General features: G+C 38.2%; 1 long non-coding RNA gene across 1 annotated transcript; it reads left to right on the top strand.

Annotated features, from left to right (window-relative positions):
* The first annotated feature begins 12,719 nt into the window (after positions 1–12,719).
* Positions 12,720–15,671, top strand: LOC149259662 (uncharacterized). Its single transcript, XR_016247588.1, has 2 exons — positions 12,720–13,125; positions 15,242–15,671. It is a non-coding gene; the product is annotated as an uncharacterized LOC149259662 (long non-coding RNA).
* The last annotated feature ends 56,418 nt before the right edge of the window (positions 15,672–72,089 follow it).

The following is a 72,089-nucleotide window of genomic DNA, read 5'->3' on the forward strand; positions in this document are numbered from 1 at the left end:
ACGGTCTTGAGTTGGCAACTATCATTCATGCATTGAAGATACAAAGACATTATCTCATTGGTAGGAAGTTCACCTTGATGAGTGATCATAGTGGATTGAATCACTTGTTTGACCAAACCAATTTGAATGCAAGGCAATCTAGATGGTTGGCTACTCTTAGTGAGTTTCAGTTTGAAATCAAGTAAATCAAAGGCAAGGAGAATAGGGTTGCATATGCACTCAGTAGGAGAGTACATGTGAATCATATTTTAGTTGTGAGCTCTTATGGGATAGATTTGAAGGAGCAGATCTTACGTGCAAGGCAACATGATGAGAGGTACCAACCAATGAAGTAGAGATTGCAACAACAAGGTGAGGGTGATAAATATGAGGAGTATCACTTCACAACAACTTACTTGGTTAGATTTAGGAGCATGATCTATGTGCTTGATAGTAGTGAATTGAAGAAGCTCATTTTGAGAGAGTTTCACATCAAGACATATTCATGCCACCCAGGATACCTAAAGATTTTGACAACTATTAAGAAGTTCTATTATTGTCTTAATTTGAAGAAAGAGGTGGTTGATTTAGTTGTTAAGTGCTTGGACTGTCAACAGGTTAAATTTGAATGCAAGCATCCAATTGGTCTACTGCAATCTATTTTGATTCCAGAATGGAATGGGAGGTCATTTCCATGGATTTCATTACAAGATTACCAAGGACATCAAGGTAGAATGACTCCATCATGGTTGTAGTTGACAGGTTGAGCAAGGTAGCTCACTTCATTGTAGTAAAGTCTACTAATTTAGTTAGCAAAGTGGCTCAAATATTCATTAAGGAGATGATGAGGTTGCATGGAGTTCCCAAGAGGATTATATTAGATAAAGATGCAAAGTTCACTTCCAAGTTTAGGAAGGACTTGTTTGCAAGATTGGGGACATAGCTAGCCTTCAATACAACTTATTGTCCATAGATAGATGGGAAAATAGAGAGAATCAACATGATCCTTGAGGATATGTTGAGGATGTATGTCATAAATCAACAAAGGAAGTGGGAGGAGTATCTTCCACTAGTGAAGTTTGTTGATAATAATGGGTATCATGAATCCTTGAAGATGAGTCCATTTGAGGCTCTCTATGGGAGGAGTTGTAATACTCCTATCACCTGGAGTCATCCAGTGAGCAGGGTGTTGATTGGACATGATATGTTGAAAGAGATGGAGCAAGAGATGTGGGTTATCAATGCTAGAAAATCAGAAAGGCAGAAAGATTTTCTTATTCTTGATAAACACTTGTCAAATTCTTATTTTCTTATTAGCTTTGTCATGTTCTTCTTTTATCTTAGTTCATCAAGCAATTACCAAAACAATAGCACGAATATCAAGGACACCAGATGTAGGTGGACAACCAGGGAAAAAACCCCAACCTTGGGGAAAACCTAGTCAACAACTCTTCCTTCAATACTTTTCCTGAGATAATCTAAGACTCTTGACTTAGACACAAACTTCCTTCACACCAAGTCAACCCTTTCCTTTTCAGCAGATGATCACTTTCCAGTACTATCTTCGACCAAGATGCGACAATAACATCAACATCACTTAGATGTAGTAGTATCTTTGACATAGTAACTTCGATCTAAATGCAAAAACTTTGACCTTGAAGCAACACTTCTACCTTGACTTCAACCTTGATGTCGTACTTTGACCTTGATGCTGTAACATAACTTCTTGACGTTGTAACAAAATTTCTTGATGCCATAACAAAACTTCTCAATGTTGTAACAAAACTTTGACCTTGATGTTGTAGCCTAGAAAATCACACGTTTTAGAGAGAGAGATAACCCAAAACCTTTGATCGTGCAATTCTCCTTCTTCCACAACAACTTCACACTTTTTCACGACTTCTTCTAGGAGATCAAACTTGTGTGAGTGATTGTACTCCAAATGAATCGAATTGCTTCAATATATAGGCTTATAGTGAGGTCGAATTACCCTTCTCAAGGCCAACTTGATCTTCTTGAGGCTGGCTTGGTGTGGAGGTCACAAAATTCATTTTTGACTCGAAAATAATTCTTTTTACATGATTAAAAAGCCCAAGAAGGGTCTTATTAAATGTATAATGACTCTAATGACTCAACGTAAATCCTAGAAGTATTCAATGGGGACTTTGACCTAAAACATAATGACCCAGGCATGAAACTCGTGCTTTATTAAGTCATAATAAGTCATAATAAGTCATAATAATAATAATAATTTTCATTTTTTTACATAAGTACATTACATAATGACTTAAATACATTTATGAAGACTGAACCTAGTTACATTCTTCAACACTCCCTCGTAGCTAGGGAGGTATTCATAAAAAGTACAAGGAAGATCTCAAAGTATATGAACTATGAATAGTTTAGGCACCACAATGCCATGGACTAGATTCCTGACCAGGGTAATCTATCCAAGGTCCTGCAAAACTTTAGGCACTTGTAGTGCCACAAACTAGATTCCTGACTAGGGCAATCTATCTGAGCAGGACTAAGATGGACTAAAGCTTTCAGCCTCTTTAGGTACCATCAGGCTTACTTGCTAACCATCAACCTAGGGATCTAGGTACATATCTGAGGTCAAAGATCTATGACCAATGCCACCCTCTCTACTTTGGGACCTAGACATCACCACAAAGTGTTGACCATATTTTCTCCCAGGCAATGTGTTTTACATGCAAATCCTCAATACTCTCGATTATTCCAATCGATAACAAATCCTCCCTGATCAAACAGATCGGTAACAAATCTCTCTCGTGTAACCAACATGCTATCAAACCTATGATAGATTTACCTGTACAAACACATCCTCAATCAGTAACAAACTTTGAAATGTACATAAGCAAATACAAACCTTCGGGGTTTTCTAGACAATTGATGTTGCTTCTCAATTTATCCTTGTAGGACCTCTAAACGAATCTTGACAGAATATTCCTTAATCATACATCTTCCTTTCCTACTTCACATGCAACAAAATAAATAGATATGGCTCTTCTTATCTCAACCCTCCCCTCAAAACACATTCTCCAAATTATTCTTTCAAGGTGTCCATCATGACTATGATATGACCTCCCTCTTAACTAGGGAGATTCCTTTCATCCAAGCTCCCTCTCAAATTAGGGAGATTTCTTTCATCCAAGCTCTCCCTTAACTTAGGGAGCTCCACTTATGACATCAGAGAATTTTTCATGGCTTCCATCCTTCTTATCAGAGTTATCATGACCATCATCATTCATATCACTTTTCTTTATCATGCTTATCATATCAACTTTACTTACAGACAACTTCACCATTTTGAAGATTATGTACCTGCACAACTTAGATAACAAGTACAACCAAATCTACAGAAGCATGAAGTTAACCACATCATACAACAATGGAGGTATTATACTTTATATATCAAATACCTAAACTTAGTTAGGTCCAAAAAAAAGAAACACATACTTTTATACTTCAACTACATGGCAAGAATTTGTCATAAACCCTAGATTTCATCATCAAGACTTTGAGTACCTTAATCAAGATAACAATCTTCATTATATCTAAGGCTTCAATATTTCTTCTAGAGGTATGACATACCCTACTACAAAATATTGCAAACCCTAGAAGCATTTCAGCTGAATATAGTTCTACAATGCATTTAACAACTTTAGAACTCATATGTTAGACTTCCACTAGGATTTAGTGCAAGATCCTAGATTTCATACATGAGCTTCAATAATCAAAACCAATCAAAACTCAAATTCAGATTTCAACAATCTTTCATCAATCTCATATTATCACACTTGTCATCACATATTAGGGAATTGAATTTCTACTAAGGCTTAGTTACAAAACCCCTACAATTCATAAATCTGTTCATCCTAGAGAATCAAACTTTGACTAAGGCTTAGTTCCAAATCCTGGGACTCATGACTGTCAACAATTAGGTCAACACATACATATAGGATTCCATCATCATGCACAAGCATATCATAATAACATAAAATAGTCAAACCCAATGACACAATCACATTCATACATCTAACACATTTGATTAGATGGACAAACATATGCCTAGGGTTTTATTCTTAGGGCATTATCTAAAATAAGGGTCTTGACATAAACTCTACCAAACCCGGTTTCAACACATAACACAACAAACCCTAATTTACCAAAACTTCAAAGGTTTGGGATTTCAGACATCACCACTTAACCCTAACAAGTTATTGTTTTCATAACCATACCAAAACCCCAAACATGACTTCTTCAAAGCATCAAACATTTTCTTTAAACTTCATCAATAACCCTAAGTAGGCTTAGGTTTCACACATTATCATCGACATGCCCTTAAGTTAGGGTTTTACAGAGAACCCTTTTAGGGTTACACAAGAATAATCAAAGATGTGAGGAGGGTAGATTTATCTAATGATGAATCACCCAATCAAGAATCTTTATGATTCAAGAGTGCTAGACACAACAATGTCAGTAATGTAGAAAATATTACCAAAAAGAATAAATATATCTTTATCATGAAGATAACATAGCTTATGGTCTAAGGCATACCTTTGTTTCTTAACAAACCTTGTAATCCCAATGCTTTGTCTTGTGAGGCCTTCTTTCATAATCCTTGAGTATTTAGTAAGCCTTTCCCAAACAAGGAAAATATGAATAGAAATGTGATTAGTATTTAATATAAATAAACTTAGATAAGTAAGGGAAACCAAATATAAAAGATAATACAAGGAGTAAGATACTTATATATGGAAAGTGGTGAGGGCTCCCTCTTAATCTAAACTTGAGGGATACATAAGATAGAGTCCCTAACAAATAGGTCTTTAACTTCAGATCCTTCCATGTTTTTCTTCTTTGGTGAAACTTCTTCGAGAAAGTTTGCTTGATCCATGTTCCTCCTTTTATTCCCTGGATTATCAGGAAAATCCGTTTTAGAGTGACCCATCTTGTGACAACTGTAGCATTGGCCCTTTAGATTTCTTGAAGATTCCGTTCTTATTGTGATGAGCGAAACAATCATTCGAGATTTTCTCTTCTTCACTCTCCTTGTTGGTTCCTAAAGATATTATGACTGCTTCTTGACTGCAAGCATTCCATCCACTATTAAGCTCATGGCCAAAATCATTGTTTCTCTAAACTTTTCTTTCTTCGCTTCACTTGATTCATTTGTAGGCTTCTTTGCTTTTCCTTTGACTAGATCCAAAACTTTATTATTTTCGAGGATTAGATCTATCCTTTTTTTCCATGACCTGTAATTTGATGCTCCTTCTAAGTTGTTCTCTCCCTTTATGGAGTTAGCCATTGTCCTTGACGGTAGTAAACTTCTTTCCTTGTAAGGTCTCCTTATATGATCCCATGGTTAAATTCTTAAGATTCCTTAGTCTTCTTTCAATAGATCTTCAACCTGCGTTTTTGTTTCTTCTTCACCTTAGCTCTGAAATCATGTTAGAAAATCAGAAAGACAAAAATATTTTCTTATACTTGATAATTACTTGTGATATTCTTGTGTTCTTATTATCTTTCTCATGTTCTTATTTTATCTTATTTCATCAAGCAATTACCAAAACATTAGCGGGAAGATCAAGGACACCAGATGTAGGTGGACAACCAGGGCAAAACCCCAATCTTGGGGACAACCCAATCAACAACTCTTCCTTCAATAGTTTTCCTGAGATAATATAAGACTCTTGACTTAGACACAAACTTTCTCCACCCCAAGTCAACCCTTTCCTTTTCAACAGATGATCACTTTCTAGTATTGTCTTCAACCTAGATGCAATAGTATCAACAACAACACTTCGATGTAGTAGTATCTTTGACCTAGCAACTTCGATCTTAATGCAAGAACTTTGACCTTGAAGCACTTAGCTCTTCAACCTTGAAGCAACACTTCGACCTTGATGTTGTACATCGACCTTAATGTCGTACTTCAACCTTGATGTCATACTTTGACCTTGATGTCGTATTTCAACCTTGGTGCCATACTTTGACCTTGATGTCGCACTTCGACCTTAATGTCGTAACATAACTTCTTGATGTCGTAACAAAAATTCTTGATGTCATAGCATAACTTCTTGATGTCGTAACAAAACTTCGACCTTGATGTCGTAGCCCAGAAAATCACACGTTTGAGAGAAAGAGATAACCCAAAACCTTTGATCTTGCAATTCTCCTTCTTCCACTCCAACTTTGCACTTTTTCACTGCTTCTCCTAGGAGATTGAACTTGTGTGTGTGATTGTCCTCCAAATGAATCGAACTGCTTCAATATATAAGCTTCTGGTGAGGTCGAATTACCCTTCTTAAGGCCAACTTGGTGTGGAGGTGAAAAAATTCATTTTTGACTCAAAAATAATTCTTTTGACATTATTCAAAAACCCAATAAGGGTCTTATTAAATGTACAATGACTCTAATGACTCAACATAAATCTTAAAAGTCCTCAATGGGGAATTTGACCTAAAACATGATGACCCAAGCATGAAACCCATGGTTTAATATGTCATAATAATAATAATAATAAAATTCTCTTTTCATTTTTCATAAGTACATTACATAATGACTCAAATACATTTATGAAGATCAAACCTTGTTACATACTTCAACATTCCCTCTTAACTAGGGAGGTATTCATAACAAGTAAAAGGAAGATCTCAAACTGTATGAACTATGAAGAGTTTAGGCACCGCAATGCCATGGACTAGATTCTTGACTAGGACAATCTATCCAAGGTCCTCCAATAGTTTAGGCACTCATAGTGCCACAGACTAGATTTCTGACTAAGGCAATCTATCTGAGTGGGACTAAGATGGACTAAAGCTTTCATCCTCTCTAGGTACCATCAAGATTACTTGCTAACCATCAGCCTAGGGATCTAGGTGTGTATCTGAGGTGAGAGCTCTATGACCAACGCCATCCTCCCTACTTTGGGACCTAGACATCAACACAAAGTGTCAACCATATGTCCTCCCAGGCAATGTGTCTTACACACAAAGCCTCAATACTCTTGATTATTCCAATCAGTAACAAATCCTCCCCGATCAAACCTATCGGTAACAAATATCTCTCGTGTAACCAATATGATATCAAACCTATGAGAGATTTACTTGTACAAACACAATCCCAATCAATAACAAACTTTCAAATGTACATAAGTAAATACAAACCTCTGGGGTTTTCTAGACAACTGATGTTGCTTCTTATTTTATCATAGTAGGACCTCCAAAGTAATATTGACAAAATATTCCTTAATAATACATCTTCCTTTCCTACTTCACACGCAACAACATAAATAGATATGGATCTTCTTATCTCAACAACCCCTCAAAATACATTCTCAAATTTCTTGTTTCAAGGTGTCCATCATGACTATTATATGACCTCCCTCTTAACTAGGGAGATTCCTTTCATCCAAGCTCCCTCTCAAATCAGGGATATTTCTTTCATCCAAGCTCCCTCTTAACTTAGGGAGCTCCACTTCTGACATCGTAGAATTTTTCATGGCTTCCATCCTTCTTATAAGAGTTATCATGACCATCATCATTCATATCACTTTTCTTCATCATGCTTATCATATCAACTTTACTTACGAACATCTTCACCATTTTGAAGATTATGTTCTTGCACAACTTAGACAAATAAATAATGTGTGGATATTATAAAAGCAAACTCAAACCAAGTTCATGGGACACATATTCCAAGCTAAATGAGGGGAAAATCATTACATTGGGATCCACTTGTGGTTTATTATTTAATGGCTATGAAAATTGGCATTGGCAAGAGGCAAAAGGTGATAAATGGAAAATTAATTATTATAGGACAACAAGGACATGAGGCAAAAATGCAAAACAAATAAAGGAAAATGAAAGAAATTCCATTTCAACAAGTGGGGAAGAGGAAGAGATAAGAAAAGGATAAAAATAGTGAAAGAATACACATATAAGGGAAAATGAAGAAAAAGAAAAGGAAAATGAAAAGAAATTGGAGAGAGAACATTCTAGGATACTCTTAGCAAAAAGAGAGGAAGAAGGAGAGAGAACACTACTGCAAGAGACAACACTTGGACGCAAGGAATACAAGGAACATAAGCAAGACACATGGAGGAACAAGCAAGGAAAGCAAGCAACGGAAAGGGGAATTCGTGTGGCAGCCAAGAGGAAGATTGGAATAATAGTTAGCAAGGGCAGAAGAGGAAAAAGAAAAGAGCAACAAACAAGAGGATTTTTGCAGGTAACAATGTGCATGTTTGATTATCTCACTGTCATTTGAATGCATGGTTCATGCATTGGTTTTCTGGTCATTTTTGTTGTCATTGGCATGGGATTTGCTTGGAGTGACAATCATGTATAACCTTGCCTTATGCCATTTCCTGGATAGCCATGATGTAGTGGGTTCCCTATTTGGTTGAGCTTTGGATTGCCAATAGATTTTGGATCCTGGTTGAGGTGGTCTCAGGAAAATCCCAAGGGTTGAAGGTGGAGATGGTTTTCTCCGGGTAAGCCTTTGACAGGTGGGTGGAGATAGGAAAATTCCTTTGGGTATGGTGAAGAAATTCTGAGGCATCCAAGCTTGTATTGGTTTTAGTGATTTCTGGACCGGTTTAGGTGAAATCACTGTGGCTTGAGGGTGGAGGTGGTTTCCTCTAGATTCCCTGTTTGGTTATGTTTTGGTTTATCCCATGTGATCCCACATTCATGCTTGGAACATGGCACGGGGGTGATTGAGTTGGAAAAAAGAACTGGTTCAACCCAATCTATGATTAGGTGGTATGTGGAAGCCCCTGACTTGGTTGGTACTATGCATATGAGTATACATGTTATTCCTTAATTGGATCAATGAGTACAAGTTTTGATTTAATGTGTTGTTTATGTGATTGGTTTGTCATGACATCATTATGGTTAAATGCTTGTTATATGCATGGTATATTTCTTATGATATGAGGTACTCTTGTTATTGATCTTACTCATGGTTGATAGGATCTTGGATGGTCTATATGGATGTATGGGCTAATACGTGTTTAACACAACTGTTGTGAGAGGGCAACAAGACTTCTTGATGAACATCTGATGGAACTAATGAAATAGTGAATGAATTATGCATTCAAACCTACAAGTACCACGATCATTATATGTTTGTAAAATTGAATAAATTGTTCTAGGCAAGCTTGAGTAAGAACATAGCTTAGAAACAAGTCATGAAGACTCGGGAACCTTGTTGACGAAGTTCTGGGCAGATCTGAGTAGTTGGCTTGAAGGTTGGCCTTAAATTTATGGGATGAAGTCCCCGGCCACATTGTCTTAACTGGGAAATTTCAGCCACATCTGCGCGAAGCATGGGTTGTGCTGGAGCCCTCTGGCCACACTGACAAGCCTGCATGCATGCGATTGGGAGGCAATACAAAATTGAGAATCAGTTCCAGTCTAGGAATATGATCACTAGGGAAACATAGACTGTTATCAGAATGATAATGTGTTTTTGGGTGTTTTACAATGAATTTTGGGTAAGTGGACCCCATTTTCATCATTGAATCTTGGAGGTTGGGTCATGCATAGTAACTCTCAACTCGTGTTTACCTTGACATGTAGGGAAAAGTCGGTAAATCTGGGCTGGGGTGTTACAAAAAGCCACACAACATAGGCATAAATTTTTATCTATAGCTCAAAATCAAGTGAAATTTATATCATTGGAAGGCTCTCAACAAATATATTATGATAGTAGTCTTAGAAATAATTTTTGAGGTGATTAAAGGAAAAAAATCGAAAAATCCACTTCCTTAAAGTAACCTAAGAGGTCATGTTTGGACACCCTATAACCTTAATTAAGGTTTAAAAAACTTGATATGTTATATATATCCCAACATGAAAACCCGACACACAATATTGTAAAAAGCAACCAAAAATTTGAGTATTATAATAATTCTACATCATTGTAATGTATTACTAGTTACATGTTTATACTAAGACAATACAAAAACAATTATTTGATGTAACATTAATTAAGATATCATCAAAATCTTAATTGTTTATAAGTTAGAAATTTACTACTCTTCTTAATTATTTCGTACAATTTTTTAATCAAACCATTAGTTTTACATACAAATTTTTTTTGCCTAAAATTATCAAGCTAAACCACACTATGCCAAATAATATCATTGTATAAAAGAAGGCGTGGAATGAGCATGAGCCTTAACTTTAGATGCCTTTTTCATAAAGATTGATTTTGAAAACGCCGATGACCAATTTGAATGCCTATGTATTCTTGAAATGATAAAAGGCCTTTGAAATTTGTACTTTCATTTATTAAGTAGTAAAAGTGTAAGTGTAAATGAAGAGGATTGGTAATTTATTTTATGAAATAAGATTTCTCACTATTTCTTCCCTTAAATTTCTACAAAACCTAAATAAATTTTATTAAAAATGACTCACTTTCGAACCCTCTTTTATCTCAATTAATAAATAAACATTAAGTTAATTATCTATTCTTTACTATATTAAAAATAGAATCCTCTTTGAAATAATATAATAAGCACTAATACAATACTCTTTGAAATAATACAATGAAGTGCTCAGATAACTTCTAAACAATATCAATTTTTTACATTTAATGATTAAATAGAAGTAACCATAAACACATGGTTCTCTAACAAACTAAAAAAGCTTTAGATTTAATATTTAGTATTTTGAAAAACTCCCTAAAAATTTGAAAATTAAATAACTTAAATTTATTGTTTTAAAAATTTGTATTAAATTTAAATAAAATTGAGCTATTTCATTTATTAATTAAATTATGCATATATAATAATATTATTTTTGACCAAATAATAATTAGTGGTAAATTTTTTTATATTAATTAATACTAATCCAACCATATAGATTAAATAATTTTAGTAAATTTGATATACATCAAAAAACTTATCTCATATACATATCATATTGGCAAAATTAAATAAAAATCATAAAAGACAATTTTATTTTAAGTTATTATTATTATTATTAATAAAAATAATAATATATAAATGTAAGAAGATTCTTAATCATGGAGATTCTTGATCTATAAATAAACTTTGTTACGATACCATGGGTTTATACCATATGCCCAACAAACTATAACTTATGTTTATACTAGCAAACCATATAAAAATATATTATTATTTTTAATTAATAACAATAATAATAATTTAAAAATATATATGAACAGTACATGAGATAAATATTTTGATGTCTATCAAATGACCATCAATCCATGATAAATCAAATCACTTACTTCACAATATATCTCACAATGCTCAAATTGAAATATGACCGGTACATGAGATAAGTATTTTTGATGTCTATCAAATGACCATCAATCCATGATAAATCAAATCACTTACTTCACAATATATCTCACATTGCTCAAATTGAAAAAAGCCCTGAAGTTATAATAAATTATAGCATCATCATCATCATTATGATTAAAAGAATTATTATATGATTTAATCAATATTCTTAACCATAAAGATTTGACCACTTCACCATGGAAATTCTTAATTTGTAAATAACTTTTATTATAATACCATGACTTATCAATACCAAATACTCAATATGCCACAACGTCACCATGGAAATTCTTAATTTGTAAATAACTTTTATTATAATACCATGACTTATCAATACCAAATACTCAATATGCCACAGGTTGATATGATATATTCTTTAATTAATTAATTTTAAATAAATTAATTTCAAGAGCATAACTAATTTGGAGATAAAGCTTTAGCCTTTAACCTTTCGTTTGTGAACACTAATATAAATACATTGGCATATTCTATGGAGACTAAATTTCTACCATCCATCTAGTAATCACGAGACTAAATTGCTCCTCTGTTCCCCTCGCGAGAGAGTGACAAGGTTGGAATTTGAAAATAAACTTGTCAAATTTACTTATTTTCACACCTCTCACCTCATTTTTACAATTTTAACAAAGAATAGTGACCGTTTTCCAAAAAAATTGACCATATTTAACAAGCAAATCACTCCATGACGAGAAATTTACCCGTTAAATTCCATCCTGCTCACCTGTTGCCCAGTGAAAAAACCACTTCCTGTATCACATTTTTTAATTAATCCAATTAATTTAAGAAGAAAAAAAACTATTTACAATAAATTTTAACCATTAATAAAAACAAAAATATTATTAATTTAATATCATTAAAAAATTCTAAATTAAAACTATATAAAACCTATTTTCGGAAAAAAAAAAAAAAAAAACCACACAAAACACCACAGTTGTCTATAACGCGATTTTTTGAAAGCCTTTCCGGCAGGTTTTTCCGGTGAAAATCCGGCAGCAATTTATTGGAATCCCATGTTTGATAGCTAGTTTCTGCACAATCAAAGCGTCCACGGGTTTTTCACGGTGCTGAATCCAAACATGCAGTTAAAAAACCATTTTAACTGCAACAAATCATGATTTAATCTCAATTTCTTCCGCTGGATTCCGTCACCGGAATCTCCAAAAAATCGCAACTCCCAAAACACCTATTTGTCTTTGAAACTTACATTTAGGGTACCAAAGCAACAAGTCAATTTGCACCATTAGATTTCTGCACTTTACCCGCATAATCTTCCCTGCCCGTTGATTCATTAGGCCGTCGTAAGCGGATTCTTCAAATCCGCGTGCCAAGGGGGAGGTATTTGATTTCATTGACTCTTCATTCCCGCCTTCTATTTCTTTAAATTCAAGTGCTATGGCAGAGTTATTCTGCATTCTTGTGATCTGCAGGTGAAATGTCGTGCAATGTTGTGTTAGGGTTTTTAGGTTTTGCATTTTGAAGTTGTAGTTTCTTCTCTCCCATTGTGTTGAGATTTTGTTTTTATGTGTAATGTGATGTAAATATTTGGACTTCGTATTTTGGGGTAAATGTTTTGAATCAAAATGTTTACACCAAAATACAAGTCAAAATGTTTGCACAACCTTACAAATCTGGAGACACACAAAAAACTCAGGATCTTAACGATGGAGTATTGATTGCACGAAAGTTATGGTAGCGGCTTGGCATACCGCTTATAGTGAAGATTGTGCCATAGCTCTACGAATCGTGATAGGAGGCCAGGTTCTGATCATTTCATATTCTTTACAGTTAAGTTTCGTCACAGGATTCGAACCCTGGATTATTGGGATTTTATCTATTTGTTGTTTGTAATCATGGTTGTTTGGGAATGCTTTCTGTGATATGACCTGGATTATTGGGATTTTATCTATTTGTTGTTTGTAATCATGGTTGTTTGGGAATGCTTTCTGTGATATGACCTTGCCTTTGCAGGTGGGTCAATAATAATGGAAAATAACATCATTTTTTTCTTCCTTTCCGGGGGCCGTGCAGGGCTGTTTTGCCCGGTGGTGCTTTTTGCCTCAATATTCTCTAGCAGATCAGGGGCTCAGCGGATTGAGATGTATAGTAAGCGATTAAACTGTTACCTCTAAATTTAATTATATTTTTTATCATAAATAAAGAGGGAGAAAAAATACATGCCAGATCTTCCAAACAATCTCATAGCTTACGCCGGTGGGCCGGCGTTGCCTCCGAGTCCCATTGTCCAGCCTCGGACTCTCGTCGTCTAGCCCCAGGCGATGTCTATTAATGCTGCACTGCCACTCTCCAGCTCCAGCTCCAACTGCCGCGTCAAGAGACCTCCCAAATTCAAATTTCACCCCTCACGTTGGACACCCAGTTTGCTTTTACGCTCGCCCACTATCAAATCCGGGATAGACAGCTTCTCTTCCCTTGAGAAAGGGAATACCAGTGAAGGCTACTCGAAAACCACCAAATGGCCCAGAAGGGGATCGGATATGCAGACATACAACTGGAGAAAACTATGTGGTTTTAGGTTTTAGCTCCTGCTTTCTCCTGTGGTGGTGGTTTCGGTTCCCTGCATCTGGTTTTATATGAGTGCAAAACCGCAGCTGGGATTCGACTTTTGCATTGCACGATCTTGTTCTAGGTCTATTTTACGATTCCTTATCTGCCCTAGTTTTTGTGATCGCAGTTGTAATTTCATTGAAAATCGCTTTCCCTGAATTGAGGCTTGGGTTGAGGCTCCCTTCCATGAGGTTGTTCAGGGGTTAGAGCCTGGGTCAGAGTTGGGGTTGCTTGGCTGCTTCATGGGTGAAGCCATTGGGTCGATTTGCATTCTTGGGTGATGAGAAACACAAATCCCACTGTGACATGTACCATTGGCTCTAAGACCAAGTGTGAAAAAAGCAGCATGTGAAGGAAGGGTTGAGGTGTATAGCAATGGTGATGTGTATGAGGGGGAGTTTTATCAGGGAAGTGCTCCGGAAGTGGTGTTGTTTATTATGATGTCAACGGAAGATACGAAGGTGATTGGCTTAATGACAAGTATGATGGAAGTGGAGTTTATTATTATTATGTCAATGGAAGATACGAGGGTGATTGGGTTAATGGCAAGTATGATGGCGGTGGTGTTGGGACTTGGGCTCATTGTAACCGTTACCGAGACTAATACAGGGAGGGTCTGAAGCATTGTATGGTGTGTGTATATTTTACACAGGGGAATGGCATAATGGACAGGCTTCTGAAGATGGCAGTCAGTATGTTGGAGAGTTTGTGGGTTAAGCATGGACTTTGGAAACTACCAATTCAGTTATGTTTTTCTGGTTGCATAATGAATTTTTGTTGTAGAACTTTATTTTTTCTATCTTTTAGGGATCGGCTGACTGCCATCTTCAGAAGTCTGTCCATTATGCCATTCCCCTGTCTTGAATGCCATCTTCCTGGGTGAGTTCCCAAATGATGGTTTAAAAACTCTCTGCTATTTTCTTCTATGTGATGCGAATGTTAGTTGCTAAGGTTTGGACTCACTCGTGTTAAATTCTCGGTTTCATTGTATTTGATAGTGATAGTGTGCTGGCCTTTTTTATTAAGCTTTATAATCTGTTCTGCTCTCATTTGATCTTTGCTGACAAATCAATGTTTCAGTGGATTTTATTTTGTCCTTGACCAAGTATATTGGTTTACTTGGTTTAAGCATCCACTCCACAGGAGCTGAAACTAACCAGAAGGGGATGCTAAACTGGATGCTGGTTATCATGCCCATGTTTTCTCACATTTTTTGTTATTGATGCTTGTTGATATATAAATGTTCATATTAGTTTTTTTAAAAGCATTGGAAAATGTTTTTATATAATTTTCTTGTTGTAAAATTTGAGATGATAAGAACTTGTTTGGATGCAGAAATGGAGATGCATACGCAGAGGAGTATTTTGTGGACAAAATGCATGGCTTTGGAGTTTACGACTTTGCGAATGGACATAGATATGAAGGTGCACTGAGAGCAAAAGCACGGTTCTAAAATGTATACATTTATAAATAGTGAAACACAATCTAGACACGGGCATTGTGGTGTGCTACAGATTTCCAGTACTCATAATTTTCAGTCGGGACTAACCAAGGGAGTGAGGCATGCATAGCAGATCCACAACAAATCCAGCTGACACCATCGGGATCTGATTCAAAACCCTCAACCTCACAGACCTATTATCTATGTTTAGTTTTACTTTTGTACTTGGCCAGCTGGACCACATCTCAGTAGTTATATTTCTAGTTTTTTATTGTTACTTTTTATTTATGACACTCTTTTCTATTGAGAATTCAATTTTGGATTTGGTCTGGTTTACCAAATGAAACACCAGGCAGAATTTCGTAATCTGCCATGTAATTCCCAATTGTTCCGATTAATGAAAGTCTTTTCTCTACCCCAAAAAACAAACGTAGGTTAGTGTTACTTCTGAAATATTATAAATTAAAACATTAAACTTAATATTATAGTGTAATTTGACCACCAAAATTATGCTGATAAAGAATTATATTAAAATGGAAGTTTAAATTAAAAACTTAAAACAAAACTATAAAGGTTTTCCAAAAACACTAAACAAGATTTAAGATGGAAACCATAATTAGAAAACTTAAAACAAAACTAGAAAATTCCATAAATAATTCTTTTCCAAAAACACTACTTTCCAGTGTAAATTCTTTCCTATATCTGGTATAAAGTTTTTAAAGTTATATTCTCACCTTATTGACTAGAACTTTTGACCATGGAAGTTTTTGACCTAGATTGCCAAATTTCTAAAAAGGAAGTGAGTAGGCAGAGCTTTACCTCTCTGGAAATAAATAAACTCATTAAAGTCATTGAGTTGTCCACTTATTAATTCACCCCCTTTGTTTGTGTAGAAAAGAGATATGTTTCTAACCGTTTTTTTCAGGAAGCAAGACATGCAGCAGCAAAAGCATTTGAAGTGCCAAGAGTTGATGAAAGGGTCAACAAAGATGTTGCGGCTGCCACCAAAGTAGCCACTACTGCAATACTGCAAGAGTTGCAGCAGTGAAAGAAGTTAAAAAAAGAATGCATAGAGATGTCCCTCTCGTGAGATAAGAGTTCGGGTTGTTAACTTTGTTGCAACATATTTCCCCATAAACAAGAAAAAATGTCTGCTTATTACAGGCATCTTCATAAAATGGGATAAAACCAGTTTTCATCTCCGGCAGTTGAAATGGTAGAGTGAACTATTCAGAAGTTTGTTTTTCGTTGATACATCTTCATCATAGAAGTGACTTATAGTGACTCTACTAGCAGCCTGTTTTGAGATACGTGGATGAAACATGCACCCCTGTGGAATATTTTAGAGAATCCAAGTTTTTGGCAAGAGCTAACGGCCATACTATAGGGCATTAAATGCCAGGCTACATGAGCTCTGTTAGCTCATTAACACGCGCGTGTGGTGATAGATAAATAAAAAACACGCGTGCCTGTGTTAAAGAGCTAACGGGGCGCATGTAGCTGGGCATTTAATGCCCTATAGTATGCCCGTTAGCTCTTGCCCAAGTTTTTTATCAGATGGTGTGTTCTACAATGAAATTGAACTTTAATTAGTGGCTAGGCAAAAGCTTGCCACTTGGCAAACATAAGCAAGTAATCCTGAGATGGTTTTAATATAGAAAATGACATATCTGTTATATAAATTTTAAAAAGTATCGATACGTTTATTTGTTTATTAGTGATTATTGTGCCTAGAGGTGCTCTCTAGCCTAGTCTTGTAATGTCTTGTCTTGCTATGTCTTATTAAACATTTTTACTAAGCTAGGAGAAATAAATACTACATTGAGGAATTCAACCCTACCTGTGATCTACAACAAAAAGAGTTCATTGGAGCTAACATTCCGTGAAGGCAAAGGTTTTTATTGCTCAATTAAGAACCAACTTGCATCAATTTCAGTGTGAAACAAGACGGTGGAAAATGTTTAAAGAAGCTTGGGAAGAACAAGTGTGTACATTTTGCATGTCTCGAGCACTAGAATTGGAAAAACATTTCATTTTGAAATTTGATGTGTTCAAAGACATTAGAGAAAGTTATGAGAATATGTTAGCATCGGTTTCTTGACATTTTTGACAGTGTTTTAAGCGAGGGGATTGTTCCAAGGTTGGGCCAACTCATCATCAATTTGAATAAGAAAATGATTGAATGGTCCCATAGATGATTTTTAGTCTTGTGGATGTTAAAATATCATTTCATTTTATTACATAAAAATAAAAATAAAAATAAAAAAATATAATAAAAATAAAGTTTTGTCTTGTTAAATATTTTCATTGGGTCAAATTACATAAAAGAATATAATAAAAATAAAATTGTTTAGCTCTATGTTTCCACAACCTATATTCTTAACCCATGGTTTTTCCTATAGTATTATTTTATAATGTGGCCTATTTGAAAGCATAAAATTTCATATAGTTTAACATTTTCTTTGTAAAGTGAAGCATGAACTTTACTTTGACATGTGCGGTGTTGTATCATACTTTTGAATATATTGTATCATACTTTTGAATATATTTAAAAATAGTTATTTTTGAATTTCACATAGGGTCAATTTGCACTTTATTTTTTTCTTTAGGAATTTGCACTTTATTTCAGTGTGCATCTAATAGAACCCTGCAAACTTTGAGTATTGTAAAGAGTATCCAAAAGTTCTTTGAAAATGCTTCTTCCCACAAAGAGTAAGGATGAATATGTGTTTTGATTGATGAATTTTTTTGTTGTCACTGTTGTATAGATTCAAAGATTTTTATAAACATTCAAGGCTTATAAATTGTAATTTTTTTCCAAAATTTGGCAAATGAGGAGTGTGAAATTTTACTTTATTAAGTATTTTTTTGTCATAAACAATTTACAAAAAATAATAGGAAGACAAATTAAAATGGAGAATGAAATTTGCAACTCAGGTGAGGAGCATCTGAGATTGCATTCATTGATTAATGCAATCACATACACAAATATAATAGTTACATTTGATTGATTAATGCAATCACACATACACAAATATAATGGTTACATTTTGTTTGGAGATCACAACAATCTCCTAGAAAATAGGAACTAAATTTAATCTTAGAACATAATCAAAACAATCTTTCTCCATTATTTCTAAGTTTCCCCCTTAATGGAGAAATGATTAATCTCCACACCTAAGATCTCTCTAAACAATTCAAATTTCATCTTCCTAAGGGGCTTTGTGAAAATATCAACAACATTTTCACAAGTATTACAATATTCAATAAAAAATTCCTTAAACTGTGTTTTTTCTCTAATAAAGTGAAACTAAGTGTCAACATGCTTTGTCCTTGCATGAATAATTGGATTATTTGCCAACTTGATTGAGCTCTGGTAGTCACATTTGATAATCGTAGCCTTTTCTTGCTCTTCTCCAATATCTCGAAGAACTCACCTCAACCAAACAACTTCACAAGTTGTTGCACACAAAGCTTTGTACTCTGCCTCTATAGATGACAAGGATACAATAGGTTGCTTCTTGCTGTTCCATGAAACAACCCCAGATCTAATATTGAATGCATAACCTGTAGTAGATCTTCTATCATTCGGATTACTAGCTCAATCTGAATATGAGTAACTTATCAGTGCAACATCAGATGAATCAGTATACCTAAGACCAAAATCAATTGTTCCTTTAAGATACCAAGGACTTCTTTTACTGCTTTCCAATGGCTTTTTAGAGGTCTCACCATAAATTGACTTAACACACTAACAGAGTATGCTATGTCAGGTCTGGTTGTAGTAAGATAATTCAAACTTCCCACTAGTTTTTTATACAATGTACCATCTACCTCCTTTGAGCCATCATCAAAAAGAAGTTTCACATTATGTTGCATTGGAGTAAAGACAACATTACATTGATCCATTTTAAACTTTTTAAGTACTTCTCTGACATACTTATCTTGAGCAACAAAAGTTTGGTTCACATTTCTCCACGCTTCAAGACCTAGATAGTGATGTAACTCACCAAGATCTTTCATTTCAAATACTTGTGACATTTGCTCCTTAATTCCATTGATCAGTTTGACTGAATTTCTTGTAATATTAGGTCATCAACATACAAAGAAATCAGTACTACATGCCCCTTTGCATCAAACTCGGTATATAGATTTGGATCGCTTTGACTCCTCATAAAATCTTGCTAAGGAAAGAAGGAATCTATCTTTTCATACCATGGCCTAGGTGTCTGCTTTAGCCCATACAAAGTGTTGTTTAATCTGCAAATTAAATGTTTGTGCGTCTTTTTCACAAACCCTTTAGGTTGTATCAAATACACCTCCTCCTTTAAATCGCCAGTCAGAAAAGCAAATTTTACATCTAGTTGGTGCAAATTCCAATGGTACTTTGTAGTTAATACAATTGACAATTTAATAGTATTTACTTTAGCTACAAGTGCAAATGTTCTGCATAATCGATGCTCTCCTTTTGTGAGTACTCTTTTTCCACCAATCTAGCTTTATATTTATCTATACTACCATATGCTTTAAACTTGGGTTTGTACAACCATTTACATCCTATGGGTTCTTTTCTTTTAGGCAATTCAATCAATTCTTAGGTTTGTTTTTAATTAGAGATTCATACTCTTCCTCCATTGCTTTTCTTCACTCTTCATGTTCATCAACTTCATTAAAACTCATGGGTTCTATGACATGCAAAACACTAGTCATGAGGGCATAGTCCTTATACCTTTCTGGTAGTCGAATCTGCCGAGTATATCTCCTTCTCACTTCACCGTTGTCACCTTTGTTCGCTGAAAGTAGTTCTCCACTTTTGGTTGGTCTTTGACTGTTGGTGATGTCCATATTGCTGGATTCTTCCCCAAACTTTCACTGCTCACTGTCTTCTACTTTATTGTTTTCAACTTCATGAAGAATGTGCCATCTTTCATAGTTGTTATCCTTGTTAAATTCGTCTACATACTCATGGAAAATTACATCTCTACCTGTAAATACTTTGTGAGTAGATGGATCAAACATTTTATATGCTTTAAATTTGGTTCTCCTTTAGAATACGTGAAAAGGCTTTACAACACCCAAATATCCTCAAATGATGAACTGTTGGTTTAAAACCATACAAGGCTTCGAATGGGGTCTTGAAATCAAGATATCTTGTTGGACTTCTATTCTTTAAATAAACAACAATACTAATGGCTTCTGCCCAAAAAACATTTTAGAGGTTCTTACATTTGATCATACTCCGTGCACACTCCATTAATGCCCCGTTTTTCCTTTCTGCAACATCGTTTTGCCGTGGAGTGTAGGGTACTTTGAATTGTTGCACTATTCCATGACCCTTGCAATACTTGACAAAGTTCTTCAATCTGTATTCTCCCCCTCGATTTGAACGAAGGATCTTTATAAATTTCTCTGTCTGCTTCTCTGCCATATTTTTGAATTCTTTGAAATACTAAAAAACATCACTCTTTTTCCTGAGGAAGTACACCCAAGTGTACCTTGTGCAATCATCAATAAACAAAAGAAAAGAATATGCACCTCCTAGGGATCTGCTCTGCATGGGTCCACAAACATCAGAATGCACAAGTTCTAATACATCTCTTCTCTTATCAAAATTGGAGGGGAATTCCTCTCGATTAATTTTTCCTAATACACAACTTTCACAAGCAGCGTATTCATTCTTTAACATGGGGAGTCAATCAACCATACTTTGTTTCTGTAGCAACAATAAATCATGATAATTGATGTGACCATACCTCTGATGCCAAAGACTTTCTATTGACATAGTTGTAGAAGTCAGTGCTTGATGACTTTTGCTGGTGACATCAAGCTTGTATAGGCCTCCAACTTTGACTCCTGAAGCAACAGGTTTGTAGTGATCCAACAAATATTTCACTATGCAATGTGTTTTGAAGAATTCAACCTTCAAATTCTGATCTGTAATTGTAGACATAGAGATCAATTTTTTTTTGATCCGAGGCACATACATAACATTATGAATGTGTCTGACATTGTCATTTGGCAATGTTACAGAAATATCCCCACATCCCTTTATCTAATGTGGGCGACCATCTCCAAGATAGATATTAGCACCATTGCATACCTCCTTGAAATTCTCATACCAGCGCCTATTACATGTCATATGACTCGAAGCTTCAAAGTCCATAAACCATGTATTTGCATCATCCATTTCAGCGACCAACACAACATTAGACATAAACACCTAAAGATTTCCGAGATAAGAATACAAGGCTTCTCCTGTAAAATGTCTTTCACGTCTTCTATGTTTAATATGCCTAGACTCATCATTTTTCTTCTTATAACAGTCTCTTGCAAGATGCCCACTTCTGCCACAGTGAAATCATTTTATTCTAGATGACATACTTTGATTTGATTTCAGAAATGGCCTTTTCTGAGCTTCCACCTTTGCGTGCTCTTCCTTGTTTCTCTTTGAAAAATTTCTTCTTTGCCACAAGTGCCAAAATTGGATAATGAGGGTTCAAATTCTTGCGCCTCTCTTCTTCCTGCAACAATATACCTGTCAATTCCTCAAAGTTTGGCGCTTTCTCCCTTGCTGCAAGACCTGTAATGAACATTTGATAGTCCTCTGACATTCCATTTAAAGTAATTGTCACAAGATTAGTAGTAGGTACTGATTCTCCTATATCTCCCAACTTATTTTTCACATCTTTAATTCTGGAAATAAAGGCAGTGATAGATTCATTCTCTTCTATCTTAATATACATGAGCTTACACTTTAAAAACAAGATTCGATTTGTATTCTTAGTTTCATACAACTTCTTCAATGCATTCTCGGTTGCATTAGAGGTATGACAATAATGAATATAAGAGATTACATTATCTTTAACATACATCCTTAATAATACCTTTGCTTTGTGCTCTCGTTTCTCCCCGTCTTGATTTGACGCAAATGTCGAGGCTGCAACAGGTTTTGCTTTTCCCTTTGTGATGGTCCAAGCGCCATGATCTTCTAACAATGCTTATAGTTTAAATTTCCAGTTAACATAATTTATGCCATCCAATTTATTACTTTTGTTTAAGTATTCTTTATCCAGAAATTCATCATTGCCCAATTTCTCTATGGAGCACTTCCAACAACTTCAAATAACTCAAATTATCATTGTAAAATCCGTTTAAAAGAAATAAAAAAAGCCCATTCACATAGTCACTAAAAAACAAAGCCCTTTAAAAAAAAATATTAAATCCTTTTCAAAAAAAATCTTCAATAAAACTCACGGTTCCAAAAATGCCTTTTTGACTATATAGAAGTCAATCATTTCTCTTCAGCGCAGTCTTCTATAGAAGCGGGCAACGTTGCAGTATCAACGCACCTATCACAGAGAAGTAGCATGCGTTGATCTCAACAATTTTTTTTCGCACGTTGGCTCCTTGTTCTTCCTTGTTTCAACCACCAGAGGTCGCGCAAAGCCACTTTTGGCTCTGGTATGCAACAACAACTCGTACACCCTCATCAGAAATCCGTCAACATATTCAACTTCCAACTTTAAATGCCGAGCTATCCCTTCCTACAAGCATTGCAGTGCCAATGCTGATGTCAAGCTTAAAGTTCCTACGGTCTCGTCCTCCACGCCTCAGGAAGTTGATTTCCTTCAGGAATTCCAATAGAATACGAACTTCACAATACCTTCATCTCTCGCACTCGCTTGGCTCGAACTTCACAAGCATTCAACCTGAATAGAGCTCCTGTTAAAATGTCGAAGATCTGCAAGCATTGCTTCTGCACCTTCACTGCTGCTAACTCCAATCCTGTTTGAGGCAACGCCACTACAGTTGGTTCTTCCGCCGCAGATCGATCAACCCAGTCGGCCCATACTATCTGTCCACATCGGATTAACAGATTAGCTAATTTTAAAAGGAATCCTCTAATGAGGCGAAAGAATTGTTTGGATAGCTAAAATTAGCACTTAATCTTATTTTTGATGGTGAAAATAAATTCAGCATCATCAAAAATGACTAACACACCTAAAATTTTAAAGTTTAACAATTATAACTTAGATTTACGAAAATCTTTGTCAGATTTTCTCTAAATATAAATAGAAGTTCTATAACTTTCCAAGCAACTCCTCCACCTAGTTACTCCACCTTGTTAGGCTACGCGATCTTCTTAAAATATAATCGAAGACAATCAAAACAAGTTTTCAAACAAAAAATAATGAATATGTGTTTTGTTCGATGTTTTTTTGGTCAGTATTGTATAGATTCAAAAATTTCTATAAACATTCAAAGCTCATTAACTGTAGTTTTTTCCAAAATTTGACACATCAGGGTGTGAAGTTTTACTTTATAAGTTTATTGTGTTTTTTTAGATAAACAATTTTTACTTCAATGCGTGTGTTTTTTTATCAAAAAGTATAACCTTGGCCATAATTTAACGAAACAGAAATTTAGAATTTTACTTCATTGAATGTGTTTACATTTTTTAACAGTGGTATCCATTAAAATCTTTAGAAATTGATCTGTCATAAAGTATAACCTTTGCCATAATTTGACAAAACAGAGATTTAGAATTTTACTTCATTGACTGTAGTTGTGGACAAGTTTTTGCGAGTGCATTGGACAGACTGTATTGTCAGGCGAACTTTAAATATTAAATAGATTTTTCAGAAAAGCTAGTTAAAATTTCATTCTACAAAATTTTATCCACTAATTATTTTATTCACTGAAAATGTGTTTCATCAAATTTATGAGCGATCAAAAAATATATTCATCAAAGTTTTAGGGTTAAATATATTCATCAAAGTTTTAGGGTTTTCATATTTAACTTCATGTATATATTAGCTTTTTATTTTAAAATGATTAATTATTTTATTTATTATTTTCCAATTTATTAATATATTAGGTTAAAGTTTTAAGGTTTTTATAGAAGATAAATTTTGTTGGATTTAACATATTTAATTTCATATGAACTTATACAAATTGGTTTTTAAATGTTGTAGTTTATTTGTTATAAGTTTTGAATGTATATTTTTTGGTTTAATTTGCCTAAAATATGGTAGGATTTTTTGGAATTACAAGTTTGAGATGTGAACTCTCTACAATCTGGCTTAAGGGATCCATATTTTATTTTGCCAAATTCCAATCAAAAACTCCAAAAATTACAATGGTTAGACAATGCATTAGTTTTTTCATTTTATTATTTTAAAATTAAATATTTTTTAAAAGTGTTTTGATTCTTACTAAAATAAAAAGAAAAAGAAAAAGGAAAATAGCCCTATGTTAAAATAAAAATAACTTTAAACTAAAATAATATAAATAACATTGAACTAAAATAATAAAAATAAAAATTCTACGTTATTATTATTATTTTATTAATTTACTTCTTTTGATCAACTGATTGGTTGTTTTTGAACTTAAACCAACTTCGATCTAACTTAAATTCAGATCTACCAAGAGCGGAGAGGGATCAAATCTCTTTAGATGCAAGCATTTGATCCCTCTCACGGCTTGGTAGATTCAGAATTAAGATGGATCTAAGCTAGTATATTACACATTGTAAACCTACTTTTGGTGAAGTTAAGGTACGCGTTTCTCGTTAATTAGTGAAATCGTATATTAAATATAACATATTAACTAAGGAAATTGATCTATATATGTAAAGACCTTACATATTAACTTAATGTAGTTAATATAGTGTTAAGTGTATATCAACTAGGCTAAACTTTGGTGCATTGTGTTGATAGTGTCTAGTGAGATATTCTATCTTGGGTATAGGATCTTTTATATCTTGTACATGTAGTGATGATTTAACAATTTGCCAATGTTATTGTCAAGTAAATGGATAGAGATTTTGCCAATGATTTAGCAATTTACCAATGTTAATGTTAAATAACTAGAGAGAAGGCTTGGAGTGGTAAGAAGCACAATTTAGTGAATGTTATCTAATAATACAATAAACAAATATTCCTTCAAATGAATATAAACAATCAACCCAGGTGGAAAGGAGATTTTCTGAGTATTTTAGAGAAGGCGAATACGATGGTGGCGGAGAGGGTTTTTGCAGGCGTTTCTCATGCGATTTGCCAGTCTAGTGTATAGGGAAACATCAGAGAACCCATTCCCAGCTCCTTAGGCCTTCACAACATTTCCGCAATTGCCAACTTGGTCTCGGTCGGCTTGCTCCCTGTGCCTCCTTACCATGAATCAGAAATTTCTGCATTTACATGGTCTAAGTTTGGATCCGGGCTGATCCTCTCCTCCACAAAACACAACATTATCCCCAGATTTGTTAAAGATCCAATAGATTGGGTCATCCAAAACACTGATCGGATAACTCTCCAGCCAGATCAAGAGGTCTGTATATGTCTTCGCGCTGTTCTGCACCGAATTACAGCCCCAAAACGCCTTGAAGGGTATGTAAGGGAAGCACTATCAGGAGCCTGGAAAACACAAATTCATTCGCCTTCCCTAATAGTTTACAAAGACCTTGGCTCCTTCGTGGAGATTTGGCACTTGCAGTGGACAAAACTGGAGTGTGACTTAAGGCAACGCTTCCATGGCCCAGATCCGGCGAATCAAGGAATAGATATGGTACGGCTTTGCCCAGATCTATCAGATCCATAACTATTGGCAACAGATCGACCCTTTTCTCGGATAGATCCACTCATTATTGATCTGGATCTGATTCAAATCTTCATCAAAACCCTGCAAGGAAGGAATATTTGCAAGAATATCTGGAAGGGGAGGCGGATTCAAGACTTAAAGTTCGAAATCCAAACTCACCTACGCATGGCATGCATGCAAAACTTGATTTAATCAGGACAAATTTTACAAGATAATTGCGCACTACAGGATTATGGTATTGTCTCAGATTCGAACATCATCCTTAATTTGAGATTGCGAGGTGGATGCTCCGGAATGAGCTCAAAGGGCACAGACTCATTTAAAGACGTAGTAAAAGGGAAGGATAAAGTCTAAACCAAACCAACATCACCTCCAGAACTACCTGGGCCCTATATCGTGGAACAAAAATATCAGATTCTAGCTTTAACAGTCTCATTGCCTGAGGTAAATGAGCTATATTCAGATTTCTATACCAAAGCAGTCATATGTAGATTTAATGGATTTTGGCCTAAATCTGACGCTCTACACCAATGGATATTTTCTACATGGACACCAAATTGTCAAATTCATTTATGCTCCAAGGGGTTTTTTATTGTCAGATTCAGCATAGTGAAAGATAAGGAATATGCCCTCAATGAAGGACCATGGTTCTTAGGCAATGCAAGACTCTTCATGATCCCTTGGTTCCCAGGTTTTGATACCAATACTATGGTGGTATCTAAAATACCTGTATGGGTCAAGTTACACAACCTCCCACTACACTTCTGGCATCATAAATTCTTAGAAGGAATAGGGAAATCCCTGGGTAAATTCCTCAAGATTGATGTGGATAGACTTACAAGAGGCATATTTACTTTCACCAGAATATGCGTCAAAGTAGATCTTAGCCAAGGTCTACCAGATTGTATTGTACTTATCCACAATAATATACAGTGGAATCAACCATTAGATTACGAAAATACGACTTTTTGATGCTGTGGATGTCTACAAACAGGTCACCTTCACAGTGCCTGAACACAAGCTAAAAAAGACCCCAAAAGAAATAAGTAACAATTCAAAAAGCAAAAAGGTTGGTAATGCATAGATCCCCTGGAAGAAGAAACAGAGGAAGAATAGACAACATAAAATAATGTAGAAAAGGATGTACAAAACATTCATAACAACTCACAAAAGGACAAGATAGAACACAACTCTGCCTTCATTCTAAGGCCCAAGAACCCTTTGCAGCAGCATGAGACGCACACATCAGGAATGGAAGTAAGTGGCAACAAACGAATTCATGGATCAGAGGGATTTGATTCTGACAAAGAATATCCAACAAATTCAAAAGAGAATCAAATGTCCATTGTAACATCCACTCCTAACACTGGTGGTTGGCGAAAAGTGGAAAAGAAGAAAGGTAGAAAAAGAATAGGTCAGTTGTTGTTGTTTTTTTTTTTTAATGGGTTCTGTGAAAACAAGATCAGATAATATGCATATGCTTTTCAGCATCTACAACATGTAATTCTTCTCATTATAAAATTACGATTTTTCCGGGGGAAAAAACATATTCTCTAAATAAACTATTCCTTCATTGTTTAATCTATGCTGGAGTGTAATACAACTTTCTTTTATAAAATATTCCCTAATTAAACTCAGTAAAATCCCAGTGTTTAATCTTATGCTCAAGATGCCGGAGTGTTATACTTCCAAGTCTTTAAAACAATATTTCAAAGTAACAATGAAAAAAATGGTTCATTGAACTAGATGTAAAAGCAAATTCATGATTACTTGAAAATGGGAAATTCCTACAATGATAATGAAATATACCTTGTCGACCTCGTTTGCTTTTATGTTTGCATTGTTGATACCTATTTTAGAACAAGAACCATAAGATGACTACACACACAGACACACACACATATATATGCTATTGTTGGTTGCAAACCACAATAGTTTTTTCATGATAATTATTGCTTTTGGGCATGACAGATAAAATCAAGACTTGTACTCTTATCAATTTGCATTATAGTGATGGTTATGAATTTGATGTGATAGGTGCTTATAGAAGTCTGGTTGAGTGATCTGGGGCCCTTTCCATTATCAAAAGTATGATTCCACCACACTAAACCGATGGCCAAAAGCTACTGGGCTAGTTTAGGAATCCAATTTGGCCAATGATAATACTAATGCCAATCCATTCATATATTATAATACATAGATAGATTAGAAGTAATCAACAATCAAACTAATTTGGAAGCGAGCGATTCATGTTGGTGACACTTTCCTTCTAATTCCCTTTTGAGCAAGATCTGCTTTGCTTAAAAGTATCATCATGCTTTTAAAGTTAACAGGTGGGATTTGGATTTATTAAGTTTAGGTATGTTCTATGCTTAGAGTAATTTATTTCAATTTTCATAGTTAGTTCAATATCTTTTCCAGATTAGCAATCACATCAGCATTAAAGTAAACTACAGATAGAACATAAACATAAATCGCAGAAGACAAGCCAAGACAAGAAGACACAAGGTGTGGCACTACCCAAGGACAAACCCCAATGTGGGGAAACCCTTAATCAATTCTTCTTATATGTTCTTCAATAGTTCAGCAGAGAGAGAGAGAGAGATAGTACATTTACAACAGAAGTCAACACTTTGACTTATCTAGATAAGAGCATAGATCATCTCTAAGAAGATGATACATGAGATCAATTGAAGACAAGCTACTTCAACTGATTCTCCATCGTGATGCATCTCGTCATCATGCTACACCCATTCACTGAGCTGCTCTTGTCACAGAAATGCAACTAGTCATGGTTGTACCCATCACGGTGCACTATGCTGCACCAATCACAGTTGTATCGATACATGCTTCTGTACATACTGCCTCCACTATGATGTAATCATTATAGTTGTACCTATACATGTTGCTGTACATACTGCCTCCACTATGAAACATTTGTACCTATACATGCTGCTGCACATACTGCTTCTGTCTCATAATATGTCCAACATATCATACCCAAACATGGCCCTGCTGTCACCTATAGCAACAACTAGGTGACCTTTCAGGACAACAAACAACTATAGTATTGATCCTAAACTAGGATCCGACATCCCTGCAAAACACTATTGAACTAATATTTGTTTTCATTTGTGACAGCCCTGGTTAGGGCACGTGCTGCAGCCCTAAACCCTTATGACAATCCACAAACCAACCCTCAAAGGTTTGCAACATTCCTAGTGAAGCCTCCTCTTTTTCCATGCTGCCTTCTGAGGGGCTAGTCCACCTTAACATCCCTCTACGCAGCTCTTTCTGTGTGCCTTGCGGCCTAGCACTGTCATGAGACAGTCCCTACGCATGCCCAAACACACCTTCTTCTTCAGCGTTTTGTCCCTCTAGCTCTTTGGCCTTCACTACACAGCAACTTGGCCCTTGAAAAACAACTCAGACTTGTCTTGATAGCCCTAAAACAGTCCAAGGACAGTCTGCAAATCAACCCAGAAAACTGTCCTCTTCTTGATCCTCTCTTACTGCGGCTAGGGCATCTTCATACCACCCTTAGGTAGGGCAGCGTAGGGCTTCCTCTAGCTGCAGATTAGGGCCTTCCCTTTGCTACGGATTAGGGCTCCCTTTAGCTGTAGATTAGGGCTCTTCTAGCTGCGGATTAGCGCCTCTTAGATCCGTGTCCAGATCTCCTACAAGTTTGCGGCTAGGGCTCTCCTAGATGACCCTTCTTTGGGTTGCGTAGAAGGCATCTCCTCTAGACCTCCTCTTCCACCAAAAACCCAAAACAAGTGGAGAGTGAGATCACAAGAGATGAGTCTAAATGACTTGAAGTCCTCCTTTATTTATACTGAAACGTTGAGCACAAGTGGGTTTATTTGGGTTGCTGGTCGACCTTGACGAATTGTCCCATAACACTAATAAATTCATATCTCCATGAATACTTATCGGAATCGGATGATCTTTAGATCAATCCTACACCTCTTGATGAGAGGGATCCAAGAAAAATATTAGCTGCCATAAATAAGATGACCCACACAGAGTTTGGCCCTAGTTATCAATTTTAACACTCCCTCTCAACTAGGGAGAACTCCATCCGTTGATCCATATGTCTGATTGTACTATATTTTCCATCAGTGCCTTACATTGCTGAGCTTTGCTCAGTTCTACTCTGCTCTGCTGAACCATGAAGAAGAATAATTGCTCGAGAATGTCTCATACCATTCTCTACTGACCCGAAGTCAGTTTTATTGATCCTAGATCAATATCACAAGAGAGTGTCTCAAACAACTCATATTGATCCCAGATCAGTATCGTTGATCCCAGATCAATGGAGGTCATCCTAGAATAGGGAGTACGGTAGATACAACGATGCATCCATCGATGGTACTACTATGGTCCCTAACCCCATTTCCGTGCTCATTGATCAGATGAGAGGTACTTCCCATGAGTCCCAGACTACATGGGTAGGATGCCTCGACAGGAGAACTAATCATCCTGTCCATAGTCGCCACGGGAGAACTAATCATCCGGCCCATAGGAGAACTAATCATCCTATTCCATAGTTGCCACGGGAGAACTAATCATCTTGGCCCATAAGAGAACTAATCATATTGTTCCATAGTTTCCACGGGAGAACTAATCATCCCGACCCGTAGGAGAACTAATTAACCTGTTCCATAGTTGCCACGAGGTATCACAGGGAAAGGTTCAACCTGTCACCGTGTACATAACACACCACCAGGGGAGGGTGAGTCGCCTTGTGGTCGTATGTCGCTCCAGTAAGTACCCCAAGCCCCCCAGAGCTCCCAGAGCTCAGTGCATGCAACATGTAGGACCCTTATACGAAGGTCTCTCAACGAATCCAAGTCGTTCGGGAAAATCACAGATTTGACCTTTCCCCAGGGCTTTGACAAAGTGTCTGCAACCTGTACATCAGTCTCAATGCGATGGAGACTCCTCCCTCATCGACTTATCATATCCCATCTAAGGTAGTATCTGATGTCTATCTGCTGGAGCAATCATCGAATACGGGATTCCTCAATAATCGAATCCCCCTTGGTTGTCACAAAGAATCATAGTGGCATTCATCATGTGTACAAACAACTCACTAATGAGCTTCCACAACCAGGTAGATTTACATGAGATCATACTCGTAGCCATGTATTTGGTATCGGTAGTGCTTATAACAACCAACTTCTGCTTCCTGCTCATCCATGATATCGAAGCAAAATCCAGAGAGAACCAACACTGAGAAGTGCTCTAGCAATCCTCCACATTGCCTACCCAGTTAGCATTCGAATAATCATGTAGCTTCATATTTCCAGTAGTGTATCTCAATCCATGAGAGATTGTGCCCTGAAGATATCTCAGAAGATTCTTGGCACGAATATAGTGAGGCTCAACCAAATATGAGCTCACCATGCTAACTGCAAAGCATATATACGGATGGAAGTTCACCAAGAACATCAATGCAGATGAGTTTATGAAACTCAAAGGCATTTCCCAAATCTGGTCCGGCATCACCACCATATGACTTCTGAAAGTTAAGATCCTCGAGGTAGTCACGGGCTTGCAGTTTACCATTAAATATCTGGAATCCAACTCCCTCTTACCTTTGCAAGTGAGAGGGTCTGCACCTATCAGAATAGGTTGTTTCTTAGAAGGTGCCAGTATGAGAGGTCTATCATCCACAAACTTCAAATAATGGTTTGGATCGGCTTCACTTTTAATGAATCTCAACTTCATCAGACAGCTATCAATCCTCTCATATTAGACCCGAGGTGTTTTACTTCAAGCCATAGAGGGCTTTCTTCCACCTGTATACATGAGATTCCCAATCATGAATCTCAAATCCCTCGGGTTGTTCCAAACCTGTGAACCTGCTACATGAGGGGAATGGTCCCCTTGTAAGATTTTCCTTCGGTACATCTCAGACACGTACCTTCATGCTCTTCTTGAATTCAGGTACCCGATTCACCATCTGACTCACATCGGTTAGGGCCTCATAAAGTAGATATCGGGTGTTATAGATGAGATATGTCATGATCCCCAATGGACCATCCTGCAACTTGACACAAATTTCCAACCCTAAACCCATGAGTAAAAGCATCTTTGAAAATTTCATTTTCAAACACGTACCTTTCCATCGATGAATGCCACCTTGTAACCTTTGACCCATTTCCGAAATGGACACCAGGTTCTTCTTGTGATCAGGTACATAAAAGAGATTCTGTAAATGAATCGAGTTTCCCTCATTCAATTGAGGGTTAACATTCCCTACACCCTTTCTGAGATAGGTGGCATCGGCTCCAAGTATAATCCCACGATTGTTTCCATCTCTACCAAATTAGAGAGAGCACCCTTCTATCTGATGAAGTGCCTTGAAGCACTATAATCGATAAGCCAGATTCCCAAAGAATCTGAAGGAGAGGGCCAATATAAGAGCGCTTCTTTATCTTATCAGAAACAACATTTGATTCTTCATACATGGGGTTCCTTGCTTTCTCTGAAGAGTCGGCCGTTTCCTTGATGACTTGCATTACCTGTCATTCCTCTGACCATTGAAGATGTCCCTGGAATGGTTATTATCATCATTAAGTGACGTGTCCCTGCCAATCGTACACTCCTTCACATAATGGATGAACTGGTTATTTGCCTTTGCTTCCACCCTGAGATCCGGTCTTCCAATGAAGTGATATTTAGGTAGGCCATATTCCGTTGTGCCATTCTAATAATATTCTCTGCTTCGATTTCACCCTCGGTGAATTTGAAGAGGGATGAGGAACCCATTGATCCTTTTGTCCTTTCCTAACTGTCTTCGGTGATTGATCTTTCACTTTTGCTTGGGCATTGTATTCACCTAAGCTCTGAAACCATGTTAAGTTTAGGTATGTTCTATGCTTAGATAAATTTATTTCAATTTTCATAGTTATCTCAATATCTTTTCCAGATTAGCAATCACATCAGCATTAAAGTAAACTACAAATAGAACATAAACATAAATCGTAGAAGACAAGCCAAGACAAGAGGACACAAGGTGTGGTGCTAACTAGGGACAAACCCCAATGTGGGGAATCCCTTGATCAATTCTTCTTATATGTTCTTCAATAGTTCAGCATAGAGAGAGAGAGATAGTACATTTACAACAGAAGTCAACACTTTGACTTATCTAGATAAGAGCATAGATCATCTCTAAGAAGATGATACATGAGATCAGTTGAAGACAAGCTGCTTCAACTGATTCTCCATCGTGCTGCATCTCGTCATCATGCTGCACCCATTCACTGAGCTGCTCTTGTCACGGAAATGCAACCAATCATGGTTGTACCCATCACGGTGCACTATGCTACACCACTCACAGTTGTACCCATACATGTTGCTGTACATACTGCCTCCACTATGCTGCAATCATTACAATTGTACCTATACATGCTGCTGTACATACTGCCTCCACTATGCAACAATTGTACCTATACATGTTGCTGTACATACTGCTTCCACTGCAACAGTTGTACCCATACATGCTGATGTACATACTGCTTCTATCCCATAATATGTCCAACATATCATACCCAAACATGGCCCTGCTGTCACCTATAGCAACAACAGCTAGGTGACCTTTCAGGACAACAACCAACTGTAGTATTGATCCTAAACTAGGATCCAACACCCCTGCAAAACACTGTTGAATTGATATTTGTCTGCGTTTGTGACAAACCTGGTTAGGCCACGTGCTGCAGCCCTAAACCATTATGACAATCCACAAACCAACCCTAAAAGGTTTGCAACATTCCTAGTGAAGCCTCCTCTTTTTCCACGTTGCCTTATTAGGGGCTAGTCCACCTTAACAACCCTCTACGCAACTCTTTCTGTGTGCTAAGACTTGCCTAGCATTTTCATGAGACAGTCCCTACGCATGCCCAAACACACATTCTTCTTCAACGTTTTGTCCCTCTAGCTCTTCGACCTTCACTACCCATCAACTTGGCCCTTAAATAGCAGCTTAGAATTGTCTTGATAACCCTCAAATAGTCAAGGATAGTCCGCAAATCAACCCAGAAAACTGTCCTCTTCTTGATCCTCTTTTGCTGCGGCTAGGGCATCTTCATACCACCCTTAGGTAGGGTAGTGTAGGGCTTCCTCTAGCTACGGATTAGGGCCTTCTCTTTGTTGCAGATTAGGGATTCCTTTAGCTGTAGATTAGGGCTCTTCTAGCTGCGGATTAGGGATTCCTTTAGCTGTAGATTAGGGCTCTTCTAGCTGCGGATTAGGGCGTCTTAGATCTGCAACCAGATCTCCTACAAGTCTGCGGCTAGGGCTCTCCTAGATGACCCTTCTTTGGGCTGCGTAGAAGGCATATCCTCTAGACCTCCTCTTCACCAAAAACCCAAAACAAGTGGAGAGTTAGATCACAAGGGATGAGTCTAAATGACTTGAAGTCCTCCTTTATTTATACTTAAACGTTGAGCACAGGTGGGGTTTATTTGGTTGCTAGCCGACCTTGATGAATTGTCCCATAACACTAATAAATTCATATCTCCATGAATAATTATCGGAATCGGATGATCTTTAGATCAATCCTACACCTCTTGATGAGAGGGATCCAAGAAAAATATCAACTGCCCTAAATAATATGACCCACATGGAGTTTGGCCCTAGTTGCGAATTTTAACAGGATCATCTCTTGGGACCCTCTTGATTTGAGCATCTTTGTGGCCCATACTTGAGAATTTAGTATGCAAGTTTAAACATCAGTTTTAAAGTGAAAAGGTGTTTTTGAATTGGTACTCATCATTTGTCAACATTTGTTTTGGAGTATAGGGAAAACAATATTTGATTCGTTTCAATATCTTTGTTGAGAGTGGAAATCATCCTTTGGTTCAAAGTATGATGAGAATAAATGCCAACAATGAAATAATTTTAACCAAATGAACTAATCCAAAAATAAAAAGTGAAGCTTTCATGAAATTATTTGCAAGCTAGTTCATGTATTTTAGGCAATCGATCGTGGTTGCAAAAGTACATAAACTTAAGTCAATTTTGCAAAATTTTAAAAGTTAAAAATGGACAAACATGCAATATATAGCACAAAAAAATTGATAACAGAGTTCACCCATCTTGGGCTATGTCTCCGGGTCGAACTTCCAGTGAGGCCTTTTTATTATATGCTCAAATTCTCAATACATTAACATAAAAGCTTCAATCTGCAAAAAAAATAACAGTGCCATCATGTCCAGAATGCTCAAAAACTCCTTTCTAGGCTCTTATTGAGCTAAAAAAAGTTGAAAAATGAGAAAATTATATCCTTTTTCCAATCTAGTTTGCTAACTGGGCACGGGTTCGACCTACACCTCCCATCGTTGGTTCCATTGTATTGTTTTTAAATATTAAAATGTTTGTTTTAACAATGGGCCGAAGCCCTGCCCATAACCAATGCTCTTCTGGTCATCTGTCTACATAGGACCAAGGGTCGCGGGCCATAGGCCACGCGCCCTCCCATTACACCCGCTCTCGATACTTTGGTTATGTGGTGTTGAATATAATTGTGGGCCTTTGGGCCTTGGGCGCAGACAGTTTTCCATGTGCCCTGCCTCCATATAACTTCACCGACGGTTGTATGACATGTGCCAAAGTCCATGGGCCAGGCTAGTCGACCACGCCTGTTGGCCCACCCTCCGCCAACAACTCCACCATTTAAAAATAAATATAAAGTGCCCACGTATAAACAAGACACAATGTAGTCTGATCGGTTGGGCGAACAATGTGCATATTGGAGGTTAGGTGTTCAAGGCTAATGGAGACTCATCTGGCACATAAACAATTTTTTTTTTAAACTTCCCAGGGTCACGTGGCGAGCTCTCATAGGGTCACATGGCACCCTTTGATTGGCCCACATGGTGACCTTTAATTGGCCTAAATTTAAATTCAACTACCAATAACCTTGCGCTAAGTGTCCTCACGAGATTGGTCCACTTTCTAATCTGTACAACCAACTCATCCTGCTAACATCAACACCATGTCAAAGTATGTACTTCCACGTGGCATCTGTACTTGCACAATTAACCCTGCATTTTGAGATTTTTATTGTTTGCCCAAAACTTCAGAACGCGATAACTTCCTCATATAGTGTCAGATTGTGGCGATTTAAGCATCGTTGGAATCATAACGACGAGCTCTACAATATGGACCTGGTTTTGGGAGATTTTGAGGACTTTAAGTTTTGAGCATATTTTTGATCCCCTATATCACTCCTCCCCACTAGAAGCTTTTGGACCACCAAAAGTCTATTTTTACTCAAAAAGTAAGTGAGGGTACAACTCCCTCACTTTCCTGATCTCTATCCACCTTGATTTGCTTGGATTGGTACCTTTGAGCCCCACATAAAGATACTTCATATTGCCTCTGCGTGAAGTTCTTATCCTCTTGTCAAGAATAGAGTATTCCTGCAACTCATTTAAATATTTAGGATAAAAATATTCTATAGATGGAATCTAAACATTCTCTTCTTGATCAATGATCATAGGAGGCTCATACAATCTCAAATTTTCCACATTCACAACATAATAAATTTTCATGTAAGGTGGAAAATCTAATCGGAAAGCATTGTTACCAATCTTCTCCAAGATTTTGAAAGGACCATATTTGATTTGCTTGAGATTTTTACCTTCACCTTGTAATATTTCCTGGCTGATGTATAGCTAAAATTAATCTCTCACTTGGAAATCATGATCAACCCGATGCTTATCATGCCTTTCTTTGTACTTGGCTCGACTTTTCTCCAACTATTCTTGTACCCTTTGATGCACTAATTGGATTTTTTCAATGGAATTCTTGGCTTTGTCGACATCACTATGCCCAGCTAATGCAATATCTTTACCAAAGATAAAATCCAAAGGGGACTTTGGAAAATAACCCAAACAAACTTTAAATGGAGATACTTGTGTAGATGAATGCTTAACACAATCGTAGGCATGCCATATGTAATGAAAATGCTTATCCCAAAGTTTACGATGCTTACCACAATATCCTCGAAGGAGATGCACTACTGTTCTATTTACTACTTCTGTCTGGGCATTGGTTTATGGATGAAATGTTGTTCTATTATTCAACTTTATGTTCATGAGTTCCCATAAATTTGACCAAAACTTATTGATAAATTGAGAATCTCAATAAAAAATGATCGAAGTAGGTAACCCAAAATGAACCCATTCATTTTGGAAAAACATATTTGCAGTTTGTTCAACTGTAACCTATTTCTTACAAGGCATCAACACACACATTTTGATGAAATGATCCAATACAACATATAAATCATCATGACCTTTCCTAGACATTGGTAGTCCCCCAACAAAATCCATAAAAATACTTTCCCAAGGACGAGAAGGGATAAGAAGCGGAGTGTACAAACCCAATTTCCTATTGCTTGGCTTGCTAGTAGCACACATAGAACACCCTTTTACATATCTTGATGCAGTTTCATTAATATGAGGTCAATATCTTGTACAAACCCAATTTCCTATTGCTTGGGCTTCCCTTATGACATTACCTCTTTCACCATGTGGAGTACACAACTTTCTAAGATAATATAACAACTTGTCATGAACATGATAATCCAACTCTTCAACATGATTACCTCGACACAAAGTTGCATAAAAATCTCTAAAATATTCATCTTGAACATATTGTTCAATATAAATTTAATGCATGATTGAGTTGTGCTTAATAATGATAGATGCATTAACAACAAACCTTGATAACATATCTGAAAATTTGTTGTATATACCTTTCTTATACCTGATAACCAAATGAAATTGCGGCATAAATCCCATCCATCTGAAATGTCTAGCTTGCTGTAGATTGGTACAATCGCAAAGTTCGATGGTTAGTATGAATAATCATTTATTTACTCATCAAATAATGCTCCCACTTCTTCACGCTTTGTACCAAAGTATACAAATCTTTATCATAAGTTGGATAGTTAATCACTACATTGGAAAAGGTTTCAGAATGATAACATATTGGCTTACCATGCTGCATCAATACTGCTCCCATAACATATTCGCTTGCATTGGTTTGAATTTCAAATGGCTGCTTGAGATTTGGAAGTGCTAGAACTGGTGTTGTATTGATTTTCTCTTTCAAAGTGTCAAAGGATTTCTGTTGCTTGCCTCCCCACTGAAAGAATTTCTTCACACTTGTTAAAGCATGTAATGGTGCTACAATGAATGAGAAGTTAGTGATAAATTTTCTCCAATATTGGGCTGCTCCCAAAAAGCTCCTAACTTCTATTATATTGTTGGGTTTAGGCCAATTTACAATAACATCAACTTTGGAGAAATTAATATTCAATTCACCACCTCCCACAATATGACCTAAGTAAACCAAATAGGTTCTCCTAAATTCACATTTAGACATCTTCAAATACAATTTTTCCTTTTTCAATACATCTAAAACTTGCTTTACATGCTTAACATTCTCTTCACGAGTCTTACTAAAAATCAGAATATCATCTAAGTAGACTATGACAAAATCATCAAGGAATGGTCGTAAAACATTATTCATAACCCTCATGAATGTGGCAGGTGCATTACAAAGCCCAAATGACATAACTAACCATTCAAACAAACCTTGTTTTATCTTGAAAGCAATTTTCCAAATATCATCTTTAGCAATCCTTATCTGATGATAACTGCTTCTCAAGTCTAACTTGGTAAAATAAACAACATCCTTTAACTGATCTAGAAAATCATCAATGCGAGGAATAGGATAACGATTCTTTACCATGACCTTATTCAATGTTTGGAAATCCACACACATGCTCCAAGTAACATATTTCTTTGGAACTAGAACAACAAGAGACCCACAAGGAGATGTACAAGGTATGATGAACCCTTTGTCAAGCAACTCTTGGATTTGCTTCTTAATCTCTACATTCTCCAAAATTGACATTCTATATGTGCCAAGCTTTGGAAGTGGTGCATCCTCCTACAATTGTATCTCATGTTGGATTCCTCTTTTTGGAGGTAACCCTTCAGGTTCCTGAAACATCTTGTCATAAGTGTTAACAACTTCAACCAATTCATGCTTGAGTTTAGAATCACATCCTGAGAAAGCTTCAGATTCAACAATATCTTTAGCTTTAATAATCAACAACACAAAATTATTACTAGCATTCACAAGCCTTTTCATTTGAACTACACTAACAAGAGACATGTTCATCTTCTTGTAATGTGCTCTAACAATACACACAACTCCATATTTGAAAATATGATATTTGTTCTCATGACAATATAATATGGCTTTTCGGTCAAATACATATGGACTCCCTAAGACAATCCCACAAATATCAAGTGGTACAACATCAAGCTCTACCTCATCTATAAAATTAACAATGATGGAAAATTTGACTTTACATTTTCTTGTCACTTGCAATTTGGCATCATCACATACCCAACCCAAAGGGTAGGGTTTTGTATAAGGCGTAGTTTCTAAATTAAGTTTCTTGACAATTTCTTTAGAGATAAGATTGAATTGAGATCCACTATAAAATAATGTACTGACCTTTATATGTTTTGTGATGACCCTGATATGGAAAAGCTCACTTCTTTCTTTATCATTTTGAGATTCAACATGCTTGCTAGAAGAACTAGTACTTCTGTTAGAAGTTGTACCTTTCATCCCCATGGTTATGATTTTGGTTTCATCACCTAAATCCGATCCCAAATCTTGTTGAGTTGTAGCAGTGATATTTTGTTTCCCCTTGTTATTGAACTTCTTTGGTCTCAATTTTGGATGTAATTTCCAACAATGGTCTTCATAATGGCCATCATTTGAATAATGTTTACAAATAAGTTTCTCTCCCTCTTTCTTGATGGTAACATTCTTCTTACCTTTGCCTTTAAATTTTCCCTTTCCTTTGTCTCCAGATTTAAAAAATTTCTTGCTGGATTCTTGAGGAACATTCTTGCCTCTTGATTCTATATGAGTTGCTTGAACACATATTTCATCTAGATTGGTGGGATTAAACACAAGTATAATTAGTATCAAATAAATATGAAATCCACCTATATAATTAAGGAGAGTATCTTGTGAGGTCAAATCAACACCTAAGATTAATGCTCTTTTTCTAAATTCTTGTGTGTAACTTTGGATTCTCTCACCTTTAGCTTGTTTAAATTTTTGACAATACATTATATATTTTTGCATGTAAGCTAACAGATAAAATTTCCTTCTTAATGCAGCTATAAAATCATTCCAAGAAGAGATAATTTTACCACTTTTATTCAAATATTCTTGAGTTCTTGCCTCCCACCAGATGAGAGTTGCACCTTCCAAGAGAAGAGAAGCAAGTTGGATCTTTGTAACATCATCATCAATCTTTTGAATCCTGCAATAAAATTCTATTTGATTAAACCCATTATCCAACTTTTTAGCATTTACTTCTCCATTATACATTGGAAATTCGAACTTGACATAAAGCTTAAGCAAAGGAGACTTAGCATGTCCTCTTGGATATGTAGGATGAGTAGGTCTATGTGAAGAAGGAGGTGAAGGAGGAGGTGGAGGCTTCTCCCATTACCACCATCACCTTTTGGTTGATTAGAACTTTCTCCTTGCAACCATGTTGTTCTCTCATTGTACAACACTTTCACCATCTCAGTTATATCAAATAAATATTTTCTAAAATATCTCTCATCCTCAGACGTCAGTTCTTGTCTTTGTCCTTCTTTATGTGATACGACTTGTGGAGTATGTGGTATTCTTGAGCCAACTTGAGAATTAGGTTCTTCAAGTGCTCATTCTCCTCTTCTCAATCTAGACCTTGTGAGCATTCAAAAAACCTTGCAAATTATGTCAAACCTTCACAAAAATCATGCTTTGATACCAAGCTGATCCAAAAATATAAAGTGAAGGTTTCATGAAATGATTTGCAATCTAGTTCATGTCTTTAAAGCAATGGATAGCGGTTTCAAAAGTACATAAACTTAAGTAAATTTTGTAGAATTTTAACAATTAAAAATGGACAAACATGCAACATGTAACACAAGCAAATTGATAACAAAGTTCACCTATCTTGGGCTACATCTACGGGTCCATCTTCCAGTGTGACCTTTTTATTATATGATAAAATTATCAATACATCAACATCCAAGCTTCAATATGAAAAGAATAACACTTCCATTATGTCCAAAATGTTCAAAAACCCCTGTCTAGGCTCTTATTGAGCTCAGAAAGGTTGAAAAATGAGCAAATCATGACCCTTTTCTCAATCTGGTCTACTAATTGCTACCCAGAAGGACTCGACTCTATATATTATTCAATAAAAGTTGCATATCCCAATTAGAAGGGCATTGGGATGGCTTAGAGGAGGTCACAAGTTCGACCTGCACCTCCCATCATTGGTTTCGTTGTATTTTTTTTCTCTGAACAATGGTTCGAAGCCTTGCCTGTAACCAATGCTCCGCTAGTCATATTTCTGCACAGGACCAAGGGTCGTGGGCCATAGGACACACATCCTCCCATTACACCCGCTCTCAACGCTCTAATCATGTGGTGTTAATATAACCGTGGGCCTTTGGGCCTTGGGCACGGATAGGGTGCCACACATCCCACCCTTCCCCCCAACCGCTCCATTGTTTAAAAATAAATATAAAGTGCTCACGTTTTATAAACAAGACACAATGTAGCTCGATCAGTTGAGCGAACAATTTACATAGTGGAGGTCAGGTGTTCGAGCTCGACCAAGGCTCATCCGACGCATAAACCAAAATTTGTTCAACTTCCTAGGGCCACGTGGCGACCTCTCATAGGGCTAAGTGGTGCCTTCTGATTGGCCCACATGGTGGCCTGTGATTGACCCAAATTTAAATTCAACTGCCAATAACCTTGTACCAAGTGTCCTCACAAGATTGGTCCACTTGCCAATCCGTACAACCAAGTCATTATGCTGATGTTAGCACCACGTCAACGTACATATTGCCATGTGGAATCCGTACCTACACAGTCAACCATGCACTTCAACTTTTTTGTTGTTTTTCCAAAACTTCCGAAGACAATAAATTCCTCATACTGTGTCATATAGAGACAATTCAAGTGTCGTTGGAATCATAACGACGAGCTCTACGATTTGGCGCTCCTTTCGGAAGATTTTGAGCACTTTCATTTTTGAGCATATGATCCCCTGGATCATGAATACATGAAGTTACATTTGATATTTGAATAGATAAATATTCATATTCGGGTGAAAGCATGAAGATGGGTTACACTTTTGGGCCAAATATGGCGATGAAATTTCAAGTTTTTCCTCTTTTATCAAATTGAAACCCTCAAAATTCATATACACACTGTGAGTTTTGATTCAGAGTAAAAAGAAAAATGGTGGAGAATTATATTGTTGACCTAATGATATTTTTTGCAAAAATATTTAGTGTTGTATAATATGTTAATTTTTCATCAAATGAAATGTTAGTATTTGCAATTTTTCACACATCGTAAGAGGTATGTGTGTGTTCACATAGCATAACTTAGTCTAAAATGTGTAATTTAATATATATATATATATATATATATATATATATATATATATATATATATATATATATATATATATATATATATATATATATGAGCATGATCTACAAGGAGAGAGCTAAGTTTTTCATATTAAAAATATATTTTTTACTGCAATTTTTTTTTTTTTTTTATTATTTTTGAAGTTGGCCAAGTAATATTTCAATTGCATTTGCAGGCACATGTTCACATAAACTTTTTTTCAACTATTTAGATAAATTTAAAACCTAAAAGTACCCTTTTGAAGAGAACTCGTAAACGAATATAGCGGTATTTTTTGAATTTTTTTCATTGTGTATATTTTATGATATTGATTTTTTATTCAACCTCCTTAAAACATTTCAAAAAAATTTCAAAGATTATGTTTAAAAGAAATTAGATGAAAAATATCATATGAATTCGAAAACATCAAACCCATATGCCATTTAATAGAGCATTCCTTCGTGAATCCAACGTGATCAACTCTGCTACCCAAGGACAAAGTTAGCCCCAAGTCTGCTAGGGTACAAAATAGAGTTGCAAAATTTTTTGCAGAAGGGGTGCTGAAATTGTTGATTTTAGGACTTAAAAGGCTTGATCGATAAACTAATTTTCAAATTTAAATACCTCGATCGAGTGTTTCTTAAACCCTCGATCAAGCCATATACGTGGTTAATAACGACTCGATCGAGCCTCTATAAAAAAAATTGAATGATATAAAATTAAACTTTTACCTCATTTTAAAATTCCAATTCTTATTAGAATTTTTGTTATAATGTCATGTAAAAAGCTTATTAAATTTAATAATAATATTAAAAGAATATTATTATTATTAAATTAAATGATAAAATGATATTAATACAAAAATTTAATATTATTATATTTTAATGTTACTATTAAATTTATTATTTTTGGATTAATATAATATAATTAACTTTTTTTTTTTTTTAACTCAAACGGTTATATTTTTATTGATTTGGAAGTTCTTGGGTATGATCCCAGCTACAGTTACATTACATACTTCACGCTATTGCTAATTAAATCTGCTTGCTTTTCAGGGCATATGAATATTGCTTTCGTTGTTTACAATAAGGAGTCCTTTCGCCAAAGAGCTGCCTTTGTTTGCCAGCTGATCTGCTTCCCCATTAGATTTTCTGAGAATATGGTAAAACTTGCATGTATTGAAATCTAGCATGACTCTCTGCAACCTGTCCTGAATTTTGTTTAAGCTAGCATTTCTAAAAGGGTTTGCCATCTTCATGCTCTTTATTATTAGTTCTGAGTCTCCAAACACTTGGATATCTTTAGCTCCTTTATCTCTTGCTATGATGCATGCTTTCAGAAGCCCGAGGATCTCTGCTTGGTTGTTAGATTTCTGTCCGAGTCCCCAGCTAAAACAATCTTTTGTTGTCCCATCTGTGTAGTATATGACTCCCCCTGCTCCTGCACTTCCTGGATTACCTTTGGATGCTCCGTCAAAGAAAATAGTGATTAAATTTTGAGTCCGCCACCATTGTTGAAATTTGTCGTCCTCTTCTCTTATGCACCATTCCTGATTTGTCTTTTTTGGAAAGGAGAGCTGCTTGTGGGGATGAGGCTCTAGCATACCAAGCCATTGTTTTTCTTCAGGCATTAACAGAAAGTCTTCTTTGAAATACTGCTGCTGAGCTGCTTCCAGTAGAAAAGATTTGGCTTTTGATGCTACTTTCAATGGAGTGTGGCTTATTTCTTTAAAAATCTGCTGATTTCGAGCTAACCATAGCTGCCAGCATACAAACTTTGGGATAGCTATCCATATTTTTTTCCAGAACGATTTGGAGGGGATGCAATGAGGGTAAATTCTATTCCAGTTGGCATATAAATCTGCTACATTGATTTGAGGAGGAATAGTAATCTGAAAATTTTGTAATATATAGCTCCATACCTGTTTTGCAAAGTTACATTCCAGGAAAAGATGCTGAGCTGTTTCTAGATTGCTGCTGCAAAGTGCACATCTGTGTGGTCCTGCTATATTCCTTTTAGCCAAGTTGTCACCTGTTAAAAGTTTGTTATGAGCTAGGGTCCAGAAAAAGAAGTTTACCTTCGGAAGTGCTAAAGGATCCCATACATTCTTCCAAAAGGCCGAGTTTTCTCTGCTGTTATTTGAGGCCTGTAGGACTCTATATCCTGCTGTTGTAGTGTAAATTCCGGTCTGGCCCCACCCCCATTTGTCTTTCATGGCTCTGTTGATGGGCGCTGCTTCCTCCAGCCTATCTTCAAGCAAGGTTTGTTGATGAGTTAACCTCTCTGGAACTCCATGAAAGTCCCATCCAACCCAGTCCCCTCGTTGATCCCACTTTGACAATTCAAAAACAGTATTGACTCCTGCCTGCTTCAGCCAGTCCCTTAGGTTGCCTATATCCTCATTGTCCCTCAAGGGTTCTTTCCCCATGATTCTGTCATTCCATAAATGGGTGTGCTTGCCATTGCCCGGGATCTTGTAGACATGTTTGATGAAAAACTTACTGCTCTTGCAACAAAGTTTCCATACCTGCGTACTATTGACTGTATTTGCGTTCTGTAGATTGCTGAGATTTTTGTTGGGACTGTATTTAGTCCTCAGTATTTCACTGACCGGGTGTGTGGGTTCGTGTAACAGTTTCCAAAGGATCTTTCCTCCCAGAGCTAAGTTTATGAGGGCTGGGTCTCTGATTTGCAACCCTCCATCTGCCTGTGTTTTTTTTACCACATCCCATTTCACCAAATGAATTTTCTTTTCATTTCCCTTTCCTCCCTGCCACAAAAAATCTCTGAGTAATTTGGAAATTTGTTCTGTAACGTTTCTTGGAGCAAATAGGAATGCTGCCTGGTATATTGGAAGCGCTGAGAGTACTGCTTTAATTAAGATTACCTTTCCTCCCTTCGTCAGCCAGTGACCTCCCCACACTGCGATTTTGGCTTTTATTTTCGATATTAAATCGCTCCACAACGATCTTCTGTTTGTTCCTGATGAAATGGGGAGGCCTAAATACCTGAAACTGTCCCAGTTTACCTGTCCTTTAAATCCTAGAATCGTGGTAATGTCTGATAGCTCCCTCTGCTCTATATTCCAGCTATAAACCTCTGTTTTATTTTCGTTTATTAACGCCCCAGAGACTCTGCAGTATTTGTTAAGGGTGGCGTTTATGGATCTGGCAATTCTTGTGGTGGCTCCTGCTAATAGAATTGTGTCATCAGCAAATAACGCGTGGTTCTGTCCTTCTGCTCCGTGGAATGCCTTAAGGCCCGGAATGTTGCCTCTTGTTTTTTCTTCTGCAAGTTTTCGGCTTAGCGACTCTGCCATGAGGATATACAGTGACGGGGATAGGGGGCATCCCTGTCTGATGCCCCTCTGCGCTTGAAAGAAGTTCGTGGGACGCCCGTTGACTAGCGGGGCGATCCAAGGATTTCCTATACATGCCTTAATCAGATTTATGAATTGCTGCGAGAACCCAAACGCCATCAGAACTTTGCAAATGAAGGTGCGATCCACTCTGTCGAATGCGGAGGCCATATCTAACTTGACCAGCATGCCCTTTTCCTTGCGCTGTTTGCTGGAATGTATAATCTCTTGAACCTGTATTACGTTATCCGTAATATTTCTGCCTTCCACAAATCCGCCTTGAGAAGGTGAGATCAATTTGTTTAGCAGTGGCTTGATCCTGTTAGCGATCAACTTTGCCAAGATTTTGTATGAGGCATTACACAGCGAGATCGGGCGAAACCTGGCGAATGTCTCCGGATTGGTCTCTTTGGGGATTAGTGCGAGGTATGTAGAATTTGTTCCTCCGCCTACCTTAGCCTTTTCCATAAATCTGCTAATCATTTTGAATAGATCCAGTTTAATGATTTGCCAGCACGCCTTATAGAAATGGATTGAAAATCCATCGGGTCCGGGTGCCTTGTCTGCATCCATGGCCCAGACAACTTTAGTGATTTCTTCCTCCGTGGCTGGCCTGCACAATTCTGCGTTTTCTTCATAGCTAATCAGGTTTGGAATATTAGTCATAAAGTCCACGATTTCTTCATCGTTACTGTGATTTTCTTTCCTGTATAGGTTCCTGAAATAGTTTTCTGCAGCTGCCTTGATCTGGTGGTAACTATTGCATACCCTGCCCTCTGGAGTTTTAATCTCTGCTATATGATTCCTGATCGCTCTCGCTCTGTATTGTCGGTGAAAGTATGAAGTGTTTCTGTCCCCGGCCTTCAACCACAAGCTCCTGGATTTTAAACGCCAGTATTCCTCCTCCTTTCTGAAGGTATGGTGCGCAGAACATTGGGATTTTGTTTCTTTTTCCAATAGATCTGCGGTTATATCAATATTTTCTATCTCTGTTTGCAGGTTTTGGAGTGCCTGGACTGACTCCTTTCTTTGCTCGGTAGGGGTATGTACTGGCTTTTTTACCCAGTTCTTCAGCGCTAATTTGGTGGCCTTTAACTTCTGCTCCCAGACGTAGCTTGGGGATCCCGATACTGGTTTGCCCCAGGCTGCCTTTACTGTCTCTTCGAATCCTTCCTTCTCAATCCATAGTGGGCTGAATCGGAAAGGAATGGGTCCTAAGTCTTTTTCATCTTCTAGAAGGAGTTGAATGGGTTTGTGATCCGAGGCTAACTTGGCTAAAATTGTTGTTGTTATAATTTTTTTCTTCATCATTATGGAACCTTGGACCATGAATCTGTCTAGCCGCGCTGATATGTGATCAGATCCCAGTCTATTGTTGGTCCAAGTGAAAAGACCTCTGATGGGGTTGAAGTCCAGGAGGTCCCAGCGCTGGAAGAGTTCCTCCACTTGATCAAGCATGGGATCTCTGTTATTTGTCCCTCCTCTTTTTTCTTTAGCTTTCATAATAATGTTTAGATCCCCTGCTATGATAATGTTACTGGGGGAAGTCTGTTCTAGATAGGCTGATAGAGAGCTCCAGCATTCTCTCTTTTCCTGATAAGTGACAGGAACATAAAGATTAAAGAGGTTGATGTTTAACTTACTTGCTTTGTGCATTAATTCAGTTTGTATCCAATGCTGCGTTTCCTTGTGATTATCCAGCTGGAAAAGGTCATCATTCCAGAGTGTTGCCAGTCCTCCTGATGTGCCCCTTGAGCTGACCGCTTTGCCTGCTTTTTTGTTCCACTTTGAGATACTAATCTCTAGAAGGGCATGCCCTTCTATTTTAGTCTCTTGGAGCAAGAGTATGTCTGAGGGTTCTGCTTTCATAAGATCCTTGACTGCCTCTATTTTGGAGGGGTTCCCCAGACCTCTGCAATTCCAAGAGACGATGTTCATTATTTACTTGAAGGGGTGGGTCCACCCTTGGAGGTCCTTGGTCTGGTGTTTCTCCCAATAGTCATTTCGATGGTGGCTTGGCTTCCTTGCGTTTTAAGTCTCTCTGCCTCCTCCTCCCTTTTTTCTTTGCGGGATTTCCTTCCTGCTTTTTTCGATTGGCGCTCATAAACTTCGTCCTCTGAGGAGCTGGAACTTTCAATTGGTTTTTTCTTTTTTATTATTTCTGCATATGTAGGGTTCAGTGGGCTGCCCAGATTGATCTCCCTCTGTATTACTTCTTCTACCTCCTTGTTAGGAATAGAAGTGTCCTCTTGTTCTTCATTCTCCTGACTTAGGATAGTTTGATTGGCCTGATCCTTATCTGCATCTTTAGGATTTACTTCTGTTTCTTGATTGGCTTTACTGGAGCTGGGGACTTCTTCCGTTGAGCCTTTACCATTTCCTTTTTTTTTGGAGGATGCATTCTTCTGTACAAGGGTCCATTGTTCCCCGTTCTGTTTTTCTGCTTGCTCCTCTGCTCTCTTTTTGCAGTTCTTTGCAAAGTGGCCGTGGCTGTGACAGTATCTGCATTTAAAGGGCAACTGTTCGTAATCCAGCTCCTGAACATACGACCACCCAGCTACTGTAAGCTTGATAGCTTCCGGTAACCCTTCCTCTAAGTCCACTTCTACGCAGATCCGTGCACATGAGTATTGGTCTTTCCTCGCTGCCTGATCTATATATTTTCCCAGGGCGTTGCCTATGGTTTGAAAAGATTTTTGATTCCAGCAATGCAATGGCAAATGGGGCAATCTGACCCAGACCGGGACTGCTGAAGGGATGTCCTGAGTGGGGTCAAAATCTGGTGCCCATTTATTCAAATATAGGCCCTGAGGCCCCATAAAATACGGTCCATTCCTAAATATCAAGCCTTTGTCATCAGGGTTTTCAAAGACAAACACGAAGAAACCCTTACCTACGAAATAGCTCTTGACTCCTTCTTTGATGAGGGGCTTCCAGTTCCTTTGTGTCCAATCCTCTACCGACTTAGGAGATGGCCAGAGGCCTATGAACTGGCCTATGAGGCCTCTTTCCGTGAGATTCATTGCGGCTTTGCAGGTTTCTTGTTCAGGTAGAGCAACTGAAGGGATCGAATCCAGCTTTTTCACAAATTTCTTCTGCATTCCTGAGGGCGGCCGCTTTGATCCAGCTGCAATCATTGAACGAAAGGCCATCACCTCCGGAGGCTCTCGGGGGGGATCCGGATCCCCGCTGCCCTCCATTGGATCGGCAGGGGAACGCGAAGGGCGTGCAGAACGCAGAGCGTAAGGGTTGGGGCAGGCTGCTGCAGGCGGGAGCAGCAGGCGCGCGCAAAAATCCTAGGTTGATATAATTAACTTTAATATAATATAAAATTTCTTATATTATAATATATACTAGCAGAACCACATTAATAAATGTGGTTGATATACGCCATAGGTGTCAACAAAAGAGTCATTAACACAAAAACAATCATACAAGTTGACTCAATATATGTTAATTTTATTTAACTTATTAATTTTATTAAATCTAACATAATAAAATATATAATATTTTTAAAATCATGAAGTAATCATAACCTAAATATACCTTTAAAGAAATAAAACCTAAATAGTTTCAATTGGAAGACATGAAGCGCTCTATGTATCTTTGATGGAGGTAGCTGGAACATTAATATTTTGGAAAAAATTAAATAATTTATTTCCATGGTAAATTATCATTTTCCCTCCAAGTGAATGTACAACACACATTTGAAATCTTGCATTTCAAATATGTAACATATAAAAAAAATAAATTTATGTACGACCTCAAAATTAATTAATTAATTAATTTAAACATAATATTTTAATTGTCAAAGTTTGTTAATTTTTTTGAAATATAGAGTGAGGGAGAGTGGGAGAGAAGGGTAAGAGAGAGAGGGGGACACAAAGATGGAGAGTAGGAGAGGAGAAGAGAGTCTTCGAGAAAGAGAGGGAGCTCGAGAGATGGAGTTGGAGGAAAATATGGGGAAGGAAGAAGTTCAAGACATATACAGAGATAAAGGTGAGAGAGAGAGAGAGAGAGAGAGAGAGAGAGAGAGAGAGGGTGTCTATGTGGGAGTAAGATAGAAAGACAAAGGACTCTAGATGGAGAGAAGGGGGAGAGAGAATGAGAGAGGGAGGGAGACAATCAATAAATTTGCATGACAATGCTAGAGAGAGAGAGTGAGTGAGTGGGTGACATGGGGGAAAGATAGAGGGAGGTGGGAGAGAAAGGAAGAGATGAAGGACTTGAGAGGGAGGGAGAGAGAGAGCTGGAGTTGGAGGGGGAGAGAAAGGGAGGTAAGAAGAAAGACATATAGAGAGAGAGGGAGTGACTAGGGATATGGAGAGAGAGGGAGAGAGGAGAGTAGGAGGGGAGAGAGATAGAAGGGGGGACAAAGGGAGAGAAGAGGAAGAGAGAGAGAGAGGGAGAGGGAGAGAGATAGAAGGGGAAACAAAGGGAGAGAAGGGGAAGAGAGGGAGAGGGAGAGGGAGAGGGAGGAGAGGAGAGGGAGAGGGAGAGGGAGAGGGAGAGGGAGAGGGAGGGAGATATAGATAAAAATGGAGAAACAATGTGTATGTTTACAGAGTGATATAGAGAGATAAATATGGAGAGACAAAGGGAGATAGAGATATAGATGGAAAGGGGAAAGAGGGAAGAAGAGAGATATAGAGGGTGTTAATGGTGTTATCAATGAAATTCTGTTACCAAAAAAAATTTAGCCTAGCTTAAAGACAGGGTGTTTTCGCAGCGCATGAATCCTTTTAGCAGCTTCGCAGCGCTACTTGTTTCGGTGGTTTTGTAGCGCGCTACGAAATTGGGGATTTATCCTAATCCATAGCGGCCCTTTCACAGCTGTCATGTTTGTCAAAATCCATTGGGCTTTGCATCAGCAGTTGTCAGTTTATAACTATGTTTTAAGATATGTTTGGCTCTACAGATGCAGAACGAGATCTCCATACTGGTACACTGGCTACAACTGCCATTGATGAAGTTGCTGTTGGATTTGTAGAGGAATGCGGGTCCATGTTTCAAGACTCATCACTTCAAGGCCGTTATGGAATTTTTGAGCGATTTAGGGTTCCAGAGTTCTTATTTCTTCCACAGATGACTGTTTTCAGCTGACAGTGGTTTGGTCCCTGAATCGATGAGTAAGGATTATTTGATGAAAGAAAACATTCTTCAACAAATCGACAGGAAATACGTTGTTGTTGTTGCCCAAGGAAATCTTGCTGTTATTAACCAACATGCTGCAGATGAAAGAATTCGCTTAGAAGAGCTACGTATAGAGGTTTTTGAAGGTGTAGAAAGGCCAAAGGTTACTGTCCTGGAATATCAAAGGCAAGGGAATGATTCAGGGTGTGTTAGCTGTAATGGGCATTTTACGAGTTGCGTAGTTATTCTAGCTTAAGCTTCATGCATCCTGATGGAAATAAACCCATAGCACCAGTATAGTTGCGCTCCATGTTTAAAGAATCTCTACAGCATATTGATTACGAGGGACTCCTCAACACAGGCAATTCTTCAAGCATTACGGGATGAGATCATGTATGATCCGCGGGAGCGAATTGAAATTGCCCAGAGTCATGTTTTCTACAGGCTTTCACTCCTAAGGTAATCTAAATAAGGAAGAAACTTGGTGCTTCAGGGCCTCGCCATGAGTATAGCACATTAAAGACTGATCAAGGTTTTGAAAATGCTTTATAACAGACAATTTCTGCCACGACAAAGGCATTGGATCCTGAATTTAAGGTAGTGCATATGTCATCTTCAAGTGTACATGATTGTGGGATCGCGTACGTGTCAGTCATGAGTTTTGACAAACGAAATGTTGAAGATGTGGCAAACGATATTAGCTGTTCGTTCATTAGCTCTGCCACCGACAAAAGACAGAGACACATGGTCGAAATTTGCTTATCATTGCCGGAAAGGTGTTCGTATTATTTAAGGTAACTGTTAGTGTGTTTGAGACCTATTGTGCATATCTGGAACGAGAAGTTGCTTTGGGAGGAGGTTATAAAATTGAGAGAATCAGAATCGCGTGAGAATACTTCAGAGAAGAGATGTAAAGCTGGGAATTTGAAATGTGGACCAGAAACCGGCCAGACCAAGTCTCTCAAGGCGATGAATCGTGATATATACTGCATCAGATTTAGTTTTTGTCGTGAATGCTCTTGTATTCTCTGTGGCAGACTACTGTAATATCAGATGCGAGGGAAAGCTGAATGAAGAATTTGTTTGTGGGCATGTTGCTCACCTAGAGAGTGCTCTACTTTGTCATATGGCAGGCGTAGAGCCAAGCATTGGTTTAGATGTGGAGTATCATTGTAGACGCTGTGACAAAAAGGCGAACCTGATGATGCTTGTTTCCAGCATACTTCATGCATCTGAATCCCTGGAAATACGAGTTGATGTTGAGAAGAATTCCTTTTCGCCAGTGGCTGCTGGTGTCTATCCTAGCTCTCCAGCAACAAGCAACGCTGCTGCTGTTCCAGGAAAGTAGCCTTGCACACAGCTAACAAGGTTTTATGTTGGGACAGTGAATGTGTATGATAATGTCCCTGTAGAGAAGGCTCAAGTGCTCATGCTTTTGGCTGCAAGTGCGAGGTCTACAAAAATGACAAATCTGCCTTCACGAAGTTCAGCAATACCAATGTCTATAACAACCACTGGTCATGCTACGCGCTACAAAAGGCACATGAAATTGCTCAGCTGAACCCGTATTCTGCAGTAACCTTGAATGCTGATGATTCTCAGATAAATCAAAATACTGCAACTTCTAGCAAACAACAGGAAAATTCAAAGTTAAGTGATACTAGTGTACTTGATCAATCTCTCATAGGCCAAAGCAAATCAGAAGCTCGAAAAGATTTATGTGCAGTTGGTCCATCTGTTGGAGGTCAGTATGCTGATAACCACGCCAATGTTCATTTAGTACCTAAAACGAGCCCTAAACTTAAAGTTGCTGGCATCACAGAATCTAAGTCTAAGTCTAAGTACGCTTCATTTAAAGTACGCTTTTGTATCTCAAATCTAAGTCTGCAGGCAGTTTCTAGAAAGAGAGAAACATTTGAAGCTGAAGGGCCTGCTCAGAATTCTTTTGTTCCACACGGTCATGGTGGCCAAGGTGGTGATAAAAACATTGATGAAGAGGAAGAAAACATGTAGCAGCGTGAAGGATGCTTTACTGTGACACATTCTGAAGGGACCAGCACTTAAAGGAACACAGTGATACATGCAAATGAAGCTGCATAGATGAACATTGGAAATGCAGGGGGTTTTATCTGTAATACTCTGTTTACTGAAATGCAGGGGTGGTTGCACAGGAAAGAGATATGAATGTTTTCGGTCCATTAATATCTTCAGTTTCCTGGTGTTGAAGGTTTTGTTTTCTTTGTTTGTTGCAAGACTTTAAATTATACAGCGGGTAGCTTTGTAAATGTTTTGTAAGGTGTTCTAACCTAATTGATCTGGAATGTATTCCATATCAATAGTGTTTGTTAAAGACTATGAGCACATCTTGCAGAGGCACATTTATGCCTTGTTTAGTGATCTTTGGAAAATGGGTTCTGTAAGAATAAGGATTCCCACTTAAAGCTGATGTGCTCGATTCAGATTATAGAATATGCCATTGTTTTGTGCACATAAGAAAGCAGGTATTGAAACAACAGGACAGTTACATGAGAAGGATGGTTAGTGTTCAGACCTTGCTGATGTTGAAGCTACACACTGGAAATCATTTAGTTATGAGAGGAAGACTGTGTTTTTTAAATCACACAGCAGTTTCGTAGCGCGCTACGAAACTGCTGTAGGTGATGTTTTCAATGCAGAATAAACAGTTTGACCAGGAATGTTAGAAGAGAGACACCTATACATCAATACAGCCTACAGCTCATCTGGAGACATGGTGTTAGGTAGCAGCGTTCCATACTTTGAGCTATTAAAGATTTGGGAACATGCTGCTACATTTTCGGAGAATGGAAGACAGGGACCGTGAAAATAGGGTACTTATCTTTACTAATTAATGAGCCATCTACACAGCTAGCACCCGAGGTCAGCTTGTTCAATGAATGTTCCTCCAACACATCTCAACCTAACTGAAGGAGGACAGCTGTCAAGGATCCAAGGAGAATCATGTTACGAGGAGAATGGAATTAGTGTTTTAGTTTGATTAGGATTTTGTGTAATTACAGCTCAGCACTTTTGTAATTAATGAATTAGTTTAATAGCATATAGGAGTAGTTAATAGAGCCTTGGAGCTCGCTCTAGAGAGGGAAGAATGTATTCCTATAAATGGATCAGACTAGAATGTAATAGGGGTTGGAGATTTTATAAAAAAACAGAGTTTTTATCAGCTTTTGTAAGAAGACTTTGACAGTAATACAAGAGTTACTTTTTCTTCCCAAGATTCATTATATGTTTATGGCTCAGAACATGTGTGGTTTTGTCATTATCTTTTATGTATTTTACAGCTCACTAAATATGCAATCACTCTGAATTCACCTAGTGCTCAGACTTCCTGTGCTTATTTATGAGTTGAGTTTTTTGGAGAAATGTTTTGAGTGTTAAACGTTATATGCCTTGGCTTCTATGATTAAGTGATCAATAGTTTACTGCAGAAGTAAATGACTCCATGAGCCCAATGGAAGAAGTGTTGTTTTGTGTTTCCAACCAGCTTTATTTTCATAAAAGTGTGAAGAGTTAGCCATCTGTTGTTGTGATTGATTCTTATCAAAAGTCTGTGAGAGAGCCCTCTCTGACTAAGGAGGCTAATCCTTAGTCTAAAGTCTGGTTGAAAGAGTTACATAAAATCTTGCTTGGTTGCAGCCCTTAGTACTGATTTTGTGATAACAAACGGGAAAAGTGTCTACTCAGAACGCCCCTATCCCACTAAGGTGTGACAGTACCTTGAAACAAACAGAGAAAACTACTTTCGTATTCTTCTTTATGAACTATAAACGAAGAGGAATAGGATGAACCAACTTGTGTCTTGCGCTAGTCCTTTGATCCAATCTCTCTCCTCTTTGATAGCTTCCAGCTACCTGCTCCCTTACTTGCCCAGCTTCACCAAGTTCCTGCAAGATCACAGAAGAGGAAAACTACACAAAGACATGGATTTACATTCATAAATAGCTTAGGATCAGATTTAAGCTAAACATGCAAATATAACAAAACATCATTGATACACAAGCATGTAGGAGAAACTCAAATAGTTTTATTGATATAAAAAGAAGGTCCAGGAGGAGTTACAACTGATGATTCCTGATCCAGCATCAACCCCCCAGCAAAGGAATCCCCTCTTCACCTCCAACAAAGCATAAATCACCCAATACACTGATCTCTATCTCAAAACCAACATCAATTCTCTGCAATGTACAAAATTCCAGCCTCCAGATCTCTGGGATGAGGGATCCATATATAGATGTATGCAAAGAGGATGAGTCAGCTTATGATTTGACTAGTGGCTTCTCTCTGTCAGTTCTTGCTTCCACTTGGAGACTGAGAGCCTCTTACTCATCCTTGGTCGAACTCAGTGAGGCAAGTGTCATTGGGGAAGATTCTGGAAGCTTCCATTGTCTGTCCACCTCGCGGAATGACACTGCCATTTGTCATTTCCCGCTCAGGGCACCCTGGTAGTGCATTTAGGTGTGTTGCAACGCACCTAGCTAGTGTACTTGGGTGCTATGCAACGCAGCTAGCTAGTGGAGCAGTTGAAATGATCCTGATTTGACTGATTCTGAGCAGTTTCTGGTGGAGAACTTTTGGGAGAAGCTGTAATTGGTTGACCTTGTTCCTCTAGGGGTCGGAACAACACTTTTAGGGACTTAGGATCCCTTGGTTTATGGACATTTCATGCTTAGAGCTGTAAGGCACAAAAATGTCTATAACAGTTGCTCCCTAAAGTATGAGGCCGTTTATCGGGTGAAATGCTTTATTAGGAGGATCCGAAGTTCTTTCAATGCTGGGAGGAGACCTGTAATAAGATACAATACAATACATTATCTTCATACTATTTTCATGATCTAGCTGAGGTGGGCATTCCCATGCTCAGCTTTATAAATTCATTTTTATGTACACAGGACAGACAATCGTCTGACGGTAGACTGATGATTCTGATGAAGTCATCATCCTTTTAGTAGGATGATTATCTGTGCTGCAATGCTGTACATGTCAATGTGTTTATTTTTCCTGAATATATATCGCAGCCCGGATGGATGAAACTAGATCCGGGGTCTTCAATCTCGTCCGATCTTCACTCGAAGTACAAGTCGATCCATGTGAGAAATGTTTTGAAGTCGAACATGGAAAGACATCGCTTGATTACCAGTAGATGATGTAAACTGTTAACAAGCGCGAGAGGAATCACCGATAATGATGATGACCCTCAAGGTACTGCAGTACAATTCACGTGGTGTGAATAAAGGACTTGGCGTCGAACACCACGCAAAATCTTTCGGTCGAAGGTCATTGATGTATACCTGTCGCCGGAAGTGAGAAACTTGCCATTGAGGCATGCAAGCTTCAAAGTACTGAATGGGGTGTTCCTAGATCAACTTCTTGGATAATGAGCTGATGTCGACAAGAAGCGATCCGTCAAAGGAGGGCCTTGATGAATCCCACATCAATGACATGGAACGGAGCAAATGATTTTGATGGAGGTGAAAACGATCTGATGATATATGGTTCAGGATGGTGGTCATGAAAGAATGAAGTGTAATGTATGGTAGTGGATGGGACACGGATGACTTCTCTTGAACATGTCGGCGACACTTGTGTGATGGATTGGTAGCCTTTACCCCAAATGTGGATGGTATGGTGTGACCATGGCGATGTGACCGGTGAATGAAACAACCCAACCCGACTTAGGCATGGAGTGGAAGTGTCATGTTCAAGAGCGACTTGCTACCAATAAAGATTCTTTGAGTTTCTTCCCAATTTTTCCCCAGTCATTACTGACCAGTACCTCTTTATTTTTGTCAAGCTTGAGGAGGATAACATATGCTTGTTCTATAATTTTCCCTTCCGGCAAACCCATCGCTATGTTTTAACGAGCCTAGCGATAGTGAAACTCGTTCTCGTCTAAAGACAAGTTTGTCGCTATTAATCTTTTTAACGAGTTTAACGACAAAGATAACTCGGTCCTTTTCATTTTTAGAGAGTCTGAAAAGGTACGTAAAGGTAACTCCGAAATTCCTTTTTCGTCATCTAATCCCTTAAGTCCGAAAAAGTATAAAACAATACAGAAGGGATGAATTTTCGATAGTTTTAACGATTCGAACAAAACAAGCGCTCGATCTTTTTGTGCAATAATCCCTCAGGTCCAAAAAGATTAAAATCTAGAGGAGGGATAGCACTTCCGGTCGCTTTAACGAGCTGGAAGGCCAAAACTCGGCAATATTTTCATATTTTACGAGTCAGTTGAAAAGAGCTTAAAGAAGACTCGTCTTTTGAGGAACGAGTGATAAAATGGGTAGCAGCTGATTCCAGGTAGGGGTTGGAATTTTCCAATCACGACAGTGTCACAAGGATGGCTAGTGAAATCACTCTTCGCAGCTGTTCCTCAAAATGGGTAAACAATCAAATGGAGGTGAATGATCGGCCAATGGAAAAGTGGAGGTGACGGTGCAAACACGACCAAGGCTTTAATGGCTGAAATGCTTCATTCACGGTGGTTATTTACCGGGGAATAGTTCATTTTTTAACGATCTTAAATGCGGGTGGAAACATTTGCTCATGTCTTATGTTTATTTTTTAACGAGCTTGAACTATGTGCTAAAGCTGCTCGATTAATCCAGTCATATGGTAAGAATGTCTCATATAAAACGGCAACTTTTAGATTTTTGCCCCACATCCTTTCTTTATGCAAGTTAGGTGACGACTAATCCTACGAGTTTAAAGGGTTAGAGGTCCTAAAAATTTAAAAAATAAATAGCCGCCCCTTGCTTGCACTCCAAAAGGTTTGCATGCCCCCAGGTATAAAGTATGGTTTCAAGGTTACCCCTTCTTTAGTCCAATAAAACATTTGTTTTACCGGGAGAGGCCTACCTCTTACAGGTTACCCAAAGATTGCTCGATTCGCGGTGCAAACAAAACACTTCTTCGACGATGTCTACCGAGATAAAAAAAGGTGAGTGACTCTGTTCTGTCAACTCACATAACTTTGACAAGAGAATCTTGTTCTAGAATAACCCCTCTTCCAATCATGGACGGGGTACAGACTAGTCATATTCTCCCGCGGAAATCTACCCTATACCCGAAGTTTTCCTGCCGAAGTAGACCATGACGCATGCCCCCTGGGTTTCAGTCATATCCCTCCGAATTACTCGCACTCATCGGGAGGACGGACTGGGGATTGAGACATTTCTTGCGTGAAGAGACCATTTAGGGATGGTATATGACTATTTGCTATGCGTGATCCGGGAAATGAAAGCTGGTCCACGAGCTTGACCACTCTTCCTTCATGCGGAAAACACATTACTCTAAAGAGTGAGGAGACGATGGCTCCCATGCAATAAATATAGTCTCGTCCAAGGAGTAGGATATAATCCAAGGATCCTTGAACTACCATTACGTTCATTTGAACTGTCTTCCCTCTCAATGTTATGGGCACATTGGGAAGGATCCCTAAAGGTCGACTGGTTCCTTTATCAAAGCCTGTCAGATTTCTCATCTCAGGCAACAGTGATGGCGAACCAAGCGCTTTCCAAGCAATAGAGGAAAGGATACTCACAGAAGCCCCTTCATCTATGATGGTACCAGCCATGACCATTCTATATATTTGAACGATAATTCAGAATGGTATGCTTGCTGGTAAACGGGGTCTGCCTAGTTGATTCCAATCGAAGGAGACAACTAGGTTGCTTGGAGGTGGGACCGAGTAGACGGCCGGGTATGGCTCTGACGAACTTCCCTCCTGCGGTAAGGGAATGGGTAGATTTCCCCCATGTCCGTCGGAGTCTGTGTTGATGAAGAGAATTTGAACGGTGTCATCCTCGTTCTCTTCAGTGACTGTATCATCCGAAGATAAAACCTCTGAAGGCAAGACCGGGTCAACTGCCGCCTTGACCTTTTGACTTTCGTCTGGTATGGATTCAGATGGTTTATCTTCGATGATAGGCGCTTCAGCCGACCACTTGAGCGGGCCAGCTGGATTCTCAACTAGCGACGGACTCGGCGAAAGTTTTTTATATCCAGGAGGAAGTCGTAACAGTGAAACCAGATGATCATCCAAAACTCTTTTCGCTTCGTCTAAGAAGGGACAACGGTGGATGGCATGATTGCCTTCGCACAGTTTACAGGGAAATCTAGCTTTCCCTTTTTGTCCTGGGGCTTCACTTTCGCTAGTTGACGGTGTGCTTTCAACATGATCATCAGAGGTTGATGACACCGAATTGTGCAAACGAGGAGACCAGTCCCTTAGTATCCGAGGGATGCAAGGACAATCTCTGTGAAAGTGGTCTCCTTTGCAAATGACACATGGCGATTTAGGCCTGGTCGGTGCAGTGTGTGGATTTTCGTTAGACGACACTCGTTTTCCCCCATTCGCCTTTGGCTCCTTCTTCTTCTTCTCTTTATTCTTCTTCTCCTTCTTCTCCTTAGGAACTTGAATTTTGGCTTTGCCAGCCCTATCAAGCGAAGAGGAAGGAGGAGAGGAAGAATTAGAGGAAGTATACGGTTGGTGGGCAACTCTGGACTCGTCTAATTGCTGATTCGATTGTTCAAGAATAGTGGTGTTCTGAACGACATTGGTTGAGAAGAGCCAGACTGGAAAGCCAATTGTCAGTCCTGGAAGCGACAATGTGGCCATATGGGGTGCACCAACATCTCCCCAAGAGGACAAGGGACTAGGATTTCCACCAAGGGGAATTCCTTGGTTGGTAGACTCCATTTTCTCAACCTAAGATCAACGTAGGAAAAGGGTATGAATATTCCGTTTAAAATAAATTTTAAGACGCTTTGACACAACTTGTTTTTTCAATTTTAAAGAGTCGAGAAAAAACAAAAGATGACTCTAGTCTCCTTTGATTTTTAATGAGCCTGAAGTGACAAGTGCTCAGATGGACCTTTTCCGTTAAGGAGTCTGAAAAGGAATGAAAGGGACTGCTTTGGAGATCTAGGTAGAGGGAGTACCAAACCAATCGCAAAACTGCAGAATACTTTTTACGGTACGACAGTCAATCTTCCCGAATGCTATGTTCGGTGCATTGCGATCAGTAGGGTGGCCGACACGGCTTCCTATGGATAAAAGGTTTTAAGCCTATAGGGGTCTCCCAATATATACTCGACGGTACGTGGGAGCACAAGTCCGTACTGGCACTTATCATCTCAAAGTGGAGGAATCACCCAACCATCAGTGAGGACAACAGTTACCAGGCTTTACGACGCCGGAATACGTCTCTAGCCTAGACCTCTAAATGTTGTGCGTTAAGTTCCAAAGCGTTGTTAGATTCATTCAATTTATTTTCAGTTGATCTTTCTTAGAAGTTTGCCTTTTTGGGATCACCACGAGATGTAGATGTAATTCCTAAAATGCAATCTAAAGATGATAAGCAAGCTTTTATCTCTTTTCAGCAATGAAAATCCTAGCTACAAGGGGAAAAGAAAGACACAATCTTTTCTCAAAGAGCAAAGAGCACACTGTAAATGCACTTTTTCTAAATCAAGCCAAACAGACTATCAATATGCAAATGCACATATGCATGTATTTGTTTTCACTTTCTTAATATTGATGCCTAAAAGGAAAGTTGATGTACAAATCTGAATTTGCTTTCAAGCGACAAACACAAACAAGCTTCTTTTCGAAATCAAAAGGTAGAGAAGATTACGACACTTTATGATTTTGAAATAAACACTCGTTTCGACACTAGAAAGTGACAAATTCAAACCAAAGGCAAAAGTAAAAGCATAATCGACTGTCAACAGCAAATAAACTTTCTCCTAAGATCAGAATCGACACTTGCGACAGATCTAAATCCAAGGACGACAATATGATTATTCTACTCTTTCAATGGAAAACTGTAAATGATGTAACAAACACACAAAGAACATCTACAGTCTTTTTGTACAAAGGAGGCGGAATTAAGGCAAAGAAAAGGGGTTTTTAAACAGACACACACTGATCACAGGCTGCAAAAATTAGAGACAAAACTGAAAAAATGAAGCAAAGAACCTCAGCTGCACAGGGCTAGGCTGATCAGCGCACCTGTTACACAGAGAAACTGGATTGCAGCGCAGGTAGCCCTCTCGGGAACTGCGTTGAAATGCAGAATCTCTTCACAGAGCCTACGCTGGGGCAGAAACGAGAATTCCTTGCGGGTTCTAGGTCACAGTTTGCAGTTTAATCTATGGATTTTGGCCGAGTAAAAGAAATCAGTAATGCACAATCAGAGGGTGGATTTAAAGGAGGTCTAAGAGCTATCACAAAGGGTAATCAGATCATTTGTGAATCAGCTGTTCAAATCATAAACAAATCCAGTGAATGGATTGAAGTAGCAGGTGTCTACTTTGCATTTGATAATGGCAAATGCAGTTCGATTGCTACTTCTGTGTTTATGAAACAAACAACAAGAGAAACACAAACAAACTAACTAGACACGATCCCCAGTGGAGTCGCCATTTTGTTAACGGGAAAAGTGTCTACTCAGAACGCCCCTATCCCACTAAGGTGTGACAGTACCTTAGAAAAAAACAGAGAAAACTACCTTCGTATTCTTCTTTATGAACTATAAACGAAGAGGAATAGGATGAACCAACCTGTGTCTTGCGCTAGTCCTTTGATCCAATCTCTCTCCTCTTTGACAGCTTCCAGCTACCTGCTCCCTTACTTGCCCAGCTTCACCAAGTTCCCGCAAGATCACAGAAGAGGAAAACTACACAAAGACATGGATTTACATTCATAAATAGCTTAGGATCAGATTTAAGCTAAACATGCAAATATAACAAAACATCATTGATACACAAGCATGTAGGAGAAACTCAAATAGTTTTATTGATATAACAAGAAGGTCAAGGAGGAGTTACAACCGATGATTCCTGATCCAGCATCAACCCCCCAACAAAGGAATCCCCTCTTCACCTACAACAAAGCATAAATCACCCAATACACTGATCTCTATCTCAAAACCAACAACAATTCTCTGCAATGTACAAAATTCCAGCCTCCGGATCTCTGGGATGAGGGATCCATATATAGATGTATGCAAAGAGGATGAGTCAGCTTATGATTTGACTAGTGGCTTCTCTCTGTCAGTTCTTGCTTCCACTTGGAGACTGAGAGCCTCTTACTCATCCTTGGTCGAACTCAGTGAGGCAAGTGTCATTGGGGAAGATTCTGGAAGCTTCCATTGTCTGTCCACCTCGCAGAATGACACTGCCATTTGTCATTTCCCGCTCAGCGCACCCTGGTAGTGCATTTAGGTGCGTTGCAACGCACCTAGCTAGTGTACTTGGGTGCTATGCAACGCAACTAGCTAGTGGAGCAGTTGAAATGATCCTGATTTGACTGATTCTGAGCAGTTTCTGGTGGAGAACTTCTGGGAGAAGCTGTAATTGGTTGACCTTGTTCCTCTAGGGGTCGGAAAAAAACTTTTAGGGACTTAGGATCCCTTGGTTTATGGACATTTCATGCTTAGAGCTGTAAGGCACAAAAATGTCTATAACAGAGGGATGAAGGGAGAGATAGATAGATATGAAGAGAGAGAGTGTGTTATTCTGGGGGGGTGAGATAGAGAGACAAAGAAGGAGAGTTGGAGAGAGATATCAATATAGACAGAGGGGGAAGAGAAAGGGAAGAAAATTGCTTGCCCTAGATGCATTAATTTCAGTGTACAAATGCTGATTTCTTGCAAATTAGATGCATTAATTTCAGTGTACAAATGTTGATTTCTTGCAAATTAGATGCATTGATTTATGTGTAGATGTTGATTTCTAATTCTATTTCATTGCTTGCATTATATGCATTCATTTCATTAAAGACGCTAATTTATAATCTTGTTTGATTGAGTTTGCATTAGATGCAATTATTTTAGTGTAGATGTTGATTCCTAATCCTATTTGATAGCTAGTACTAGATGCATTGATTTCAGTGTAGATGTTGATTTCTAATCCCATTTGATTGCTTGCACCATTAGATAAATTTATTTTAGTGTAGATGTTGATTTCTAATTATCTATTTGATTGTTTGCATTAGATGCATTGATTTTAGTGTAGATGTTGATTTCTCATCTTATTTGATTTCTTGCATTAGATGCATTGATTTCAATGAAGATGTTGATTTATGATAAATGATGTAACTAGATATATGGTGTGTTATCACTTTGATAATTCCTTTGAAGTAATAAGAAGGAAAAACCAAAGGTAATTGTTATCACCCCAAGAAAATCACCTAGGTTGTAAATCAGTGATGCTCAGGAGCATTAAAAATTCAACAATTATGTTGGATAAGATGATGGATAAATGAAGATACGCTGCACATTTAAGCCAGATAACCACCCCTACTATGACTATCCCCAGACATGGGTGAAGACCCCCAAACTACAAGGCTTTCAACCACCAACTACTCATAGTTTAAGGTAAAGGTGATGATGGAGAAAACTAATTGCACCAACAGATGCACAGGACCCTGTGATGGCAAGCTGCAACCAGTCAGAAGATTTGTAGAACTATCGTTTAATATACAGACAGGATGACAGCTCCCTGATGTTAAACAACAACAATCTGCAAGCAATTTCAATGAGCTACTAAATTATAATACAGAGGTGGGATGACAGCCCCTCTGATATCAAACGTTCACAACACATGAAATAAATGCAATCAGGCACAACCTAGAACAAGAAAAATAAGTGGAAAGTGAGCAGGTGACATCAAAAGAAGCTTGTATTAGTTGAAAATCAAGACCAGAAGCTGCAGGCCTCATAGTATTTACAGTCTCCATAAGTTAAAGGCAACAACAAAGCTTTCATTCATCAAACAGTCATCAAATCTGATTACATCTGAGTTCTGAGTATATATAGTGTTACAATACAAAATATCTCTGTTAAACCATGCGTGGAGGAGCCCATAAATGGCCACCAACCATATTCATGTTCAGGAATGGGCCTCTGATATAAATATGTCTGAGTTTTAAATAGATTAGACCCTCTCTGGCTCTCTGCGGTCCTTCTTGGGCAAGTGGAAAGAAATATGGGTGAAACCCATAACCATTGAATGCTCTGTCTGGATCTGTGGTGTCCTGTTTCCTCCTCGGCCATACTGCTGATTAAATGCTGCTGCTGAATCATTGAACGGCTCTATCATGACTACTTTGGTTTAAAAACAGTGAAACGATGCTCAAACCATGCATTCCCGCCCATCACTGCTTCCATGTTGACTTTTAAAAGGCTCAGGCATAGTCTATTCACTATCGGGTCCGCCTTAGGCTCGCAATTCACGTTAAAACAGGCCCCTCCCTTGTTTTTTTAATATTTGACAAATACCTACAAAACTGCCGCAAACCATGAAAAATTGGCTTTGGCGGATTTGAAATATATATTTGGCCTTTAGAACCCTTTCAGATCCGAAATCCCATCGCAATCGGCGCTTGCCACAAGCTTCCCTTTGTATTTTCTCTATACAAAGAAAATACACAAAATACATTGAAAACGCTATGGGCGTGGACTTGAAAAAATATGAAATGGGGTGTTGTGCATATATCGGGTCCGGCCCATCGGCCCGCACCATAACTTATGTTAAAGCCCACCCCTTTGAAAGTGCCGATGCGATATTGGCGATTGCCGCGGACCCGAAATAATATAAAGTGCAGCGTTGTATGGCCGTCGGGTCCGGCTCATCGGCGATCGCTCATCGGCGAAGTCTTGTGCCCCAGTCTATGCGGACCTGATATTTTATGAAAAGGAATTAACACCACCATCGGGTCCGGCTCATCGGATCGAAACATATATATGCAACAGGCCCTGCCCCTTGCAATTTTTTCGATCGGTGGAAGACTTTTAGCCATGATTTGAGAATTTGAACAGCATCAATGGATCCTTTGGCATGATTACAAGTGTGTTTGTAGCCTTTGAGAGTGTTTGGATCCATTTTTCATTCTTTTGTACAACAAAGCTAACACTGTCTCCTTCTGGGGATGAGATCCTCCCTGTGAGGTCTCAAGAACCTGCAGATCAATGCCTTTCCAGTAACAAACAAATTAGCCAAAATTCCCAGTGTTCCATTGGGCATGGAGTCTACTACAGCTACACTAAAACTGATAAAAACAGAATATTTACAGCTTTTAAGGCCAAAAGACCTTAAATCATATAGTTCTTCAGATACCGCCCATTAACTGGGCCATCAAAGACTGGTTCTCCTCCCATACTTTTCATATGAAGGTATTGTTCCCTTGAATCTGTGAAATGATGAAAGGGCCTGTCCAAAGAGCATCAAACTTCCCGTGATTGCCTTTCTTTTCTTTAAAAGCATCCCATTTCATGACCAAATCCCCAACCTGGAAATTGTTTCTTTTTGTCTTCTTGTCAAAGGCTTCCTTGACCTTTTGTTGATGTGCTGTAGCTTTTTCAATCAACTGCTCTCTGGTCTGATATAATTCTGTTAAATCAGTGATTCTGTTGGCCATATCACCTTCTTCATTCTGCGCTATTTGGAGCAACTTTGCCACAGGGAGGGTAAGTTGAATGGGAAAAACATCATTAGTACCATATACCAGCTTGAAGGGAGAGCAGCCTGTAGATCTCTTAATGGTCACTCTGTCCGCCCAAAGTGCATACTTCAGCTTGGCATCCCAATTCTTCTTATTATCCTCTAACAGCTTCTTAATAATCCTGATCAGACTTTTATTAGAGGATTCTGCTAGACCATTCCCTTGGGGGTAATAGGAGGTGGAATGGACAAGTTTAATTCCCATTGAATCACACATTTCCACCAACTCTTTTGCCTTGAAGGCTGCTGCATTATCTGTTATAAGCTAATGTGGGCAACTGAATCTGCTGAAAATGTTTTCTGATAAAAATTTCATTACCACATTATGATCAACCTTCCTTGTTGGGATTGCTTCAATCCATTTTGTAAAATAATCAGTGGCAACTAATATCCACCTGTGCTGGCCACTGGAATGTGGGTTGATTTCACTAATGAAATCCAAGCCCCACTGCTAAAAAGGTCCTTTTGCAATTATTGGCTTTAGGGGCAGGGATTTCAACTGTTGCTTACCTTCAAATCTCTAGCACCTGTCACAAGATTTAACACAAGCAAATACATCAGAAAATAAAGAGGGCCAATAGTACCCGACTATGAGAATCTTTTGGGCTGTAGCTCTCCAATAATGATATCCTCCACACATGCTGTCATGGAACTACCGCATAACTTCTATTGACTGCTGTTTATCCAAGCATCTTAAAAGCACTCTAGATGGATCCCTCCAATAAAGCAAGCTACCATTGATGCAATATTTCGTTGCCTTGAGCTTTAACGTTCTTGCTTGACTTTGAGAAAATTCTGAAGGAACTTCTAGCTTTAGCAGGAAATTAATTATTGCAGCATACCAGCTACATGAAGCTAGGTTCTCGGCCACTGACTGTCCTCTCTACGTTTCAGCTGCTCATGCTCTTCTATCTGACCATTTTCTGCTACATTGAACAAGAAATCAATGTCCAAATACCTGCAATTTTCCTCAGCCAATAGTTTAGCAAGCCCCTGACCTCTTACCAGCTTGGTGGGCTTCAGCTCTATGTTGAATTCTATCATTTTTGCAATCCATTTCGCTCTTTTTCCATCAACATCAGACTGCGTTAAGACATCCTTTATTGTAGCAGAGGGCACATATGCAACTATTTTGGAATGCAAGATGTATACTCTGAAAGCTTTCAAAGATTTGATAAGAGCATAAGCCTGCTTTTCAATAATATCATACCTTAGTTCAGCATCCCTCAAATTCTTGCTGAAAAAGGCCACTGGATGCTCTTGATCTGCTTCGTCTTGCTGCAACAGGACAGCTGCAATGGTATCCTTAGAGGCAAATGAGAATAGATGAAACTCCTTGCTATAATCAGGGCTTATTAAAGTAGGAGCTTCTACAATAGCCATCTTAATGGACTCAAAAGATCTTCTAGCCGCATCAATCCACTTCACCTCTGCTCCCTTTTTTAACATGGAGGTTATGTGCTTAACCAGCTCAACAAAATTAGGAATGAACCTCCTTACAAAGTTAATTTTGCCAAGAAAAGACTGTATATCTTTCTTTGATCTTGGAAGAGTCAAGGCCTGAATCGCTTTGACTCATTCTGGGTCAATCTGAACACCTGTAGCAGACACTACATGCCCCAACAGTTTCCCTTCTTCCAAAGCAAATTGGGACTTTTTGGGATTGAGTGAAATTCCAAATTTCCGGCATTTTAAAAACACCCTTTTTAAATGTTGTAGATGATCATGATGGCTGCCAGAATAAACAGTTATGTCATCAAGATATATCAGCACAAATTTATCCTTTTCACCCACAAAAGCAATATCCATAGCGCGCTGAAAGGTGGCTCCAACATTCATTAGCCCAAATGGCATTTTTGCATACATGAACGTGCCCCAAGGAGTGGTAAATGCTGTCTTTTCTTGATCATCTGGATGCACAGTGATTTGATTAAAGCCTGAAAACCCATCTATGAAAGACATCACTTTGGCACCTGAGACTTGCTGCAACAAATGCTCCATTTTTGGCAGGGGATAATTATCCTTTCTAGAGCATTTATTTAGATTCCTGAAATCAACGCACAGTCTGATTTCTCCATTCTTCTTCCTCACAACAACCAGATTGGCCACCCATTTAGAATATCTGAGAGGCACTATAATCTTAGCGGCCAACAACTTTTTAATTTCTTTCTCAACCAGAGGAAGAAGCATAGGATTCATTGGTCTTAGCTTTTGTTTGAAAGGAATAGTGTCTTTTTCAAGTGGAACTTTATGCTGAATTACATTTTTGTCAAATGTTTTCAGATCGCTGTACTCCCAAGCGAACACATCAACAAATTGCCTCATTAATTTGCAATATTTAGCACTCTGATCAGCAGATAGATTAGTGGACAAATTTATGAATTTGGGCTGACCTGGACCTCCTATATCATGCTTGCAAACTTCAGACTGATCTTCTTTTTGGGCAGCTTTGTAAGGCACATCATTGTGGTCAAACAATCTCTCAAAAGGAATTAGACCCTTAGGAATATGGTTACTAGGAAGCTGGACTATGCTATTCTTGCCAATCTTATTTCTAAGTTGGGACTTGGGATCTTCTGATAGAGCATCATTATTTTGGTCAATTTGCATTTCAGAGAACTCATCAATGACTTGAAGGAACCTATTTAATTCATCATCATCATCAAAAACCTTCCAATTGTGGACATTATCAGGCACAGAGGGTCTATACTTGATTTCTACCTCATAGACTAGTTTGGGAGGCGATGGAGGGACGAACAAACTAGCAGAGACAGCAAGGGAATCAACAAGCTGATTTTGGGCTCTAGGAATATATGAAATGCAGAAAAAATCAAAGAACTCTTTGACTCTCCATACCTGATCTCTATAAGCTCTCAACCTCGGATGCTTTGATTGGAATGTTTTATTTACTTGCTGAATTATCAGATCAGCATCTCCAAACACCTTCAGATGTTTTATTCCTCTATCTTTGGCTTCATGAAGGCCCAACAACAGTGCTTCATATTCTGCTATGTTGTTTGTCACCTGAAAAACCAACTTTAGAGACAATTGAATTGTTTCTTGTTGTGGAGATACTAGCACCACCCCTGCTCCTGTAGTCTCCTTGTTACATTCTCCATCAAAGAACATCTCCCAGATCTGACCACCTGTATCATGCTCAGCCTGAGCTGTTGGTTTCCTGACCTGCAATGCAGCCTTCTGAGATTCTTCTATTTGGAGAATGCAAGCTCCAAAATCAGTGTCCACTGCATATATGGGATGGTTTGTAGGATTCTTCTCATCACTAATGATGTATGCTAGCTGTGCTTCTCTATATAACCTCCTGCTTTCTCATCCAAACACTGGAACAGTTGCATAAGATAAATCATTCTGCAATGTCCCTCCTAGCCTCTTAATCCACCCTCTAGACAACAACATACCAAACTTAGGAGGAACATCAGCCACCACTATATCCATCATCATACTTTTCATGGGCAGCTGGGTTAAGGTAATGGCCAGATCCTTAATTAATCCAAGGCATTTTACCTTCCTTGAATCAAAAGAGAACAAATCATGATAAGGTCTAGTGATATCAAGGCCTAACTCTTCCATGATAGTTTTAGGCATTAGATTGTGGCTGGCCCCTGTGTCTAGCAGGCAATTGTGGAGGATTTTATCATGGATAGTTAATGAAACATAGAAAGATGGAGAACTATTATCAACAGGTTCAATCATGGGACTAAGCACAATAGCAGGCTTGTCATCTTGCAAATTGACAGAGTCAATGGAGGTTTGTTTAGGCTCTAGTTCAAGGGCCTCAAGGATGGGTTTTCTAAATAATTCACTCTTCACCAACTCAGCCAGAGGCATGGATATTTTCAATTTCTGAATTTCTGACTCAAAACTAAAAGAAGAGAATACTTTATCAGCAGTTTTTACCTCTTGAACTGGAGCTTTGAGGATGACAGGATCAGCTGCTGGTCTTCTTTGCCTGCTATTTTGTGGCATTGTTTGAGCAGCTGCTTCTTGTGCAACATTTTCTTTGAAATTCTTTGCATTGGATCTTAGATTATATCTTTGCTGCTGCTCACCAGATTGCAGAACATCACCATTGTCCCACCTCTGACTGTTTTGCTCTTGCAACAATGACTCTTCATATTCGGCCAATGTTAGGAATGCAGCGCTGCCTTTATCCTCCAAGCAGTGAATTTCATCCTCATCTTCTTCAAATTGTTCCCCCTCCATGACTGCATTCTGAAAGGGAGCTTTTACTTTATGATCTTCTTTTGATTCTTCACCCCTTTGCATAATTTGTAGCTGCTCATTTGCTTTTCTAAATGGGTTTGGATTTCTTGGAGCAAATGTGTTTTGCTGCCTTGTTTTGCCTAAAGTCTGCTCCACTTTTAGCTTAGAAATTTCAGTAGCCAATGACTCAATCATCTTAGTCATTTTGGCTAATTTAGGCTCTGAAGTTGATGCAGGGGAAGAAGAAGCCTCACCTCTCGGCCTTCTTCTATCAACTTGACTCTTTAACTTCTCTACTACCAAAATATTGGATTCCACCTCTAGGGCTGCCTCTTGCATATCACCCAGAGTAGCACATCGTCTTTCTCTCAACAATAAGCAGAAATCAGAGTCAAAAGCATTGGCATATGTGAGTTTAGCAGCAGTGGGGGTAGGATTTACCTTAGCTGGTATTTTACTATACATTCTATTAAATCTTTTATTGAAGTCAAGCAAAGACTCACCCTTTTCTCTTTTCAAGTTTCCAAACTCTGTATGATAATACAACAGGTCCGTCTTATCTCCCCATTGCTTCAAAAATGCATCATCTAATGCTTCAATATCTATTATGGATCTTTGGGGTAATTCTCTGAACCACTTCCTAGCCTCACCATCAAGGCTTTGGACAAAAACTCTCATCCATACATCATTCTCACTAATATCTAAATTATCAGCATAACTGTAAAAGGCTTCAAGATGTTCTTCTGCTGTCACTCCCTCTGTTCCAATAAACTTAGGCATATATTTTTGATATTCTCCCACAGGCATAGGATTTAGAGGTACATGCAATACCAAAGGTCCATATATAGCAACAACAATCCTCTCAATCCTAGTAGGTGCTTGCTGTCCTGCCATGTTTGGAATATATGGAAGAACACTAGCAGATGGAGCAGTAGGAAATAATGTAATGGATGGCAGAGATATTGGGATGTTTTGGACAGTATGGGAAGCTTTCTTTATACTGAGATTCAAAGGGGAACTAAATGGACAAGGAGCTTTATGAATCTCTGCAGGTATTTCTTCATTAGCAATACTAGGCTCTAAATCTTCAAACTGTGTATCCTCAACTAAAAAATTCTCATGCAGAGACAAATAAGATTTCTTGGGCTTACCTGATCCTGATGCTCATTTCTGTGATGTTTTCTTCGGGTTAACAATCTTCTCAAGGTCAGGCACTTGAACAGCTGGAGACTTCTGTGGATTTCTTCTAGTATGCCTCACAAAGTAAGCCAGAACTTCAAAGTGGAGTCGCCAAAGGATGGTCTTCCACCAATGGAGTCGCCAGACAGATGATTACAACCAATACTGTGTTCAAACCTTGTCTGTCATCAAAGCTTGAAACTATGTCGTCTCCCAGGTAAGCTGAGCTTCAATCTCCTCTCCCCGGCAACGGCGCCAATTAATGTTATCACCCCATGAAACTCACCTAGGTTGTAAATCAGTGATGCTCAGGAACATTAAAAATTCAACAATTATGTTGGATAAGATGATGGATAAATGAAGATACGCTGCACATTTAAGCCAGATAACCACTCCTACTATGACTATCCCCAGACATGGGTGAAGACCCCCAAACTATAAGGCTTTCAGCCACCAACTACTCACAGTTTAAGGTAAAGGTGATGATGGAGAAAACTAATTGCACCAGTAGATGCACAGGACCCTGTGATGGCCAGCTGCAACCAGTCAGAAGATCTGTAGAACTATCATTTAATATACAGATAGGATGACAGCTCCATGATATTAAACAACAGCAATCTGCAAGAAATTTCAATGAGCCACTAAATTATAATACAGAGGTGGGATGACAACCCCTCTGATATCAAACGTTCACAGCACATCAAATAAATGCAAGCAGGCACAACCTAGAACAAGAAAAAGAAGTGGAAAGTGAGCAGGTGACAACAAAAGAAGCTTGTATTAGTTGAAAATCAAGACCAGAAGCTGCAGGCCTCATAGTATTTACAGTCTCCAGAAGTTAAAGGCAACAAAAAAGCTTTCATTCATCAAACAGTCATCAAATCCGATTACATCTGAGTTTGAGTATATATAATGTTACAATACAAAATATCTCTGTTAAACCATGCGTGGAGGAGCCCATAAATGGCCACCAACCATATTCATGTTCAGGAATGGGCCTCTGATATAAATCTGTCTGAGTTTTAAATAGATTAGACCCTCTTTGGCTCTCTGCGGTCCTTCTTGGGCAAGTGGAAAGAAATATGGGTGAAACCCATAACCATTGAACGCTCTGTCTGGATCTGTGGTGTCCTGTTTCCTCCTCGGCCATACTGCTGATTAAATGCTGC

Source organism: Pinus tabuliformis, chromosome 6 (genome assembly GCF_031772625.1).
Source record: "Pinus tabuliformis cultivar Carrire ecotype Pingquan chromosome 6, CPIR1, whole genome shotgun sequence".
NCBI classification, from domain to species: Eukaryota; Viridiplantae; Streptophyta; class Pinopsida; order Pinales; family Pinaceae; genus Pinus; species Pinus tabuliformis.